This window comes from Embiotoca jacksoni, unplaced genomic scaffold, assembly GCF_022577435.1.
Source record: "Embiotoca jacksoni isolate LCO1_2020_lvr unplaced genomic scaffold, fEmbJac1.0.p SCAF_15, whole genome shotgun sequence".
Taxonomy (NCBI): domain Eukaryota; kingdom Metazoa; phylum Chordata; class Actinopteri; family Embiotocidae; genus Embiotoca; species Embiotoca jacksoni.
Window position 1 is genome coordinate 2,515,254 of NW_027185285.1, and position 71,510 is coordinate 2,586,763.

At 40.8% G+C, this 71,510-nt stretch overlaps 4 protein-coding genes across 7 annotated transcripts in view; 3 read left to right on the plus strand and 1 right to left on the minus strand.

Annotated features, from left to right (window-relative positions):
* The first annotated feature begins 20,630 nt into the window (after positions 1-20,630).
* On the plus strand, positions 20,631-31,562 carry gpr146 (G protein-coupled receptor 146). Its single transcript, XM_069148776.1, has 2 exons — positions 20,631-20,898; positions 26,916-31,562. The coding sequence occupies exon 2, from the start codon at positions 26,957-26,959 to the stop codon at positions 27,956-27,958; it is 1,002 nt and encodes a 333-aa protein (XP_069004877.1). The 5' UTR covers positions 20,631-20,898; positions 26,916-26,956; the 3' UTR covers positions 27,959-31,562.
* Positions 31,563-41,238: 9,676 nt separating this feature from the next.
* Positions 41,239-43,746, plus strand: gper1 (G protein-coupled estrogen receptor 1). Its single transcript, XM_069148497.1, has one exon. It carries the CDS (start codon positions 41,484-41,486, stop codon positions 42,543-42,545), a length of 1,062 nt encoding a protein of 353 aa, XP_069004598.1. The 5' UTR covers positions 41,239-41,483; the 3' UTR covers positions 42,546-43,746.
* Positions 43,747-48,067: 4,321 nt separating this feature from the next.
* unkl (unk like zinc finger) lies at positions 48,068-59,731 on the plus strand. Of its 4 annotated transcripts, none has more exons than XM_069148777.1 (16): positions 48,068-48,132; positions 48,870-49,079; positions 51,797-51,973; positions 52,697-52,830; positions 52,943-53,078; positions 53,160-53,277; positions 53,926-54,010; positions 54,225-54,391; positions 54,819-55,007; positions 55,924-55,974; positions 56,094-56,271; positions 56,373-56,462; positions 56,561-56,797; positions 57,154-57,341; positions 57,453-57,710; positions 57,916-59,731. In XM_069148777.1, exons 1-16 carry the CDS (start codon positions 48,068-48,070, stop codon positions 58,069-58,071), a joined length of 2,439 nt encoding a protein of 812 aa, XP_069004878.1. In that variant the 3' UTR covers positions 58,072-59,731. The 4 variants fall into 4 exon arrangements, with proteins under 4 accessions (XP_069004878.1, XP_069004879.1, XP_069004880.1 ...); XM_069148778.1 differs by having other exon boundaries at positions 54,225-54,382; XM_069148779.1 differs by lacking the exon at positions 54,819-55,007.
* Positions 59,732-64,482: 4,751 nt separating this feature from the next.
* The window catches only part of LOC138197705 (dynein axonemal assembly factor 8), a 7,933-nt gene continuing 905 nt past the window's right edge, over positions 64,483-71,510 (minus strand). The window contains exons 6-27 of the mRNA XM_069148563.1: positions 71,332-71,434; positions 71,011-71,253; positions 70,658-70,918; positions 70,447-70,573; positions 70,180-70,374; positions 69,958-70,086; positions 69,662-69,853; positions 69,450-69,557; positions 69,208-69,352; positions 68,784-69,075; positions 68,433-68,515; positions 68,096-68,250; positions 67,528-67,654; positions 67,235-67,366; positions 66,991-67,146; positions 66,174-66,809; positions 65,972-66,066; positions 65,768-65,882; positions 65,223-65,437; positions 65,040-65,125; positions 64,879-64,948; positions 64,483-64,726 (exon numbers count right to left, since the gene is read on the minus strand). Coding sequence (XP_069004664.1) covers positions 64,658-64,726; positions 64,879-64,948; positions 65,040-65,125; positions 65,223-65,437; positions 65,768-65,882; positions 65,972-66,066; positions 66,174-66,809; positions 66,991-67,146; positions 67,235-67,366; positions 67,528-67,654; positions 68,096-68,250; positions 68,433-68,515; positions 68,784-69,075; positions 69,208-69,352; positions 69,450-69,557; positions 69,662-69,853; positions 69,958-70,086; positions 70,180-70,374; positions 70,447-70,573; positions 70,658-70,918; positions 71,011-71,253; positions 71,332-71,434 — 3,734 coding nt within the window. The 3' untranslated portion in view covers positions 64,483-64,657. The remainder of the gene's footprint in view (positions 64,727-64,878; positions 64,949-65,039; positions 65,126-65,222; positions 65,438-65,767; positions 65,883-65,971; positions 66,067-66,173; positions 66,810-66,990; positions 67,147-67,234; positions 67,367-67,527; positions 67,655-68,095; positions 68,251-68,432; positions 68,516-68,783; positions 69,076-69,207; positions 69,353-69,449; positions 69,558-69,661; positions 69,854-69,957; positions 70,087-70,179; positions 70,375-70,446; positions 70,574-70,657; positions 70,919-71,010; positions 71,254-71,331; positions 71,435-71,510) is intronic.

Sequence of the window (71,510 nt, forward strand, 5' to 3'; positions counted from 1 at the left end):
TGAGATTTTCAGAAAAAAGAAAAAGCCCTGCCATCCTGTATTCCAGTAGAATAGCTAAGGGCGCCCCCACCTCCCTTTTGCAAATGATCCAGAGCTAATGCTTGGTAATTCGAGAGTGCACTCAGTCTGAATGAAAGAGGGGAATATTGTGAGTCTGTGTGCCAGCTTGCAGCGAGGTGACATCTCACTCTTATGTCGCCTTGTGCTTGTTTGTTCTTACTGGCAGGCTTGATGAAGATGTTTTAGTGGTTCACTGAACTATTTACTCAACACCATCTGGTCTGAATTCCTTCTGCAAACAAATTGGTGGCCTCTGTTCTCAGCAAAAACCCAACATTAAACGATTTAAATCCTAAATTGCACATTCATACCGAGCATTTGAAGGTTCTCCTTGAAGTTAACAGAAACTGAGCGAAGGGGTGCTGATCAGTCATCACAAGCTTTTACTGTAAATTAAGCTTTGACTGCTCTGATCAGACAACAGTGTAGAAGCACTCCGCTTCTCTTAGGTACATGTTATTAAAACTGGTCATTTGATAAGCATGCATGAAATGAGTGCACATAAGTGAGAGGGCCGCCCCCTCTGGTTCTAATCAGTGTTGCTTGTTTGGCGAGCACCATCTGCTGAGGACCAGTCCCCAGCGGGGTGAAACTCAATCCAGATGCCTTCTATTTGGCAACACCAGCACGGGCTCATCCTATACTCCTGACTGGATTCCATTAAGAACATGGCCGAGTCCTCACATGGCAGCACAGATCTCTGTCATCTTGACTTTATTAGTAGTTTTCAGAAATTAGTTGTCAGTCCTTCCAAAAATCAAGCTCCTATCCTGAGGGTGTTTCTCAGTGATTTGTATGCTTCATTTTCAAAACATGATGAGAGTCGGTAAAAGTCTAAACATGCTCTACCAAGATGAGATCAATCCCAGTTTACTGTTTCATATTTATTTAAACTGAAGGATAGATTATCTTGAAGGTAAACTTTCACAAGTCTTTGATAAAAGATCCCTTTCGTTGCTCCACTTTTGGCTCCGACACACAACACAACGTGTAATGTAGAACGAGGTTAACCAATCGCAGTTTGTGCGCGTTTGGTCAGAACCTTCTACGACAAGTACGACAGATAATCAGTGCATGAGCGGGGAGAGACTGTACTTTATCAGATCAAGTGCATTCATCCACACACTCACACATATCAGCCCAGACAGACAGACAGACAGACAGACAGACAGACACACACACACACACACACACACACACACACACACACACACACACACACACACACACACACACACACACACACACAGCCTCCCTTTGACTTAAATCCTAGAAACACCCCTTTGGTCGTTACACAACAGTTAAAATCCTGCAGTTTGCCCCAGAATGCACTGCTCTCTTTGAAGTGAGGAGCAGGGAGCTGAGGGCTCGTGGCAATATCAGGAAGAAGTCCTGCGGTAAAACTGAGCTGTCAGTCTGTTTGTCTGTTCATCCACCTATCTATATCTATCTCAAATCTCTCTCCTCCAACATTTGTAGTGGTGTTCTTGCAGCAGCAGATTTCTGTAGACAGAAAACAAATGGTTTGGGTTACTTGGTCCTGTTTTATATTTACAACATAAGTTATATTTATTTATTCACAAATAAGAAGTCAAAAACATATAAAACATTAAATTATCAATGCATTTGTTAGATTCGGATTTGAATATTCCACAAGCGTCTCAGCATACAAAGACAACAATTTGCACACCGCAGTGGACCAGCTATTTTTTTGGGGGGGGAGTTGCAGACTTCAAAAGTTATCTGTGTCATAAATCTCTGCCGTGGCTGAATTACAGTGTAGTGTGCGTGGTTTAAAAGAACCATACATCAAACTCAGCACTGAGCCAAAACCAGTAAACAAACCATTAGACATAATGAAGTATTATTTATGGAAGGGCTAATTCTGGAGAGAGAAATACCAAGATAATGACATCAGATATTAATGGGATGGAAACTCTTTTCATGACTAATTCATCCATCAGCCAAACTTCAGAGCAACACATAACATACACAGAAATAATTTTATAGCTTCAGTAAAAATTTGTGATAAAAGCAGGTCAACAACAAAATTGAGTCTCAGTTTAGTAGACAACATTTTCACAAATTTGGATCCAACATATGGAAATCAGCAGGTAAGACTCAAATGAAGAGGTTAAAACCATTTTGGTTTCTGCAAACAGTTTTATGTACAGATGTAACTTGACAGTAAAGCAGCTAATTTGTGTATTATTTGTGTGTCAGATATGCAGATTAGGTATAATCCATGGATTATAAAAATGGATGGAGAAGAAATTGTTGCTGCATTCCGTCCACATTTTTAAAACTACAGCACAATACACATGCATTTTTATGTTATTATGGTGAGGTCTAAGTTTACATATTCAAATACCTCTATTCTTATTCTTTGATTTGCTTTAAGGTTGTTAAAATCATCTTATTCTCCACTGTCTGCCAGATCTGCATCTGCATTTGAATGTAAAATAAATCCATTAAAGGCTTGTTAAAGGGTTATCGTACCATTTATCCACTGTAATATTGTAAATTCAAATTAAAGCTCATATTTCATCCTTTTGTTTGTGCACAGAGCCTAAAAGAAGTGATAAAATGCTATTTTGCCCTTTGAAGGCCCCAATAATGACTTTCAATATACCGCAATAATTATACATCATTTTTGTGTTTTTACTTGCGTTGCATACTTTCTTTCAATTTAATGTAACCAGGTAGAAATTCATAAATGCCCCAAAGGGTCCCAAACATAACTGTTTCTCCCTGAGTCCCAGTATAGAACATTAACCCCTTGTAGCTCTTGTTGAATGTAAAATATAAACCCCTTAAAATGTATTCTAATCCACACATATTATCTGATGCAGTTTCCCAGGTGCACATCAGTTGCAGCAGGGGAAACACAGCTAGAAAATGGTCAACATTAATTATGTAACTGCAGCAGAATGAAAACGTTTGATATGTTCCTTTAATATAGAGGCGGCAACTGACTCTGCGATCTCCATGCCATTTAATGCCACATACTACAGCCGGTTGGTCAATTATATACAGTAGATGTCGGGCCTAATCACATCATCTTTCTGTGAGATCCAGTTCGGTACAAGCGAATAAAGGCTTCTACATCTAATAAACAGCATACATCCTCCACTGCCACTGGAATAGGGGCCGCAGATATGGAGGGAGGACAAAAGCTGCCTTGTGTGCAGCAGCAGTGGAATGCTCAGGGAAGTCCATGCCTGCTACCCGGACTTACTCTTATCTGATTGAAAGCACAGGGAGGCCCATGCATTTATTCAGCCTTTCTTTTACAAGCTGGTTAAGCTTGAAGCCAGGCCCTCTTATGCAGCTGATCGTACAGAGTCTCCGGTTCAAGATGTCACCTAGACAAACCCAGTAGAAATTAAACTTTGTGGTGACGTTTTTTTTTGATCAGTCAATCTGTCTCGGTGCTCCTGGACAGAGACAGAGGCGTATTCTTTGTTTGCACTGCAGTCACGTGTTTTTGGGTGTGAAGGGATTGTGGCTGATGTAAGAAAAACTGTGTAATGACACCCTTGTGGTTCAGTGACCCCACCCGAGATCCTCCATGTGTTGACTATAAACACAGAGTGCCACCTCTATGTAACCTCAATATGCTCACACCACTCATCCTTTAAACACATAAATAATGTGCACATGATGAACGTAAGAACAATAGATTATGCTCCTACATTGTGTTGATGTCAGCACTGTGGGAAAGCAAGGTGGGTATGTCCACCACTCTGTCATCTGCTAAACTCTGCATGTCACTAGAAAATCCTGTGCGGTGAATGCAGACCTCCCATAAAACAAGTCTTCCAGACAAGGGCAGCCACCTCGGTTCTACCTCCACACAAACCTCCCACAATGCCTTAAAAGGGACAATAAATAGGGCTGCTGGCAGGCAAAGGTTGGGTAGGTCCTCGGAGTAAAGCCAGGATGGTGATATGTGATGGAGGCAGACAGAAATGGTTCAATGAATTGTCAGCCAATTAGCTCTGTTCAATGTTATATTTGATATTGCATTTGGGGTTAGAAAGCTTACGGGAGGAATATTTGAGATGTTTACACATAGGATAGTTGGAACCTGCACAGATGATAAGAGAAGCCCTCTAACAAAGCACCAAAAAGAAGAACAATAGAGAGTAGGAGGGCTTTGGAGTGGAAGGGGGCCCAGAGAGGGGCAGCTGAAAGACCCACAGTGTAGCATCGGCAGAGAGAGGGAGGCACACAGCTCCATGCCGACAGCACCGCTCTAAAAACAGCAGAGTAAATGTGTTGTGCCACCAGTTCACAGATCAGCTGCTACATTTGTTATTATTCATTATTCAGACATATTGTAACAAAAATATAAATACAACATGCTTTTTTTGTTCTGGAAATGACTCAGGAAGCTGGAATGAATCAAATGAATCTGAAAATCCTGCGGGCCTGCATTTAAGGTGTTTATTGCATCACCCACATGGAAGTTTATGGTTATGATTAGGGCTAGCAAACTATTGAGTCTTGAGCTGGGCCACATGTTTGCTTTTCCTCCTCTGTGTACCTATACAGAATCTCCTCTTCAGGCATTTCTAGTGACTCAAAATTTCATTTATTTTTAGCTAAACTGCAACAGCAGATACATTTGAAAAGAAACGTAATTGTAATTGGATTATATTTTCCATGACCATATTGGGAAAGTGTTGTTAATTAACAACTTGCAGTTCAATATACAATGTACTTGTAGTGGTTATAGCATTATTAACCTTCGATATTTTGTATGTTTAAGCACTCACGGGACTTGCTAAGGTTTGGGAATTATCTTGGGAGTTACATATGAGAAGATTGATAGCTCTCTTATTCGTGTACAGTAAGTTATACATTACCACTAGCAGCCTCCTGACTTCAATTAGCACAAAGAAATAGAAACCCCTGTCCAAAGGAAACAAAATCTGTTCACAAGCACATCTGAAGTTAACACTTTAAACATGATTTATTTAATCTGTACAAAAAACAGAGTGTAAAAACAACAATTAGCAATCAGTTCTGCTGGATGTTGCTGGAAACAGTAACTTCCTGCAGACTCTGCTTTCCTCCTTTTAAGTCGCTCAGTCTGCTCATCTAACCCTTGGGGGAAAAAAGCAAAAAAGGGTACTTCCCAAAGTTTGTAAGCATTTCAAGATCATTGTTCTGGTGTAAACTTGGCATTGTTTTCACTATATATGTTTACACAGATTGCTTAAATGCCCAGACCCTGAGAAAGGGTCATTTCAGATCGTTCTGGACAGTCTGAGCCACATTCACAGTGAGTGAAGGTGGATCCACCACCTAAATAAGGAAGCAGCTTTTGGCCTTGAATTTTCATTTCATTCATTTCATTCCATTACAACAAACAAACCAATTTTGGTAAAGCCACAACAATTTGATGAGTAGCATGATATCATTACAAAGTTATCAGTAGAATTTGAAATGTCTGGTGATTTACAACAAACAAAAACCATCCAGAAAACATTTGATTCATTAAAAATCTCACACACCATAATAATTATGGTCAGAATATCAGGACACCGAGTTACAATGGTATGGTTGTAGTGTATCTAAGAAGAAATTCTGGCAAACACGAAATACAACACAGCTCATTGAGCCATTTGTCATGTATGTTGTTTGTATTTTGACGTACGTTTTCTTTCACTATATCAAACTTTTTATTACCACACAATAGAGAAATGTGACAACTTTGAATAATGACAATAGCCCACAGTATCAGTGACGTTTTCTTACCAGCTGTGGTTTCTAACTTTCTCCAGACCTCCATGATTGTGGCTTGAGGCGTGGTAATCAAAGATTTCCCTACGGCCAAGATTTTAGAAAGACGTATGACAGAAAGGCTGATGTTGTTTTGCCTTCCTTTTTATCCTCATGTGAGGCAGAACAGCATTGTGTACTCTGTTGAGAAGCTAATGATTAATCTTTTGGAACCATTTAAGCATGAACCCTCCCAGTCTCTGCTGAATACAGAAAGATTGTTTTTGTTCATGTTTTCACATCCATTTGTCTTCCTCCGTCTGTTGTAATTATTATTTCTCTCTTTAATGGTACGATAGGAAAACATTTTTGGTTTAAAACATTCAAAAACAAGAATTATAATAGTGTAGACATCACGTCAACGATATTGCTAAGTTAACATGCTAACCAGCTCGCCATGTCAGTTCCTATATTGTAATGCCAACCCTGAAGGCGATAGTAAGTCATTATAGCGTCCAGTCTGAGTCCAACACGGGAGAAAGAAGGACTAAGCGTATTCTAACCTCTTGCACTCGTCGTTGGGACAGTAAATGGCTGATACACTCCACATAACAGACACAAAACAAGAGTTAACATTTGTGTTACTTTCCACAGCTGGAGACAACTCTGGGTGATTAAAGGAATGAAGCCTGATGTTGAACTCGCAAAGTCTTTTCTCGACTGGTGAGTGAACAGCTGTAAATGCTTATGCCGTGTAGCATTTGCTTAAAGTTTGCTAATTGTTAAATGTTACTGGCAGATTTATTATGTTTGCTGTTTGTCAATATGCAGTTCAGACCAGTCAGAATAGCTGCATGTGACTAGCTCATTTACCTCGTCATCTATACACATCTACCAACCTGAGGAAATGTTTGGTAATTGGACAACAACCAGATCTCTAATGCAACTAATGACAACATAAACTGTACTGAAAATCCTTCAGAATGCGTTCGATATACGGTTTTGCCATTTCTTGCGACAATAGTCTTGCTGAAAATAGAGATGCAAGCTTTAACGTAAGCCATAGGCTTAACCGATCACCTATTGTCAATCCACTTCTGGGTCAATGCATCCTAAACTTACAATCATTGGATATGAGTAATATAAAAGCCAACAACTAACTAATGGAAGGGCTACATTATACAAGATTCAACCAAACCGCCAAAACTCTGAGCAGACGGGACGCTACCATAACTCACTATCACTTCTTGCTGTACAAAGTGGCATGACAAGATTGGACTTAAATTTTGCAGGTTGCACCTTTTAAAAAGCATCTCCTTGTTTGGAAGAGGCTAAGTTAAGAAAATACACCAAAGATAATATTAAATTGAATTTTGTACCTGCAAAAATCTGCATGCAAATGTTCACTGGTCTCTCTCGATGTACTCCATATACCAAGCTGGAACAGGGGATGAAATGACTGAGACACAGCAGATGTTTTAATTTAGGCGTCCTTTGTGCACCAATACAGCCTTTTTGCTTTTTACTGCACTAAGAGATTTCATGTAGCCAGTCACCCATATCATTTGCATCAGAGCAAGATCAATAGACTACATGCTCATGTAGTCTCACATCATTTGAGCTCAGAGAGGAATGGCACTCTTTGAACACTGGAGGACATTAATGCAGGAACATGGATTATCAGTGTTTGAAGCCGGTTATGTAAAAACGCCCGCTGTATGTTTCATGGCTTCAGAAATCATTCTATCATTTGGAAAGTGGTTCAAGATAATAAATTCAGACTTATAAGCAGCTCCCACCTCACATATCAAATGTGATATCAGATGTATGGTGAAATTTGGTATTATTATATTGCCTCAACTCTATGCAAAGAAAAAACAAAAGTGAATATAGACAAGTAGAGCAAAAGAACTCTGCCAAATAATTCAGAAACTACACTATAGTCCATATTAGTGTTCTTTCATCTGATATTCCTACCAGTGTTGGCTGGGGCTGAGGCGACATAAATAAGGCCATGCTGGTTTACATTAGCTAACGGTTGAGGTCTCCTTGATGTATTTGATATTATGCAGTATATTTTTCCCATGAAGAAACCATTATGTACAACTAAGTTGTTGCTTTTTAAACGGTTACAAGCCAACATATACCTTGTGTGACTATGTAACATGTGGTCCTATTCTGTGGCTTTATTTTTGACAAATGCCTGGTTAACATTGAATCCCCCGCTGGCTTCCATTTGGTACACCACAAGGGTGTAGAAAGATAAATCTCTTAGAAATTATGGGGTTTTTTTGCCTGATCTCGTGGTAAAGCTATAACATGAGCCATAACCACAACAAGGAGTCAAAGAGAATTTTTATGAACTTCATCTGTAGTACAACGATGTAGAAAATATTGCCTTCCAGAAATCCACCAACTCTGACATCAGCAGGTGTCAAAAACATTTTTGTCACTGTTGTTTTGTCAAATATTTGAGGATATTATTGCGTGTTAGGGTAGGTTCCGAAGTTTCCTCCACCTTCAGCTGTTTAATTATCTGCTGAAAAGACCTCTAAGCCATCTCACGTGGGCTTGGCAGAACAGGCTGATGAGAATTGAAGGAGAAAAACTAAAAAGGTGGGGATGTTCTGCTCCATAAAGACCTACAGCAGTAGGTATGCATATCCACCATGAAAGCTACTGTCAACAGCCTTAAAAAATATCCTCACCTTTGATCACATAGTACAACACTGCACGCTTTAAAGGTTTCAACACTCACAAATACACACGGGTCAGTGATAGGGAGATACCAGCACAATCGATACTGTTACAGGAAATGACATCCTGATGTATTCTGAATCGGAAATACCAATGTTAGTAAGTCATTGAGAGCCTGAAAGAAAGTGGAAGTTGGGATACTATTTTGTGTCAACAATTCTTAGACTGGAGGTGATACAGAAACTGTGTAGCCCTGGGAAGAAAAGAACAGATAAAGAGTGGATTGTTTATTCTGATCGAGAGCTTTTCAACGTAAGTGTTTTCCTGTCTCTGCTTCACTGGAACTCCAAAAAACCTTTTGACGCCAACCTTCCCCAGACACTCACTCAGTGTAACTAAATCATGCCAAAGGTCATGTGCATCTATCAACCTGGAGATATATGCCCTGTTTATTGCCCATAAAGATCATTAGCATTTCCTCCCCTGTCGTTTTCCATTCCCTTGTACAAACATCCACAGCAATTCAATTCTCCACACTCAGAGAGGCTGGCCGGAGCCATGCAACAGAGACAAACCCCATGTGCACATCAAGACTCATAAACACAGAGGTCCATGGGCTCTTTGTTCTCGATTCAAAACGTTCCCGACACTAGTTCACTTCCTTTCTCTCTTCCAATCAGTCCCAACACAGTTCCTGTCTGTCTCTGCCTCAGTTATTCTAAAAATGTCTTCAGAAGCAACAGGACTGAACTCCCTTCAGGCATCATACATGCACAGTAAAAAAAAAAAAAAACACCATTGTTCTAAAACAATGCATGTCTCTGTTGAAAAGGGTTGTACTAGGAAAAAAAGAAGAAAATGTTCGCATTTTAAATAGTTATACAGCACATTCAGCATAATAAGCCTTCAGTATTCCGCTAAGCCTGTGGAAAGCTGTTGAATACTGCGATATGACATGAAATATAGATGAATCTGGCAGCTGATTTATGTGTTTATGTGTGGTGTCTCAAGCGGCACCACAATTTGTCAGCACAGTGGAACTGAACGCTGACAGGGAAAGCAGAGATGTTTGGGTTCATCACGGTCGGTAGCTGCCCTCTCCGAAAGATGTAGGTATACTGTGCAACCCTGAGACTCCAAAATCCAGTCTTAAATCAGTTATGACAGAATAAAATAACTTTCCGCCTGTATTCCTCCTCCACAGTCTACATGTTAAAGTGCTGTGTGGAGAAGCTAATTAAACCCTGCGGGAATTACTTAAAATTTTATACAAAGTGTAATTTTGGCCGGAAAGCAGCACGGTACAAGAGGAAGAGTGTCACCTTTGGCCACATGCAGGCAGATTGTTTGTTCTTAGCTGTCAACTGGACAGGGAATGTGTATTGCGGCACAAGGAGACTCCATTGAATGGAATAGCGGTCAGAATCTCTGAAATATTTGATCGCACCTCATTGTTGTGGCTCAACAGTTGTGGCTCGAATTGCTACGATAATTAGCAACTTTACAGCAGTTGCCGTTGTTGTCACGTTACAGTGAGCTGCATGCAGCATTGTGAGCGAGGCTGGTAAAGTAGCATGTTCTGAAACCTCGAGTGATACAAGTTTTGTGGAAATAACAGTACATACGGAGTGTGCACGTGTTTACAAGTGAGGTGCCACAGCAGTAAAAGCAACCTGTCTGCTTCCACCTACAACCAGGATTCATGTAGACCGAGGAGATAGAAACATATGCAGTGTTAGATGGATTTGCCGCACAAAAAACAAGTAATTTTTTTATAACTTTGATACTATTTTCTATAAAGCTGCAATGTTCTGATTTAGTAATGAATAAACAGGCTGTCCTGATAATAAATCTGGCCACTCCTCTTTTATAAAGGCTTAACTGTTCTTGGAAGGCATTAGGAAAATGCAGTAAAACTTATTGTATCTGATTAAGTGAATGAAGAACACTTAACAAGATAATCTCTGCACTTAAATGAACAGTCTGCATAGAATGCAACTCTGACTGTGAGTAAAGATGATGGATTTCATTAAAAAGTAACGAGCATGTTCTGCGTACTTTCATCATCCTTCCATTAATAGGCTTATGAGATGACTGCAGCATACCGTATGCTTCTGGATGATGAGTGGAGCTGAAAAATATCAGCTGACTGGAGGTTGGTCGGTTGGCTGACAGCCAGGGGCTATTCTTTATAGTTTACGTCCACTTCCAGACTAAACAAGTCTATTTTGTAGAGAGAACATACAGTACATAGGAGAGACAGTTTATTGTGGAATTTACAGTACTGGTGCACATGAAGAAATACTGTACTTACTTTCTAACACACACACGCACACAGGCAGTTGTTGTAGTGGATGGGAGACCACAGGGTGTAGGCAGACAGCCAGCCAGTCAAAATGAGGCCCAAAGTAACCACTCTAAAATGAACACTTTAGAGGGCAGCCAAACCACGACATCAAACACACAGACACACACAGAGAGCGAGAGAAAAGAGACACTCAATCCAAAGAATTGTTAGCAATGTTGTGTGCAGACCAAGGCCTTCTAGAATAAGTTTAGAAGGACAGCAATTTCTTCTGACCACTTTCCAGTTTATTGGGAAAGTCTTTGAAGAAACGTGTTTGGAGAAAAAGGTTGGGGAAAAAAATGTCGAAAACAAAACTCTGGATCAGAGAAATGAGGTCAGACGACTTTGAACGGATGTTGCGACTGGATTTTGTATCGTATTGTAGTGTGAGTCTCATGATAGCTAGTTAAGTAAATTAAATATAAGCAGGAGCAATGGATACTCAGCGCTCTATAGATACACAGGTTTTGGTAGTAATTATTTCACACTTTTATGTAAGTTTGTTTGGTCACGTTTAAGAGTTTTCGAGGCCGGGTTAGGTCAGGTCGAGTCTTCCAAAAAATCCGTCCATAAAAATGTTTCCATTTCACATACCACAAAAGTGAGAACACAGTTTTTATCTCCAAAAATGAAACCACGGTTGTTGTTTCTTATAACTTTTCCAAGATGACATGACTTATTTGGAATATACTGGTTTCCAACACTTGCAGAGCCTGTGATAAACGTAGATTTGTGTTAATTATATTTCTGAGGCAGTTTTTTTTTTTTTTGATGCTGCTTCTTTTCCATGATACATCTATCATCTGATATTTTCCACCAACTCTTTGTCTGTGGGGATTCTTTTCTGTAAATAGAAACTGTCACCAGCCAACAGTGCCTGCTATGGGGCCTTGAAATATGACCACAGTCTCTGAAAGGACATAAACACAACTCAGCCTTCACCTGCGTAGAAATAATTATCTGTGCCAGCAGGGGTACCAGTCTATGTAGGAGCAGTTTCTTGGGCCAAACAAGGATTTCTTTCTGTATGAGAAGATTAGCTAACTGTAGCCAGGAATTTCTCTGACCTCTTGTTCAGAAAACATCTTTAAGACTGTGTTGAAACAACAGTGGCGTGTATTTTTCCTCATTATTCTGCATTCTGAATCGTTTCAGTTGTTGTTAAATGCATGAAATGTTTGCAAAGCTTATAAATCCCAAGCAGTTGTGGCCATTGAAAATAGACAACACTTTGAGATGAGAGTGTCTGTCTCGGCACTTCGCTCCCACAATTCTTCAGGGAGAATCATGTTTCTTTAAAAGCTTTCATGCCGTTCCAGAAATTTCAGGATTCCTGCTGTCTGCAGTCGAGAGCTCCCTGAACTGTGAGGTCAGTGGGAGGGAAAGGTGGTTCGGGGTTGGAGCCAAAGCCAGAGACAGACCAGAGGCCAGATCATTATGAAACACACAAACACACAGCTGTGTGTGGACAGCCTCCCACTGTTCTTGCCGATCCACCACAACAGCCCACTAATCCCGCTTAGATCTGCTCAGCAAGACTAGACAGTGCCCATCCAGTGGCGCTGCCGCATCTGGTGGAACCAAACAGCGGAATAATCTTGGCTTACGGCCACAGCAGAATGGAACAGGGGCCCATCAGGCAGGAGTCCTGGGGGCCCTCGCTGGATCCCCTGCTGCCTAGCCACTCCTCCGCTCCACGGAGAGAAACCATAAAAATGGAAAGCTATCAGGAGGACGAACCTTACACATATGTCTAAGAATATTTTGCTTTCCTCTTTTCTCTAGTGTACAATATATAAGGATATTGTTGAGTGTATAATAAATTATATTCTTTCAAACACATTATCTGGCATTCCCAAGTTATTATTCTGTTTTCTTAAATAAACAACAGTAAAAGGTGCAAAACAACAAGGCTGTTATACGATGGAAGTGTTTAAACCCAATAAATTCTTAACTAGATTAGGTGCAAGAGGATTTGCATGGCCTCCGCAAACTCAGCAGCTCTAATAAAAGCAAACAGCTGAATGGAATGGGAGAGTTTAATATGACTTCACCCAAATGCACTAGGCAGTGTGATCACTCATAAGATGATTGTGTAGTTTTACTTTTATAAGAACTAGTTTTGGATTGGATTTTTATGTTTTTGTGCAACTACATTGACAGCTACTTCACCCATGCTTTCAGAATATACTGTATGACAAATATCTGTTAAACACGGCTTATCTTTTTTGCTTTGTTTTATGACCTTCCTGTGAGTTAAGCAGTTAACTTTCAATAATACAATTCTGTAAATCAGTCTTTTTGGCACTGAAAAGCACCAACAGAGAGACGCCTTGTTACCACTAACTAATAACTCATAAGCAACTCAAAACATGCGTTGTGCACATCACTGCAAACAAGGATGATGACAAAGCAGATTAGTGCATCTAGTTGATGCCTCAGAGTACGTGGCAAAAATCACTAAGATAATCAATTTGACAGCAAGAGCGCAAGAGCGCATGATTATGAAGTTATTTAATCACTCACATTCCTAATGGAGGTCACCCCAATCTTCTGGATTTTATTAACACGAAAAGCTTAATGCATCTGACCTCATTTGGAGTCATATTCTGTGACAAAAGGCAACAAATTAATTTCCCCTGAGAGACTAGGAAAATCCGAGGAACGTGCCATAAAACTACTGTTAAAGCATATGGCTGAGGTGGATGTTATTGAAAAGGATACATTACAAGGTCGACCTGAGGTCAGTGCTCATTCTTTCACTGGGGACAAGCTAACAGCAGAGCAGTGGGTGGAAGCAGCTGTCTGCATGCTATTCTGCCTGCACTTGAACACCACCTCAGTTACCATGCATCCCCTTTTTAAACACGCCCAGGACCAAGTCATCAGTCGTCTTTACTTACTCCAGGAATGTTAGTGAGCTATGCAGGCCTTTCTGCTGCTATGTACTGCGTTATATCATAATATTTGTGTCCTGATGTCTGCATACTCCAGGTCATGATTTACACAACAACTAGTTTTTATGGAATGACTTACTATAACATTATATAGCACTTTATAAGAAAATATAAAAATATGCAAAGTTTTGATGTTACACACATGAAAACAAACAATTTTAGCAAAGTAATTTGTCCACAGAGTGAAAGGATCTTAAGTATAGTGATTAAGTATGATTTCTATGAGTTTTAGCCTAGGTTTAGGGTCAACCAGCACAACTTGGTTTATAAGATATGAGAGGCTAGCCAATAGCTAAAGCTGTCATAGAGAGTGACCAAGCATATTCCATGGTAAAAACAAATAAAAAATAAAAATTTTACATTTACATTTACTAGTAAAGACAATAACATTGTTTCAACTTTCGAAACAGCCTCTGTCACACAAATAAGAAACTCAAGAAATTATTTTTTTTCCCTTGATTCAAAAACTTCAAAAAAAAATCGATCTGCTTCGCATAATATTTGTGTTCTGCGTGAAAGTACTCAGGCAAAAACAAAAATTCCCAAAAATAGATTGACATGCGAATTAAAAACACTCCAGTGAATGAAGACCTTTATACTTGGTTGAGTTTTTGGAGCTTCCCAAATGATCCATTATAGCTATTACAGCTCTTTCAGCATTGCCTACAGTAATGTAAAAGAGGCTTCACTGGTTTAACAGATGTGCTATTTGCCATCTTCCGCCAAGTCACAGTGCTCATTTCATCATAAACATGAGGGTGAGCCAGAACCAAGAAAAAAGCACCACTGCTCATGACATTATTTGGCTCACAAAGCCCAAAGGTTAATGAATCTTTGGAGAAAAATGGTAGGACACAGACAGATGGGAGGGGACTACCAAAAATTGTCATCAAAAATCTTTCCAAAGCGTAATTTGTCCCAGCAGGGAAACACACAGACACCAGCTTAAGGGATAGGCTTATGTAGTGTTATATTAATCCAGGCTTCACTGGCATTGCATTCTTTTTGCAGCAACACTATAATTTGTATTTTTCTACCTTCCTAGTCCACCATTCAAACATTTTAATACGTTATTTAGACTCACATTTCGTATTAGTAGAACATTTGATAGCACACATAACCAACACACGCACTCGCTGCCTGCACCAGTCAATCCTGATGGCACAAACACAATTTGTCACATGGGAAGTATTTTTCCAGGAAGCTGTCTGACAGGCTGACAGAGCTCAGTGTGGTGCCGAATCAGTTGTGATGGCAAAACAAAAACAAGCTGCAGGGTCCACACTGATGTTTATATTGTGAACTTGTTTTGCATTATCATAGAAGCTCGCTGTATGCTTTCTGGCTGTACATTTTAACATTATGCAAAGCATTGTACTTATTTGTTTTTGTTAGTGTGGGTGTGTCCAGTCATATTATATATTGTACTTTAGGCAGCTTTTCCATTATTAAAAGATGTTTTAAATTAGATAAGATTTGTTATTTCTATCTTTATGAAGTCAAATTTATGCATTAGTGCAGGGGCTTCAGTCATCCATCTGTTTGAAAATGTCGACTTGATAGTGAATACGAGGAGCTCTACCACCCTTCTCTATTTACTTCCTCTCTTTCCTCTGAAAATGAGGAGATGTCCAAGCTGCTGGATGCTGGTGCCTGGTTGGCAACACACCATAATCTCCACCACAGACTTAATGAGCTTAATGTGCACTCCCAGGCCCCCAAGCTTAAAGATATGTGCACAGCATGCACTGTAACGCAGTGCTGTACAGTTTGCCTGTGTTTGTATGCATGTAATTATCCACATAAGTCAGACACATGAAACATCAGAACAACATTATCTTTTAGTAACTTCTTTGATCTTGTGGTAGTTCTCTGTAAAGAAGCGTCACAATTTAAGAAGATAATCTGATGAAATATATCAGAGTTTCAGTGTGCCCACAGACACTGTGGTTTATTCATTATCATTAGACTCATATTAAGTGTCTGTGAGCATCTGGTGCCAAAGAGACTGTGCAAACAGCTGACATGCATCCGGGGTTGACTGAGGCTAAGTGTGGAGTATCGTTTGTAAGCAAGCCATGTGTTGTCATGCAGCCTAAAGTCTTTAGGGGAAAGTAAAGGCAGAGCAGAGCCTTGCAGTGGCTCTGGGGCTTCCAAGAATAGAAACAGATTTCTGAGCTTGATTGGGGATAAACTGTGATTTAGTCCTCTGACCGAGGACCCACTCGGCCCCTAACTCTAACACACACTATCTGACCTGCACTCAAGAATTCAGGGGGACTTGTGTTATTCAGATGACGCACAACAGTCTAAACAATTGAAAATGCAATAGATTGTACACAGAAAAAAACACTAAGCACTAAAAGCATTAACAGAAAGAAAGTCAGGCAATATGAGGGTTTAATTGGGGTCTTTCTCATGCCATAGTTATGTCATATTGTCTGGATTTACATCAATGCTATGATGTATGCTAAACAAAAAAGGCAACAAATGTAAATTATATAATAGCTCTTCCAGGGAAGTACCTGGTCAGTTTATAGGACACGTCTTACAAGCTCAACTGCGCACAGTTGAATTAATATAAAGTTTAATTAATTCAGTTAGATCTCCACAACATTAGATTGTTCTATAAACACTCAATCAAAAGTTTTAATCTCCTTAAATTTAAAACATTATATTATTCACAAAATCCTTTGGCTTAAAGTAACTCCTAACAGGCGAGTTAGTAGAACTTCTCAATAAAACAGGTTTGTCACTCTTAAGTTACATTTTAAGGGTAAAACAGTAAACATGATATCAACCATAGCAGCAAGGTCATTGCTGCCCTTTGTGAGCTTTGTGAAGAGCTCTCGAGAACTTGTAATACCATTTAGAGGAATGTGGCCCCTCATATCGACCATTTAATGTAATTTCATAATAAGAAACAGATTGACAATGAGGTCATATGTGTTGTGAGTTTTACATGGGTGTAATACTGGAAATTATTTAAAAAATAATCCATTAGTTTTATCATTCTTCAAAAGCAGGCAGAAGTGATACATGACTGACCTACCACTATTCTCCAATCAACATGACAAAGTCTGAACGATGATGGTCTTAAAATGTCAGTGGACCGAACACAGTCAGCTGAAAGTACGTCTCTATCTCCAAGGCGACACTTTCACAAGAGGTGCAGAGGTGTTTGCTGTTCCTGCGCAGCACTTCAATTAGATGAAAAGCAAATATAAAAGAGAGAAATCAAGGCTAGTTGGCCAGGAACAAGAAAAATATTCATCTTTTGGGGACTGTGAGGATTAAAGTGACACTGCATTTACTGAGTGGCCATTTTCCATCTGGGTGTCATACTGCACTGCTTCTGTTTTGTGTTAAAGCTGTAATATTGTGCATATCTTTCTACTCAGTCAAAAGCCTAGAAAGCAGGGGTTCTCAAAGTGTAATAATAATAATAATAATAATAATAATAATTTCAAAGATCAATTAATATCTAATAAGACTGATCATACTCATAAAATGACACTTATGTAAACACCCCTGCCGTTATGCGCCATAATACAAACACACCCTTGTAATATGTGCTGACATTAATAATGTGGAAATTCTGATACTGCACATCAATAAACACCATTATGCTGGATGCTCAGTGAACTATTTATATGGAACATTGCTCACTTTGGACAAATTCCTAAATCCACAGCTGTTGTTATCAAGTGACAAGAAAACCCAAATCAACCCCAAAAATATGATGATATAGTATTGATTTTGGCTTTACTGACAGGACAATGTGTGATTTGTTTTCGGTTGCTAGCAAATGAGGTCATGACGCCAGCCAGGCTAATGAGCGTTCTGACAATGCAATACACTGGATAAATGCAAAAACCTTTTCCAATAAAAAGGTGGGAAATGCACCTGCCAGATAAACCATTGTAATTACAAATGTAACAGAGAGCTAAAATTGTCCAGTGCAATTGTTATATACTTGTTTTTGAACAGTTATGTTACATTGATGATGTGTTTCAGTGACTGTGGGAACCTTTGAAAAAAAATCTACCTCAAACGAGGCCTGGTATTCCCAGACCCTGTAAATATAAGAGTCTGGGCACACTCCACTGGGGAACATTTCTAGTCGTTGCATCCTAATGGTCATAGACCTCAGGTTAATTTTGAAACTGTAGGCGCAGCTTTTAACCAATTGGCATTGACCAACATATAACGTATGTTGTAGAAGCTAGGCTATTCTCTGGCCTTAAAATTCTTATTACCTCTGCCTATAGTGCAACAAAAGGAAAGGCTGTATGTTTTCATTGCAAAACTCTCCTGTTCCTACCATTGTGGTCATTTATATTACAAACCATTTGTTGTCCTGGAATGTACATGTATTATATTTGTTTTTAGATAACATGATAAAGGGAATGTATTAATTACAACCAAGGAACAGTTTGCTCTGCATTTTCCTATAAACTCCCTTATCAGATTGGACACTATACTCTCAAACATCACAGTTCTCTGGCTACACGTGTCTCCAACAAAGGAAAAGGCTAACTACAGTATTAGCGGTGTGGTCGCTATGTTAATGTTTAAACCTAATATCAGTGAAAAGTGCAGCTCTTGAATTACTCCATTCTAACATTTCTACTTCATTTCTCTCAAAGTGGCACAAGAGACTAATGTTCAACACTCTCAGAAAGCCTAAGTGTGCTCACTGAGCCGTGGCAAGGCATTTTGTTATGATACTGTGCATTCCAAAAATCTTTCAGTACTTTTTTTTTCATTTTTATTACTGACCTATAACTAATCCATTACTTGCATGGCGAGCTGAAGGGGCACACCGATATTTCTTTAGAGTGAAAGGAAATATCTACTTGCTTTCTTTTAACACTGTTGACTTTCAGTGTTTCAGGTCAGGACTTTGTTTCCATATCCCTCCATCCCCTCAAGTGCTGAGTAGGAAATTAAGGAACGGATCTGTACACAGTGAAGCACTGATTAAGACCTGATGTTACCATGCTGCAGGCATCCCTCTTATCGCTGACCAATGGATAAAGCTTAGTATTAATCAAAAACAGTTTCCTAGGTTTCCAGTGACAACGGCAATAAACAAGAACATGACATTCACTTGGTATCTCTGTATGACTCATTTGCACCGACTAAAAGCTCTGACGGCACTTGACTGTAAATAGTATGTATTGTTATTGGACCTTGAAATCGCTGTGATGTATTTGGGTTATTAAAATACAATATGACCCCAAGTTTATTTAGCCATGAAACACTGTTGCTTTTAGGTTGTATGTTGCATCAAAATACAAAGGAGTTACTGACTTGACTCATTATCAGGATAGTCTATTGTGAATTTATGAATTAGTTTGAATTGATTGTTGAACAACATTGTTCTCTATTTCAGGATTATGATATGTGCTCTAAACTGCAAAGAATTTACATCATAATCCTTAATCTTCTTAGCAAATTTAGCTGCTTTATTAAAGACTCTATTCAACAGCACAACAAAAAGGCACTTCATCATTCTAACATACTCTGTTTATTAAAATGCCTTCCAAAGTGATTATCAGCTTTGCTTCATTACAATTTTTCCCTCATGTGTTGATCAGTGTAGAATGCCACCATTACTCTGCCTTTGGACTTTTGAATATGATAATAGTTTTCTTTCTTTCTGAGAGACAGGAGCTTTGCTTTTCATCTGCATTAAAGAGAAGCTGGTCTGCAGAGAACATTTGAACAACATCAGACAACTGTCTGAACCATGGCTTTGTTCTCTAGGGGATTACCTAAAAAAAAGGATGAAAATGATTAATAAGAAATGTATTCAAGTTGCATTACATTTCCCGTTTGAACACAATAGGAAGCATTTTGTTTCCTAAAAAGTCTGGACAGAACAGATACTGTAACAAACACTATTGCAGAGAAAATGACATAAGGTTGTGCACTTGATGTATTGTGCTCTGCAGGGTCTGGTACTGCAAGATGGACCTATAATTGCAGCCTGGGTCCACACCTGTGAATTGTCACCAATATCTCAAATGTAATGTCGGTTCAAAAGACTGATGTTGTTCTCAAGAGAAACTGTTTGCCCAGTTTTAGAAACTATAAGGCCAGTCTGGATCGCTACATGTGTCGCTAAGGTGGTACGTTTAACAGATTTGTGTCTCTTTTCTAAGATTGTGTAATCACTGTTCCTATAGTTAATAATCTGTCACTTCAATTTAATCAGCAATCATGCTATTTTCAAAAGTTGTTCTGAATTACTCATCTAAAGTCATATCATCAGATTTCTGTCCCAACAGGATCCTTTTTGCAATAAAAGCTTTGTTAAGAAATAAAAGGTTTCTATGCAGCTACTGAAATACTAGGACCTTTTTAAAAAAAAACAAAAAAACATATACAATAAGTGCTATTTTAGGAAGGGACTTGTGTGTTAGCATTTTAACTTATCTCTGCAACATAATACACAGACGTCTTTGACATGACATCAAAACTGCTATTTCTTCCCGTTGGACTGATAATTTCTCTTCATTTATGAATGTTTTTGAGTAAAAAAAAAAAAAAAAAAAAAAAATCATACATATTGCGGCTTTAAAGGTTCAGAATAAGACACATTTCCATAATGTCCTCTGAAGTGATGTAAACACGACTTGGCTGTATGTGCGCTCCTCTCGGTTCCCCCCCCCCTCCCCCTCCCCCTCGCCGCCCCGCCTCTCCGCCCTCCGTCCAATCAGAGCGGAGAACAGCCAATCGGGCCTCGCAGAGTGGAGCAGGGAGACAGTGGGGGGAGGGTCACGTGTGTACACACTGTAGACCTCACCAGTACTCCAGCAGTAGTAAACTCTGCAGCGGTCGGCCCCTTTTGAGCTGAAAGCCTAGTCCGAAAAGTTCATAGATAACGAGCGACTTCACTGAAATCCACTCAAACGTCTCTTTTCGCAATTTGCAGTCTTCATGAGCGCGTGGGGAGCTACATTGTAATACGTCTTTTTATTTTTATTTTTATTTTTTTTTTACTCCCAAATGAGACGACTGAGAAATGCCAGTGGAAATGCAACATCCAAACCCAATGCCTCCGTAGGTTTGTCAACGACCCAAACCTATACGTTTGCGGTGAGTTTTCTTCTCCTCTCTATCATTTCTCTTCACTATTGCAAAAAAAAAAAAAAAAAAAAAAAAAAAAAAGTAGTACTCCGGTTGCCAATTGAAAGCGGGTAGAAGTGACTTTACCCCGCTGGGGACGGCTAGAGAGGGGGGCGGGGAGTGGAGGAGGAGGAGGAGGGGGGGGCTTTAGTTGTGCCAACAATAGCCACAGAAATGGTTGAATAATGGGTGAAGTCGTGACAGCTACACACGCTTTCATCAACTGTGATGACACGGTTTCCGCAAAAAACAAAACAAAAACAAGAACGCGTTAAGTTGTTGTTTCCTTAGCTGTGTTGAGCTGCAGAAGCCCCACAGTTTTATATTTGGAAAACAACACCTGAAGATGTTTCCCACGGCATCACCTTTCTCAGGGCAAAAAGACTGTGGCAGGTTAATCAGAGAGCTCTCAGGTAATAGAAAAAAAAACAACAACAACAACAACTCCATTACTGGTAATATGAAGTTGTAGTAAATAATAGTCTTTTTTGACAAGATGTCTTTAATTGGGACCTAAAACTAATGGCATGTCTTTAGTTACTCTTAAGCAATGTTTATAACTAGTAGGCTGCAATATGAAGACAGCCTTTTCTTCATATCCCAAGTCATCAATACATTATGATCACTTTTTTTTTTGTTATGATGTTAAATCATTCATAAAATACAAGGTTATTAACTGACTAAAGTGTAGCTCGCCCACTTTGTTCAGTTTTCTTTTTTTTTTTTTTTATCCTGAGGGTTCAACACAGCTTACATCTTAGTTTAATCATACATATCAAAGCTTTTGATCATTCATTTCTTTCCTTTAATGACTAATATTGAGTGGCTACTAAATTGATGTGTGAACGGCAGTACTATTAATGGTGATGGTAATGTTTTATTATTTTAATTTTGATCGTATTTCAGCTACGAGACTGAATGATTGCTACTCTCTCACAAAGTAGCCCCTGTCAGATAAGTCTTACAGCTCACCGAATTAAATGCGTCTCGAGATTTAGGCTTTGCACTTGTTGTCTTCAACTTCATCCATGTGACCGAAGGGGGCATGGGCGTGTGCGCCCTGGCTTAATGGCAGTAAGCCTGCTTTGTGCTGACCATTGAACTTTCGACTTTGTTGATGCCTGTGACAGTTAAAACACGTTGCCTGAAAGAAGCCGAGGAGGCCATTGAGACTGATCAGAGTCTATCACACTTGATAAGAGGAAATGATGTTTCTCCAAAGGAAATCTGAAATTGTTCAACAACTTCTGTGCGGCAGAAAGTCCCTTAGACTTTCTTTCAGGGACTCTGCTGTTAGTCAGCTAAGATTTGTAGATTAACTGATTAATAAGACAAGTAGACAACAGACCTTTGTGTAAAATGTATAACAACCTCTGCAGTTTGCAAGGCAACAACCCTGAACACAAGTTACGTTGCCCCGCTAAACCATTTGGGGTAAATGTTGTGGAAGATAGAAAACCTATCTACTGAAATTGGGTTGATGGATAATTACCACACCTGAACCGAGATCCCTCATTGATCCCCTCAGTCAATGAGCTCCTTTCAAGGAAATAATTGGCAGCTGAGAAATAAACTAGAACAGGAAGAGATTTAGTAACCTTCTTCGATAAACTATTTACATCATAATGGTCTCTCATTCTGAAAGTAGTTTTATGGCCTCTTACTTTGAATTGCACACCATCAGTTTGTTCCACTTGACTTCTGACGCCGTTGCGCAGCCGCAACATGCGTAAAAGTGAGTCATGCAATCTCATTTTCTTTTCTGTAGTATTTCTGCTACCGCCCACTGCTCGCGGACAGGAGTTGCGTATCATGTGACATCACCCAGTGTTTTCTGAGAAGGGCCTGTAAATTCCAGTAACGAAATATGAGGGGTGTGGGCCCAGTACGTCACACTGCTCGCATCAGCCTGCGAGATCTGGCCTCAAAACGCTGGGACGTCAAGCACGCTGTTCCGAGATCACGTTATGAGGGGCTGAAGCATGCTGTAGCAGGGACGCCCCCTCTGGGAATATTTAACCTAACCACTTTTGACATGGAGTAGTGCAAAAAGTTCAGATGAGGCTTAACCAAGTCTACCGCGGCCGTCAAAGTCATGTCCAAGAAGAACGAGACAAACAATTTTTCAGCTTGGCTGTCGGGGGTTTCTTCTCCCGTATGCATAGATGTGCAAGAACACAAATCTGGAAATAGTTATGTCTCTTGTAACTCCGGGCATCTGCATTTACATAGCATAAACACGGGGCAACATGAGGAAAAATGTTTTCAAGGGAACAGCCCTAAAAAATAAAAAATAAAAATCCAACAAGAGAAAAAATAACCCGACAAACAATAAAACATGATTTATGTACTTCAATAACTACACGAATATAGCCTTTTAAAGACACAACTCCTCCAACAGCACTCACGCTGCGATAACAGCAGAGCACAGTGCCTGTTGTTTTGCTCAAGTTAACAGTGCATCTCTGACCTCCACTCAACCCCTGCTACATCACATCCAGCTGTAGGCCTGACAGACTCTAACATGGACTTGAAAATGAAATGGTCCTCGTTACTCTGCATTAAAACAGACATACAGAATGGAGCTCACGCTGCCTCCGAGTCAGTGGGAGACATTTTCTTTCACCTTGCCTGTTTTTTTTTCTTTCCCTCAGCCGAGTGGAAAACTAGAGATTTCATTATCACGCGCTGCTGGCAAAATGTGCAGAGCTAAAGTGCAATGGTGTTTACAACACCCAGGGAGAGGTGGACCAGAGAGAATAGATGCAGACAGTTTTAACGCCAGCGGTTCACAAGCTACATACGAAAAGCCCGATTTTAAATACTATTTCACGAGTGGATGTGTTTTCCATCGAGTGTGGCCTTCACGGTATGCAGAGTGGACAAACTGCTCTCCAATATTAAGCAAGCTATTTCAACTGGCATTTACTTCTCCACTTACGTGCAACAACCACATCGTGCAACAACTGTACCTTGATTGGATCGGCCTTATTTTAAGAGGGTATTTAAGGTTCAGCATTCAACAAATCAAATATGTAGGGATATACTTAATGGCACAGATGGATTCGCTTTGATGTGGTCTACAGAAATAAATCCTTGTCATTTGGTGGCAGATTATGATATTTTGGCTACACCCACGCCAATACAGTTTCGTTTTGACCAGCATCTACTGCGAGGCGCTGAGGAATTGTGACAAATTGGAGCATCCAGGATTGCACGTGGGTTGTTCGGGGGACATCTGTGAATTGTCGCAACACAAAATAACCTGTGTTACTCTCTCCCCTTCTAAACTGCATGGAAGCTGACGTTTAGTACTGGAATGTGTTTTGTAATTTTCTTTTTTTTCTCTCAAAAGGAGTTTTATGACATTTTTATTGAAAAAGTATTGTTGAGAAACTGAAGTCAAGTGCTGGTCTTTCAAATATTTGAAATAATACCCAACCTTATGTAGATATTATAATAACGCCGAGGTCACGGTCCCGGTGGCAAATATGTACCTACAGTCCAGTATTGATTAACAAGGCAGCGGCCTGAGATTAAGGTCCTGTGTTTCGTTACTACGGCTAAAAACTGTGCTGAAACGGGAAGCATCGCAAGTCATTCTGTCATAACCGAGAAGTTCCCGCAGCCCTTGAAACAATGAACGCCGTTTTAATGGCGAACTCGGAGATGCCCTGCAGCCACCGGAAGCTGCAGAGTGCAGCCGGTGTGATAATGAAAGGCTGGCAGAGACGTCGGTATACAGCAGGTGCTAATGAATGGGGACAGCCGGCCCCGACGCAGCGAAGACCCCCCCCTTTAATAATCGCCGGCCTCCCCTTCGAGTCATTTTCTCCCGAGGTGATGAGAGGTTGTCGGAGGAGGAGGGAAGGGCGAACAAACTTCATGTTAACGTGCGGTGCATTCAGAGACGAGCACATAATCAATGGGAGAGGATCATTGCAAATGCCGTGCTTTTGTCAAGGTCTGTTTGAGCCGATGAGTCACCTCGCTGCTGGTGTTTAGAGATCCGTGTTTACAAGAGGGCTGACCGGTGCTCCCGTCTTGGTGAAGACAGGTTTTTTTTTTTGTTTGTTTTTTTGTAAACAGTAACTCTATACTTTCTTCCTCCTGATCCGCTTCCAGTCCAGCTCTGAGCTCCAGCCTCCACTATCGTCTCATTACGGCCAATTTGGGTAGTACGGAGGAGGGACGGAGCCCTTGTGTGCGTATGTGTGTCTGAGGCTTAAGGCCAAAACAGCCTCTCAGTAGTGGTGTTACGTAAGTGAACGGAAGAATGTTTCCCTTTTACTGGCATCGTTACTCATCCTCCTGCAAACAAAACTGCCTTCCTGCACTTTGTCCTCGGCTATTTTCAGGGAAGAGGTTTGCACAGGACTTTTTCCCAAATTGCCACACTCATTTTTCACTGGAAATTCTTTTTTTAAAGCAGTTTTGGGAATGAAGCCAAACGTGTGGAAACACAACCAAATCATTTCTAAGGAAATGAAATACAGCGGAAGTGGGTGACGTATCACTGCTATCCTATGAAATAATTATAATCTTCCTTTTCCTTGACCAGAGCTATTTTACTAAATTATTTAAGAGTTAATTATGCAAGGCCAACGTTATATAAGCTGCTAGAGAGATTTGCAGCGCCATCAGCCTTGATCCCAAATTCTCCCAACATGTGCTTTGGTCATTTCTTTTTTTTTTTACCTTACCCTGAACTCCAACCCTCAACTCGTTCCTGCGCGACTCTTCAACCGGCGCCTGCCTCACATTTCGCTCTCTATAAATCCACCCATCGCCGCACGCCCCCGGTCCGCTCGGCAGCAGCTTGAGCAGAAGGTGAACGCGCTTCACTCGGAGCGGCAGCGCCAAAGCCGTCTTGTGAAGTGTTCTTTCTGCGTGATCTTTGCCGCGCGGCCGTACGAAAAGGACGCCGGCGGCTTCGCACGGGCGGCACTTCACTCCATCACTGTGATGGAGAGAAAACGAGAGGCCGAGCAAGAAAGAAGAAGCTTGCCAAAGTGTCAGACAAATGCAGTTTTGTGTTCTTCCACCAGAACAAGGGGCTCATTTGTTCGGGCCAGCGAAGAGAAATAGTGGTTGTTTTTTTTTTTTTATTTTGAGGCTGGGCTCGCAAACGAAAACATATCGAGAGACGTTTGTATTCAGCCAGTCAGATGCAATGAAAGGAAATTAACAGTGCATAATAGCTGAGTCGTGGCTGACGTGTTTTCGTGTCAAGGCCTTGCTTACTCTTCCAGCCAGCACAGCAACCAATAACAGACGAGGACAGAAAGCAACTTGCTGTTTTTATGACAAAATACAGAACACGCACAGACTCTTGACTTGTGTGACTGGAAGACATGAATGATGCATCCAAAGTATGTCTGAATGAGCTCACAACGATTACAATGTCCTGGTTGTTTTATAGTTGAGCTATTGTTTGAATAATTTTTTTTTGTTCTTCTCGTGGCATTTAAAGCTGAATTACAAGACAACTGTATATGCAACTGGAGGTGCAGCAAGATTTGCAAATCTGCAATCGCAGCCACATTATATGTCTGAATATATTTACAACAATGGCAATGTTGAAACGACTGTCCCCGAGAGCTCCATTTTGACTGCTATCTGTAATAAATTTGAACGAAGTGTATCTCAGAGGATTATTGGTACTTGTGAATTTGGACCGTGACGTGACGTCATCGTGTTTCTAGTATGGCCTATGTTTTGTCACTGCTGAACTTCTATCATCTACTGGATTTGAAGGTATTTTGCGCATCGTTAATGAGGGTGAAAAGTAATTTGTGGATTTGCTCCACAGTTCAAATCCACACAAAATTTAAAATCTGCTTGGCCGGTACTTTGTCTTTATTTCAACTGACAGACAAACGCAACTCATCAAAAACATAACCTCCCTTGGTGGTGGTAATGGCATGCATGAAACAGTATTCTCAGTGCCGTCACTAACTCCTGTCTCCCCGACTTTCTGCCTGCAGTTGACCTGTTGAGAGCGCCTGACCAGCGTCGGAGCCCAGCGATGTGGATCTGCATGGTTTACAATGAGACGGACACCAGCGTGGACTTCCGGCTCTGCCACGACTTCGGCCTCATCCTGTCGGTCTTCTCCCTCATCTACCTCGTGGTGTGCTTCCCATTGGGGCTGTGCTGCAACGTGCTGCTGGTCGTGGTGAACCTCTCCAACAAGGTGTCCATGACCATGCCGGACGTCTACTTCGTCAACATGGCCATCGCGGGCCTGGTGCTCAACGCGGTGGCGCCCGTGGAGCTCCTGAGCTCCACCTTCACCCGCTGGCACGCGTGGGAGTACAACAACGAGGTCTACATCACCCTGCTCATCCTCTTCAACATCTCGTCGCTGGTCATCATGTACTCCACCACGCTGCTCAGTCTGGACTACTACATAGAGCGGGCGCTGCCTCGCACGTACATGTCCAGCGTGTACAACACTAAGCACGTGTGCGGGTTCATCTGGGGCGGCGCGGTGCTCACCAGCTTCTCTTCGCTGCTCTTCTACGTGTGCAACCACATCTCCACGAAGATGGTCGAGTGCTCCAAGATGCAGAACAAGGAGGCGGCGGACGCAATCATGATGTTCATCGGCTACGTGGTTCCGGCCGTCGCTGTTCTCTATGCTTTTGTGCTCATTTTGCGCATCAGGAAGGAGTCCACACCTCTGGATCAGGACTCCGGCCGCCTGGACCCGTCTATACACAGGCTGCTGCTTGCCTCGGTCTGTGTGCAGTTTGTCCTGTGGACCCCGTACTACATGACCCTGTTGGTGCACACTGTCGCTGGCGCACCCGGGTACATCGGCAACGCACATTACTTACCCACCTATTATTTTTTGAGATGCGTGTCAAAGCTGCTGGCTTTCTCCAGCAGCTTCGCGATGCCTCTCATGTACAGGCAGATGAACAAAAACTTCTCCAACAAGCTCCAGCGGCTGCTCAGGAGGCTGCACTGCAGAGACCGGTCCTGCCCTCACGAACGCTCGACAGTGCAACAAGTGGCGACGTGATATCGCCTGTCAGGAGATCGCAGATGGCCCTCCTACTCCCTCTCTTTTTTTTTCTTCCCCCCCTCCCACTTCTTGGCCTAGCCAGCACTTATCTTCCCCTCCCACCCCCACCCCCACCCCTCCTCCCCTACAGAGCCAGTATATCTGGCTGGGCTCCCTCACTGCTCTGGACTGTGTTAGGAGCGACATAGCTGACTGTGGAATTTCCTGTCACCTTCCAGGACTTGATCTGATCTATCCAGTTGAGCAGTGAGAGGACAAACCGAGCAAAAAACCACTAAGTGCTGCTTTTTTCTTTTTTTTTGTTTTGTTTTGTTTGACACCGAGTGGAGCTCTCCAGCGAGACGCTCGGGCTTCTAGTTCAAGGGTGGTAAATTGGGTACAATCATCCAGTGCAGCGTTTTCTTCAAGTCTCACACAGACAAGCACAAAATAGCCTGTTAGTGAGCGACTTCCGAGCACCTTGCCGTTGCGTGCGTGTGGTTTTGTGTTGCGAAAGCTCTGCAGACAGCAAAAAAAAAAAAAAAAAAAAAAAAAAAGTTTGACTGTCTGGATTTCACTGTAAAGTCTCAATATGATGCGATGTGATGTATTTTGACATTTTTATAGTGTTACGGCACAATGCTTCCCGCTAACACACAAGCAGAACCAATAAGCTGTAAACTTTAATTAGCAAGTGAAGCCAAGTTATTTTGCATTGATGGGTGGTGGCTGGTTTATCAACAACCACCACAGCTAATGAACATTTTGTTCTGCCAGTAAATATCACCATTTACTCCCCTCAAACTAGAAGCCTTGGTTGCTTGATTAAACACTTCAGCTCAGTTTTCTTTTTACTTATAAATGTATCGGGAGTGATTCCTCATTATCAGATGAAATAATCTTCACATTTTAAAGGTCTTTCACAGAAACTGTAGCTATTTTCTTTGTCCATACCAGTACTACCGCGTAGCTAGAAGTAGTTTCTGGCGTGAAGTCATGTTCTCATTTCTCTTGGATAGATGGAGTCCCATGGTTTTCATCCACTCACAGGCATGAAGAGATTATTTTGATGTTTCTAGCTCCACAGCAGACCCATTTTTTATACATCCACACCACATCACAAAACAACAAAACTAAAGCAAGTATTCAGGGTTCAGACATAACCAGTATACCTCTTGTAATCTGCTGAAATAACATTACCTGTTAACCAGACGCAGTTCAAATTAACACGTTGAACAAAACCCAGGTCAGGAGAGAGCCGCAGCTCACTGTGATTTTGAGAAGTGTGTTTCACTCGTGCAGTGGAGTGCATGCAGAGAGTGAGTGAAGTCCACGCAGGGTGACAGAGAGCAGCCCGAGGAGCTGGCATGTACATTCCCTACATATTATGCGCAGTCACGAGTGGTTGGGATGTTTTGTCCGGTAAAGATACGCGGACTCACTCGGCCGCTCCAGAGGCAATAATTCAAAACCCGTCTCAGAAACATCTTTGCATACGTTTGCAGGTGTTTCGGCTTGCCTGCCGAACACCTGCAAACAAGAGTCTTTCACACAGAGGAGTCCGAGCTGCAGCGCTTGCTCAGATGCATTGAGGTAATCTGCGCGTTATTGGCACAGCTGCTTTGCTCGCTTGCCCACCGGGACCGGCTGCGTCGCGGCCGCCGGTGCCGATCGCAGTCATCCTAGACAATGCTTGTGATTTCACCGGCCGCCGCCGCCGCAGCGTGTTTCAGAGTTGTCCCAAAAATGGATTATCACTCCGCTCCTCTAAAAATATACGCACCCGGTCTATTTTTGACGGACGCCAGGTCGAGCTGCACTGGGCAGATCTGCCGGGCAGGGAAGTCGGGACACAGGAAAGGCATGAAAACATGGACGCACCCCCACACACGCGCTTCCGGTGGGACACGAAGCCGTCATAGACCACAGGCCGGTGGAATCCAGGCATTATTCAGGAGCAAACCGATCATTCTTATAGTGATAAAATGCAATAACGTGTTCTTGCATGAGGTCTGTAGCATCACTGCATTAGATCGTTTTTTTTTTTTTATTAGCTTTCTGAGTGAGAGGGCCAGTTTATTTATCACCCTGTGAACGGATACGCCTGCGAGGTGGGGCATTCATGTGAAGAGAAATGAAAAGGTGGCCACACTGTTAAATCTCTGTTCATGTTAACCTGATAACATTTTGGAATATTTCCATGGGTGTGGTTTCACTGTAAAATGTGAAGGATCGCTAAACGTACTAACGGTGATTTGATAGTCATAAATGAACATTGTGTATTTTGCATTTCACGTACTGGGGTTATTTTGAGTCAACAGATCATTTTTATTGAATAATCCCACCCCCGCCACGTACATCTGCAATCAATCAGTAGGAAATATATTTTAACCAAGACTGTGCTTACGTTGCGTGCTACAATATGTGCTGCCCCACAAAAATCTTGTACGTATCATGACAGTTAATCATTATTTCAACTCGGTTCAAAGTCCTTATTCATTGAGGAGAGCGGACAGTAGTTGCATGGTCAGATGATAAGTGGTTTTGATCAAAGCTTGTTCATTTTCTGCCCCGAAATTGTACATTTGACGTGTCAAGAGATTGTGGCTACATTTTTTTTTTTTTTTTATCAAAATATTGATTATTATTTAATCAGTAGGTCCTAAATTATACTTAAATAGTATAATAGAATTGAATTGAATGTTTCCCAGTCTCCTCATTATACAGCACTTGAACATAAATCTGGAAATAATAGCAGTTTTACATCCATTTTACAAAAAGATGTCCAAATAGAGGGCAATCAGCATGTGGTAATTTGGAAATGAAAATTGTTTAGGCATTTACATCTGAATCAAAATACAGAAAGAATGGCAATCACTCTGATTTTGTGCAGAGTAGCTAAATAAGATGTTTTTTTTGTTTTTTTGGTTTTTTTTAACTGATCACTGTAAAACCACCCATTAGCAAAATATCATCAAGTTTTGTGGGATTATTCGGAGCTTGTGTGCATGTAACGTCTAAATTTGGTCTCCGTTACTCCCAGAAAGTCTGACTTTTAACGTCAGTTTTTCTCAGTCGTTGCCCTGAGTTCGTCCATTCAGCTGTTTTTGAACAATCTCGCTCAGAGACGGGACGGAACACAAACTCTCCGGCAGCGATGACAATTAGCATGAAACACACGAACCGGCGGCGTCATGTTCAGAACTGGAAAATAAAACGTGATCAAAGCTCAAAATCGTACCTACCTCAGACAAGTGCTCAAGTCTGAGTTTGGTTTATTATTTCAGAGGGGCCTGAATCTCCCATCAGTGCAAAGAAATTAAAATTCACCTAATCGCTGAAACGGTCCGAGCGTAAAAACACACCTCAAAGTTCTCGCCATTCGAACAGCAAAACCTCAACAGGCCACTTGAATCCACTTTCTGATGTGATGCTTTTGTGACTGTGTATACAAGTGTATATGTATAATGCAAAATAATGTGTATATATAGTATGTGAAAGATTTACAGGAAGCTACTCTTTCAAAAATACAGTATTATTTTCTGAGAGATATATTTAGATTCTGCAAGTAATCTACTCCACTGTCAGCTCAGTCAAAGACTGATTAAACGATTAACTAACATGGCTACGCCCGTTCCTTTTTTATCTCCGACAAGCGCTACGATAATGTGAACATGTGCTGAAACATCTGCTGTGCAGCCTGTTGCTTTAAAGCTGTTTAGTATAACGGCTGTGAAACATTATTTGGTCTTTGTGCCGTTGACCGGAGGTGTTGAGTCTGCCCATCCAGTTCTTGTGAATGAGATATTTTAGAAGAGCTTCGAAGGAATTTCTTCAAATTTGGCACAAATGTTCACTTAGTTCCGAAGATGAAATTGTTATATTTTGGGGGTCAGAGGTCACAAGGTCACCGTGATTTGAAGTCCAACGTCATATTCCCGAAACTCTTTGAAGGAGCATCTTCAAATTTGGCACAAACGTTCACTTGGACTCAGCAATAAACAGATTTCTGTGGTCAAAGGTCAAGATAACTGACTTCATGTCCGTCCTATTGTTGTGGACGTAATATTTCAAAAACGCCTTGGAGGAATTTCTTCAAACTTGGCATAAACGTACACTTGGCAGAAAGCACCGGTTTACAGACCGGTGTTTGAAATGGAAAAAAATACTCTTTTTTTACTTATTATTATAAAAAAAAAAAAAAGACTGGCTGCCGTTTTGCAACTCAAGCGTACATCCAAAGAAACGACTGTTAATTTGAACCGGTCAACCCCGATCAGCTCGGGGCGATGGGCAGATAGCTGCGGTTGTCCGCTCCCTCTGAGCTGCAGTGACGGTGGGTGTGAACACGGATGCCACCGCTCCCCTCCAGCTCATCACGCCGCCAACAGCCGAAGGACCCTTCAACCACCACGGCACACTTGACTGGGGAAGACCGCAGCATTCCGGGCATTCTGGGAATTGCTCTGTCTTCTGTGGGTCTGACAGTCCGAAGACCGCTGCCGTCCTCGATGAAACGGCGACGTTGCGTAGGTTACGTCAGATAACAATGCTGCACACAGAGAGCTTGCAGCAGGATCGGGATGATGAGGATCACACTGTAACAGTCTAACTGTGAACCTCTTTGCAGAGGGAAGGTGCCATAATGCAGGGAGGGGGTGATCACAATGCATTAGCCATTGTCGCTGCCACACTGTTCAGCTTACAGTCAGACCCAGTAAAGCAACGACGTGTGTAAAAGTGCGCATTAATAACATCTTGGGAGCCAAAACACAGAGGCAAACATAGCAGCTCCAAAGGGAGGAGGGGGAAAGCTGAATTATATGTACGACATCTGGAAATGATACGATAATGGAGTGAATTAAACATGGTTGTCATGGTTGCCGTTTCCCCCTCTGAGGACTGAAGTTTCAGGAAGGCTTTCAACACAAAGAACACAAAGCATCAGGTAGTTGTTTAGTTAGTTTGTTGTTCATTTCCTTTAACAGGAAGCTGGTGATGCAAAAGGAAGTCGATTGTTCCGAGATGTGATACAGATACCGACATGACGCATCATAATCTCACTGATTAGAAAAAAAATCCATTACAGTGCCAAATATTCTTATCAGTACATTTACACTCGTTCAGTGGAAGTTGATTTTCACCAAAGTGATGCACAAATGAGGTACAAACCAAGCCACTGCGCATCAAAGAGGATGTGGGCAGCAACATACAAACGCTGCAAGGCTGCAGGTGCATGAACTAAACAGAACACAAGACATGTTCCCATAACGTCTTAATGTTTTTAATCTTTAACAAGATGCAAGAAACAAAAGTGAAGCTAGATGCAGTGTAAACAACCTGCGTGTCAAATTACGGGTTTGTTATTGTTTGCAAAGTGTCAAAGTGTACCAGAAAAATGTCTTAACTGCACTTCCATCTGTCTGGAAATGGGGCGGTGCTGACAAAGCACAGTTTTTAACGTGGTACATTAGTCTTAATGTTGTTTTTCTCTTTTAGAGGTTCAGCCAGACCAAAAGTATGAGGGTCAACTCGAGTTGTGCACGCGGCATCAAACGGCAACAGACCACCTATGAAGACGGAACATTTGGCTTGCGGCTTTAAATGTTTTATTTGGCCGTCAACCTCATTTCACACGCGGCCTCAGACCAGACTCTTCTTCTTTTTTTTTAATACGGGCAACACTGGGCTGCACAATGTAAAGACGAGAACAAGACCAGACAGGTTACAGTTAGTGGCTTGGAGATCTATCTCATACTGTGATCTACAGTGTCACAGAGAGGGCAGAAGTGGAGTTTCCTGAAACAAAGAGGCAACAGGAAGGAAGGAGTGAAAGTGTCAGATGCCTGGAGACTGAACAATGGTCCGTGTTATCATGAAAAAGAGATCAAATAGCAAAGGCTGGGGATTTACATGCAGGTAGGAGAACAACAGTAAAGAGGACAATGCTGTATATGATTACACGCTGTCGTTTAACTAAAATAAGTTGTAAATTCCGCTGTGGCTGGTGAGTAACCCAGCTATCCTTTCACATGTGGGCAGTGCTGTCTTTGACGCATCTGAATTCTCTCTCCATAATGAATCCTACAGAACGGAGCAACAATTTCAGGGTGGAGCCTTCATCTTTTACCCACAACATGTCTGCAGCTCTAAGGGGAAACAAGTGGATAAGGGCAGATGTTTGATAAACAATCCACCCTTCCTCTCTTGCAGATCTTGTTCTTTGCTTTTCCTCCTTAGAGAGGATGACGAGAGAATAAAAAAAAAATAAAAAAAAAATAGACTAACAATAAAATCCCAGCATCAGCTAAATATCAAAAATGGCCCTGGAAGCAGTGCAGACAGAGGAGCTGGACTGGGCAGGATGTTCCATTCAGAGTTTGTGGTTGAGGCTTTGGGAGATGCTGGATAGAGCCAGCAGCACATCAGACTGGTAAGTGGAGGCAGATGAGGGTGTCGTACCCTCCCTCCCTCCTCCAGACCTCCCACTTTCACTCCCCCAACCACAAGCAGTTAAACCACACAACTTCCCATTAACAACACCGGTCGTATTATCTTGTTCATTGGATGCCACATATGGGGAAGTATTGTTTTTATCCAGTTTTACAGAAGAAGAAAAGGGTTCTAATAATCGCATTTTTCCACAGTTATGCTTGGATTTTATGTTATAGAAACAAAAATTTGAAATCAAAGGATATTTTTGATTCTCCTTTTCACTTACTGAATAATGTAATTGTTTTGCCTTCTACCTCTTTTAGAATACAAAATTCAACATGTCACCCTGATAACGTGTTGTGGGAAAAAAAATCCCTTTCATAAATCATCCTGGTAATCACATCAATCATTTGTCTGATTCTTGTGAAGCCAGGGCTTGTGAAGGCACGTCTCATATTTTCTTCATGTGACCAAAGACTATTCACTGTTTATGTCAGTGGGCCCCCCAGTGGACATAAATAGGAAGTACATTCTGTCTCTCAGCACTGAGGATGTTAATCCAGTTAGTTTGTTTTACAAAGGAAGTAGTTGAAATGCAGTGTGTAAATTCAGAGTCACGGAGATCATGAAAAAGGCAAAAGGCATACTTACTTTTTCCATCTTCATACTATACATTATTTTGCTGCGACACATCTCGTAATAGTGGTATAAGTGGTTTATATTTGCGTTTCCAACTCACATAATGTCTCAGTCGCTGTGATTAAAAGCAAAGTCCTTTTTCTGTGAGCTACTCATGGAATTATATTTATCAGATGAAGTTCACAGTACACCTCAAGTTACTTCATCAGTTTCTTGGAAGTGATGAAAAGTTGAGAGAATTCCTGGAATCAGTCAATGTCACAACTCTTCTGTGTAGTCTTTTGTTATCTGTTCTCTACTGGGCTTTAAACATCTAATATCTATTTTCTAGTATATTTAAATATAATTTTACCTTCTTTTATTGAGTGCTGTGTCTGAGAAACAGTCACTTCATTAACTTGGTCTTATCTCACATCATCGCCACTCAGGGAAATATACACACTTTCCTTCCTTTCTTCCACCTCCTTTCTTTGACAGTCTTAAGCACCTTTCCACTACACTGACCATCACATCCCCAATTTCCCCTTATCTGTGTGAAGTCATGCAGACTGAATAACTCATATTTCAGGTAGCTGGGAGAAAAATCACACAAATCTGGCTCGCTGTCTGACCTCTCAGACTCTCTTCTCTCTTCTTTTTCATCTGCTAAGTCGCCCCTCTACCAAAACTAAAATCCCCTTCTCCTGACTTACAGAAAAGGTAGTCTGAGGTCCTCTCTTGCTCGTCAAAAACCCCTAACTCGTTTGTGGCAGCAGGGCTGCCGGCTGCCGTATTGACCCTGTCTGCTCCTTCAGACTGTCACTGCTGTTCTGCTGCTCTGGATCCTGGCTGCAAGAATCAGCTTCTCCCTGACGTAAAGCTGTTTGCCAACTGCACACCAGATACTGCTCTCCTCCGAGGTGAAGCCAGCCCTTGACCCATCTGTCAAAAATTCCTTTCACACTAAAACATACTGACTCCACTACGGGTAATTACCTCTACTATTACGTTATTAAAAACATGGTAAATACTGTGATCCATTGAGTCGTTGAGTCACTCCACACAGAATAATTTCCTCTCTTTCCTGAGTCCTCGTTGCCTTTCTTTGTGCTGCCTTCAGCACAGAGATATCTATGTTTCCCTCAACCTGATCACATGGGCCATACTGAGAGCATTACAAATCAAGAATAGCCTCAAAAAGGTTTGGACAAAGCAAAGGCGTCAACTTGTGATTTGTAGGTTAGCACAAACATCAAGCAGGCAGCGACACCTGGGCCTCCTCAGAAGTAAACACTTTGGGAAGAGATTGATTGGTCTCAGTTTATCTACTGAGTTACTGCCTCACCATTGGATGCCTTGCCTAACCAGTCGTATGTCGTGAAGACTTCACATGCTTGGTCCAAGTGATTGTGATGAAACACAAAGTTGGAGCCATGACGGTAGACAAAGCTTCAAATGTGGATGTTTCTGCACAGATCCAAGATTTGTGTCACCAGTTCAATATCTGACCAAATGTCAAATCTGGTCAAAATCTCCCCTTTTGCTCCTCAGTTAAAGTGTTGTTGCTTTTCATTATAATGTCACACTGAAGTTGACCTTCGACCTAAAAGCAATCACTTCCTCAGTTTATCCTATTAGAAATGTGTGTGAAATATTTTCATAAATACTGCATGAACCCCCCCCCCCCCTTTCATGAAAGGTAACAGTGACCTTTAATATTTGATCATTTAATCCAAGGGAACGTTTCCCTAACAGTGTGCCTGAGATATCACGTCCATGAGAATGGGACAGACAGACAACCTGAAAATGCGTCGCCTTCGGTCACAGCTGTCGCTGGCACAGAGGCATAATATACACCTACTCCTACGCATCAAGGCAAATTGACTGGACTGTTGACTGTCGTGAAATGCTTAATGAGCTACAGCAGAGCATATGAGTGGGCAGGCTAGTGACAGTTTATATACCTGTGCATCACAGTATACAGAAGCAAGTAGTGTGTAATGCGTGTAACTACAACACAGAAGTCTGCCTCAACTAGTCAGTGATGTACTCATCAGTTCTGTATAATTAACTTGTATTACCTCATAAATTTTACCCCAGCATGCCAAGAAGTCACAATGCCCAAACTTGGAAGCATGGACCCCTGAAGGTGTGGTGATCTGTCTTGAAATCCTTGAAGTCCACTCAATCCACTGGCTCTCTGTTGCTGCTCATGTCCCATTTACAGCCCTGAGGCTGGTGCACTGCACCGCCAAACAAACTGCAACCCCATACCTCCAGGCAGTGATGCACCCTTGGCCTTGACTCCCCCAGCCCCCCCCCCCCCCCCCTTCTCTGGCTGTCTCTGAAGGAAGTGATCCTCCCACCTCGTGAGGACCTCCAGTCAGAATCTGTCTTTTGGAGGCAAAGTGAAAATTCTTGTTGTCATGAACCCTTTCCTCCTTTGATTTACTTTAACCCTCATTAGATACCTTCATTCTTAATGATCATAGTTATTTTCCCTGATCACTGCTTTTAGATCATCTGCTTACTGATCATTTGGGAATAAATCTACCCGGCCTTGATTATAGTGAACTGAGGTTTAAGCTTGTGGCATCAATAGATTATGTGGGGAAAGTTAAATTAAGAGTCTTATCCAACATGATTTCATTTTGCAACTATGCTTTGATATGATGTCTGTTCAGTATCAATATATTGTACAGAATAAAGCGTTATTGTAGCAGATCAGTATGTACGCAATTTTGCAGGCATCAGGAGATAATGCATCCCAGCTGACAAAGAGACGGCACACAAGCAGTTCCCCATGGTCACAGTTTGGTCACATAAATTAGTTTAAACTATGTTCACGTTACCCCTTGAGCATGAGCAAAGAGCCTGTTCTGTTTCACACTTATTGAGAGTGAAAGCTCACAGCCTTATCCAAACGTAATGGTAGTATTGATGACGAACATAAAAAAAAAAAGCAGGGATCATTGTCTTTTCTTGGAAACCAGTTATTCATCTAAAAATATTAATGCAACACTTGAGGTTTTTGATTCTATTTTTCATTAGTTGAAATAAAAGTTTTACTTTTTTTCATGTACACGAAAAAAATCCATCTTATGGATGAATAATTAAATTAATTCATGTGATTATTGCACAGATGGGACTTGGAGTGGTCACAATAAAAGGGAACTCTAAAATGTGCAGTTTTATCTTGAGTTTGTTGTTCTTTTTTTACAATATAAGGCAGAATGTCACGCATAGTTATAGTTATAGTTATAGTTATAGTTATAGTTATAGTTATAGTTATAGTTATAGTTATAGTTATAGTTATAGACATGCATTTTTCTGGAGGCATGAGGCAGAGTCACAGTGCTACAACATCTGCTATGACAAAGCTCATGATATTGGCTTGGAACAAGTTGTCATATACCCCAATCCAGAGCATCTCAAACATGCCCATTGGGTGACATGTCTGGTGAGCATGCAGGCCATGCAAGAACTGGAATGTTTTCAGCTTCCAGGAATTCAGTACAGTTCTTTCAACCCAATAAATGCTTGCTGCCATCTGCACAGCACAGTGTGATCCAGGGTTCATCCATGAAGAGCACACTGCTCCAATGTAACAGACGCCATTGAAGGTGAGAATTTTCCCATTCAAGTCAGTTACACTGACAAACTGCAGTCAGATCAAGACCCCAGCGAGGACGACAATCACTCAGATGAGCTTCCTGAGACTCTTTCAGACAGTTTGTGCGGAAATTCTTCGGTTGTGCAGACCAACTGTTGCATGAGCTGTCCGGGTGGCAGGTCTCAGAAGATCTCGCAGGTGAAGCTGCTGGATGTGGCGGTCCTGGCCTGGCATGGTTAAACCCGGTCTGTGGTTATGAGGCCAGTTGGTTGTACTTCAAATTATCTGAAACAACGTTGGCGATGGCTTATGGTAGTGAAATTAACTTTCAGTTCATGGCCAACAGCTCTGGTGGCCATTCCTGCAGTCAGCATGCCAATTACAACCTCTCTCAAAACTTGTGGTATTGTGTTGCGAGATTAGACTGTACATTTTAGAGTGGCATTTTATTGTGGCGAGTCCAAGGCGCACCTGTGCAAAAATCATGCTCTTTATTCAGCATCTCAATGTGTCACATCTGTTCGGATTATCTTAACACAGGTAAAGTGCTCACTGACACAGATTTGAACACAATTAAGAACTAAATTTGAGAGAAATAAAACTGAGAAGAAGTCCAAGATCTTTGACTTCAACGCATGGAACATGGGAACAAAAATGGTGTGCTTATATTTTTCTTACATTTATTTTGACAAACATTGGTGGAAAAATAAGGTCATGAGCCATGTGTTTACACGGCCCTTAAGACTAAGAGCCGGACGACCGAGGTGAACAAATATTGCAAACATTTTTAAGTGGTTTCCATAACAACACAACCTGACAGAGGCAAACTCCACACTACAGTTATCTGCTGTCCAAACTTTCCTGTTGAAATCATCTCTCAGTTACTGGATGTGTTTAGATGTTCATCAGAGGCAGAAAGTCCGATGAAGCGCGGTGACAAACCGTTGGTGACAGATTGTCTCCTGCCTGCTTCTCCCGCCCTCCTCTCATCTCCAGACAGGGTTGGGCCAAACAGCAGGTGGTGCAGAAGAGAAGCCCGGACATGGGATTTACAAATCTCTGGCTCTCTGACTTCTTCACCGGACAAGCATGGAGGAGCATTAAATACCAAATTTAAAGTAAGTGAGGGTTTTTTATCTCCACATCTTTGTTGCTATTTGTGGTTATATCGCGGAGCTTTATATGTTTTATGTCAAATCATGTCTTAAGAACAGGTGGTACTGGGTGATAGGTGATACACCAACTATACTGTATGTATTTATTTATTTATAGTTCACATGGAATCTGTTCAGTTTCAGTGTAGATGAGTCATTTTTCTCATGTCATGTGAATTCAGCTCCTTAATTTATGTTATGTCATCGACTAGCTCTTTAGACTTTCTTAGAAAATACTTTTGTATTGTGAGGTCTCTGATTTGGGAGGGAAATTTGCAAATCACTACATGTGGGAAATTGTTTTTAGATATTGTTGTTTAAGTGTTACAAAATAACACACAATTTGTGTATCTATTAAGATTAAATAAAAAGAAAATGTATCCTGAATGATAATAATCTTTAAAAAACATGAATATTTTGCCCAAAATTATATAATGCAGTGTGACATATAGGGTCATGACACTAGTTGAGCGCATTGCGCTTGTTGTTTGTTGTGTCCTTGAAAATGATAGAAAAACGTCCATTCATGATGTGATATTTATGATAATTTTTGATGACGAGTAGAGAGGCTTGCAGCAAGGATTTAAAAACTATAAAACACATTTTGCTTCATAAGATTTCTCGGCTATACTGTATATATGTTCATTTGATGTCACGTACAAGCCTTGTATTACTGTTGTCAGCAGCACTTTTATTAAGGCTGCATCAATATTGCAGAGGATTTCCTCTGGTGGAAATAAAACCCTGAGGGCTGTGAATGTTTGCTAAAGGTCATGTTTGCCAAACAGAACGTAGTCGTTCTATCACCAGGGAAAATCTAAAATATGAGGGCCTGAAGATAATCAACAAAGATTAAGATAGTTTCTGTGAATTTTGTGTTATAAACGTTCAAAACAGAGTGTGGCGTGTTGACCGTAGCCATCAAAACACATCAGTTTGTTAAATGTTAATGGCAACTATTTTTTCATTTCATGAGTTAATAGTCATCGAGTCTGGACAAACTGGATCGAGGAAGCTTGGATTGGCTGAGGATTTTGAAGGAGGATTTCAATGCATCTGTTTAAGTCTGAAGCTTGAATGTTAATGTGCTTACTTTGTTGTCTGCCAGCCATGTTATACCCTTTATAAAACATCCATAAAGGTGGACTTCAACTTTTCATATCTGACTATACTTTTCTATGAATAAGTAAAATCGTCCCCTCCTCTGTGTCATAATTGGAGCCACAACTGCTCTTTTTTTCAAGTCTTTGCTCCTAATTATCTTTTAGGTTGTGACTTTTTTTTTCTCCTCTCTACTCCACAGCTCAGGTGTCACCGCAATAGCGTCACTCACCGAGGCTCACTGAATAAAGATGCATGTGGACTCAGAGAGACAAAGCAGAACTCGAATCAGATGACTCAAAAGAGGAGAAACAAGAAGCCCCCCTCTAATCTCAGGACCTCACAGTCTGGATGATGTGAGTCATCAGAGCCAAAGGCTAAAGGCATGGAGGTGCTTCTGTTTTGCATCAAGAATTTATCGGTAGATGAAACTTGATGTCGACATGGGGGCTGGCCTTAAATGTTTCGTTCCACTCACCTGACTTCTGTCAGCATGTCAACGCAGCATAGATGATTCACCCTTTAAAGAGACCAAACTGGGAACTATCAGGGTTTCATGATGTAGCAGCTACAGGTGACTTACATGTGGCTTCTGATTTAAGACGGGCGAACCAGAGCCAGTATGGAAGGGCAGACGACCTCTTTGGTCTGGTTATATGTCAACAGCACAGAACAAGTGAACACTTCGTATGATTACAACACTACAGATCTGAGTGAGAACTCCTCCTCCCAATCCTACATTATTGGTCTCTTCCTGTCCTGCCTGTACACCATCCTCCTTTTCCCAATTGGATTTATTGGAAACATCTTGATCCTGGTGGTGAACCTGAACCACAGAGAGAAGATGACCATCCCCGATCTCTACTTCGTTAACCTGGCTGCAGCTGACCTCATCCTGGTGGCAGATTCTCTCATTGAGGTCTTCAATCTGAATGAGAAGTATTATGACTACGCCGTCCTCTGCACCTTCATGTCCCTGTTCCTGCAGGTCAACATGTACAGCAGCATCTTCTTTCTCACGTGGATGAGCTTCGACAGATACATTGCCTTGGCTAGCTCCATAAGCAGCAGTCCGCTGAGGACTATGCAGCATGCCAAGCTCAGCTGTGGCCTCATCTGGATGGCCTCCATCCTGGCCACCCTCCTCCCCTTCACCATCGTCCAGACCCAGCACAGGGGAGAGGTGCACTTCTGCTTCGCCAACGTCTTTGAGATTCAGTGGCTGGAGGTCACCATTGGCTTTTTGGTGCCCTTCTCCATCATTGGTCTCTGTTACTCTCTGATTGGGAGAATCCTCATGAGGTCCCAGAAGCACCGTGGATTGTGGCCACGGCGGCAAAAGGCCCTGCGCATGATTGTGGTGGTGGTTCTGGTCTTCTTCATCTGTTGGCTGCCGGAGAACGTCTTCATCAGCATCCAACTGCTGCAGGGCACGGCTGACCCGGCGCAGAGGACTGTTACCACCCTGTGGCATGACTACCCGCTCACGGGCCACATTGTTAACCTGGCAGCTTTCTCCAACAGCTGCCTCAACCCCATTATCTACAGCTTTCTGGGGGAAACCTTCAGGGACAAGCTGCGTCTCTTCATTAAGCAGAAGGCCAGCTGGTCAGTAGTAAACCGATTCTGCCACCATGGCCTTGATTTACACCTCCCTGTCAGGAACGAGGTGTCAGAGGTGTGACTGCTAAAATATCAGAAAGACAATCATTATAAAACTGACTCCGCAAACGTCTTCATATCAGAGTTATATATCAGTTTTCTTTACTGTTTTTTAGCTTTGCCTCATGTAGTTGTACCAGTGTCTCAGTTAATCTGCTCACTTTCTGAACAAAAAACACAAAAGCACTGAGAAAGTACACCCAGTGAAGGATGAAGATAACATAATGTGTGTATCTTCTTCATAGATGAAAAACGCACATACAGTACATTAATGTGATTTTCATGTTCATCCAGAAATAAGATTCTTTTCTTTTCTTTCTTTTTTTAAAAAGTTGGCTGTGTGGCAAAGCAGACGTCAGCAAATGATGCCTGACCTTTGACCCTCAGCCAAGGAGCAATGGGAGGACAGCTTTTGTGTAGGATAGCCACGAGGGAAACATGCTACATTATGTGATTACAACACAAATCTTACAGAACTTTCTGTAGGATAACCTGTAGAAATTATGAAGGTTGCTAAAGCAGCATGCATAGAGGAGGAGCTGCATTGCATTGAATCCGATCAGGTTGTGCATTTGAGCTGCAGGATGAGGGGCAGTTAAAACTCAAATATACGTACACAATGTTAAAATTAAAGATGGAATTTATCAGTAACACAACATAAAACAAGGTCATATTAATTCAGGGCATCATGGTTGGGGAGCAAACATAGACATAACAAGTAGCAGTGGCTGCCTTTTCTCTGACCCTGTCTAACACAATACATTACCACTTTATTTTTTCTTTCTAGTTTTCTTTACGTCTGCTGAAAAAAAAAAAAATCTTAATCATGTATAGTTCAACTGTGGTTGGACTGTGCATACAAATGTTCACACACTTGTTTTATTTTTTAGAAATAAAGAAGATATCCCACTTTTCCTGGAATATAAAATGAAGTTGTTGATCAAATTTGTTTCAGAGACACCAATCATGTCTTCAAAACTTAAATAAAGGGTAATGTACACCCTTTATTTAATACTTGTAATACACAGAGGAAGATTTTGGTCACAAGCGAGCTTTGAGTTGAGTTAAGTGTGCAACAGAATTTTAATCTCCAAATTTGATATCTGAGCTCATTTATATTGAAGCAAATGTGAGAATCTGTGAGTGCTCATTTCAAAGGTGATTACAAACTGCTGAGTTATGACCCCGCTTGTCAGTTCCTATTAGTGTGATGGTGGAGCGAAGAGGCAGGTGTTGTTTTGCTAGAAGGGTGAGAGACCAAGTAAACACATCATTCAGAATTGACATGAAGCTACTTGTTTTTTTTATTCTTTAACATGTATTAATCTGATGAACAGCAATGCTCAACATCAGATATAAGTGATGGGACAAACAGTATTTCATACTTCATCTGCACATGAGTGGCTTGTTTTACTCTTATTTCCTGATTGTGAGCTGAATCAATTTTTTTTTTTTTTAATTCAGTGAATACAAATACCAATATCAAACATATAAAAACAGCGACAGCTTAATTTGGTCGGTCAGACATGTCTTTATTGTCACTGTGATTCCAGATGCTGAATCACTGGAGTGGACATGAGGATTCTCTTTAAACAAATAATCACTTCCAAATGGATAAATGCTGCTCGTTAAGATATTGACCGCAGGTTAATGTAATGCAGATTACCAGGTTACACAGGTGCAGTATACACAATTTCAGCTGGATCCCACCAGAAGCTCAATAGCAGAGGTTCCACAAAATCTGTCATAAAGCTTTATAGCCTCTTTGTTTGTTGATCTGTCACAGCAAACATTGTAAATTCTTCTTCTGTGGTATTGCACTGATTTCTTAATTTCAATAGTGGCCACAGCCATCTGTCTGACAATGAAGTGTGACAGAAATGACAAAATATTCACTTCATTTTTTTGCACAAACAAACACTATCATGTTCAACAGGTTCTGTGTATTTGGGAATGTTGAAGGTGTGAGTGTTTTATTAGCAAAGACAAAGAGAGTAGAGGATATACTGTGTCACACCTGGGTGGAGGATTATACATCAGTATATAGAGTGTGTGTATTGCCAGCCTGCAGCGGGTCTGTTTGTGTATGAGGCAGCCCGAGATAATGGCGTGACTGGGAAAAACAGGAGTCCAAACCACAAACTGTTATTCCAGCTGTAACAGTCCCAGTAGCCTGGGAAAGCAGCGCAGAGGATTGTTTCACTGATTGTTTATTAGAGGTCTGCAAAAATGCAAAACTAAAGATTTTTTTTGATTGATGTTTCCATTACACTGTTTTTATGTTCTTTATCCTCATTTTGCAGGAGGGCATTAAGCATGTTTTTGCTTTTGTCTTTAAATCTTTTAACCTTAACAAAGGCAAGTTTATACATGGATTTACACGTACGTGTGTGTGTGTGTGTGTGTGTGTGTGTGTGTGTGTGTGTGTGTGTGTGGGCTATGTAGTCATTTGTAAACAGCAGACGGCTCTGTTGGTGCCACACGTGGCACAAAAACAGGAAGACATGCGAGTAATAATGCAATGTGGGCTGTCAAGTTCATTGATAATAACAAGCAACATCTAAACTCCAGAGGCAAGACCCTCGTTTTACATCACCCATACACACACATCTGCACACAGACAAACACACGCATCGGAGATACTGTGAGAAGGGCTCGACAGTGAACTGTGAGCAGCTGAGACTACTGAGCAAGGTTAAAGGGTTGTAATGGCTGACGTCACCGAAGGAAAAAAGGGTGTGACTTTTCCCCCTGCCTACATTCAGCACTTCCTCTGGGTGATGCTGGATTAGACAACTATTTTCAGGCAAAAACCCCATCTGATATAAGAACATAATACTCTTTAGGTTATTCATATGGGGCTGTTCATTCCTAAAAAGGGAGATGAACATGTTCATGCAGCCAAATAATGAAGAACGTAATCTTGAGGCAAAATCAGGAGCTTTTTAGTGACTAACTTGAACGAAAAAGCTGTTTGCAAAGTTATTAAAGACACAGTAGTTTTGCAGGCCCCACATTTTTATTAATAAACTCATCGTGAAAACATTAGAATGCAAATAAAAGTGATGAGTTTATTGAGAGCAAAAGCATGTGATCAAGCATGAGAATCCTGCAATACATTATAATGTTAAGTGTTTGTGCAGACAGGTAATGTTTCATCATTATAATCATTTTAGAGGCTGTAGATTGAGTTGGAGTTGAATTGAACTGCATTATGTTTCTAATATGCAATTCTCCTCATGATTAATGAGGATGAACAAAACATGAACATATCTTTAATAGTCATGTGTAAATTGCATTTGACTTCACAACATTGTTATTTATTGCAAACATTGCATTACAAATTTTGTATGGTCTGTGACATTTAAAACAATCTTTTCTCTGACATGACCTTAAAATAATACTAAAATGAAATAGATTCCACGTAAAGGTGAGCTTCCTCAAATGTTTTTCTTACATAAGAAAGGTGCTGCACATCCTCTAACTTTGAGCTGAGTGTGGGTGGGGCATGTCAAAGTAATTACAACTGGATAGTCTGGGCTTTATGCATAATTATAAGGCGGTGCACTCGATGGACCTCAGCAGCTGAATAATGGATTAGACGTATAATTGCATTTGTACATTAAAATCCTTCACAAGACAAAAATAAGATGAATAGAACAGATTAGCTTCCCAGATACAGAAGCAAAGAAAAACGATTAGAGGTTCATATGCTACAGTTTTGATGAGACAGAATAAATAAAACTGCTTTTGTCAATACAATAGTTCAAAATATCAATACAACAAATTCACTGTTGAACAAGAAGCTAAAATTCTATGTTGGGTAAAACAAAAAACAAAAATAAATACTTTGCATTTCCTCCTAATAAACAAGCGGACAAAGCATCCGGTACTATTTTTACCAAGCTAGATCACACTTTATTTTTAATCCATCCATTCACACTGAAACACATTATAAAATAATGTGAAATAGTACAGAAACTGATGTAAAAGCAGATGCACACGTCACATGTAGCCTGTCGTCTGTTGTACTTTTATTAAATGAGTTAGTAAACTGTTGTTTTAATTTAAAATCATAAAATACAAAATACAAACATGACCAAAGACAACAATACTGTCTCTCACAGAAAACCTGTGAGAGACATGTGGCTTCTCACGTCTCCTCCACTACACACGCCTTCAAAAAAGCTCTGATTTTATTTAAAGTGAGGTGTTCAAATATATTCATGTCTGATTCATGTTAATGTTTATTTAAAGACATTTCAATTTGTGGAAAAAAAAAATGTGAAAAATTATCTAATCAACCAAAACTTTCACGACCCCCTGCAGTACCCCTGTTGAAGACCTCTGCTATATACTCTATACTATATACTACATACTCTATACTCTATATCTAATTTTGGGTCACTTTTTGGACATGATTTTTTTTTTTTTATGAAAAAAAAAAAGTCTCTTTTGGACTTTCTTTTGTTTGAGTTTTGTATTGTTGTTTTAGTATGACTGAACCTGTGTGGCTTACCCTTAGAGGGACTTGCCTTAGGAGGTCTCACCCATGTGGCTTACTCTTAGAGGGACTGGCCTTAGGAGGTCTCACCCTCCGTGAACCACGTGGCTTTTACCCTCACAGGGATTTGCACTCCGTGAACCCGTGTGGCTTATTAAGGGGACTTGCTCTCAGTAAACCTTAAACCATGTATGATACCTGAGTGGGGCTCGAGGTCGTTTCCAGCCCGGAGTCGGCGTCGTAGACCGCTGGACTATCTTCGGCGCCGGAGGATGAGCAGGAGGAAGTGAGTTCACTCAGACTTGACTGACAGTCTGGTTAACTGTAAAAGATTCTACTTCACCAAGGTTGCTATTAATGGTTCAAATTCCACCTTGGCCTGTTGATGGTGATTAAACTTTTAGTGTGTTTGAAACGTTTGGAGAAATTGGAAAAGTTTTGCACACATTGCAGGAAGATATTTAATATCACTGCAGACCCCCTTGAAAACACGTATATCTACTATCCAAAGAATGTCTGCGGCAATTTTGGTCACATTTGAATGAATATTTGTGGATGGTGGAGTTATAGGTTGCAGTGAGCCAAAGATTTGTCATAATGCAGACCATCGCCTGGGAAGATTGGTGGCGCAGCGATGAGCACTCTTGCCTCTCGGCTGGAAGCCGGGAGAGACGGGTGTTACCAACTTTCATGAGTTTTTGAATATGATAAAGCCGCCAAAAATGCAGTTGTTTACGGAGAATCATAATAATCGCTTGGATAACAATAGGGCTTTCGAACCATCGGTGCTCGGGCTCTACTAAAAAACAACAACAACAAAAAACAACAATAAAGTGAATCAGAGAGTGGGTGTGTAATAAACCAGAAGACACAAACAGCCTGAGAAGTGTGTCCCAGTCTCGGTTTTGCAGCGCCACCCTCCTGCAGCCGTGTTTGGTGGTTTTGCAAAAAAGAGCGTGCCGGCGTGCAAAAAGCGGGACGTGCGTGCACTCGCGAGCAACAGATCCCGGCGCATGCGCAGTTCATTGTTTTGACTGAAAATGCCGTCGGTTTCGAAAACGGCGGCCAACGCGTCTCCTCAAACCGAGAAACCTACCCACTATACGTGAGTAAAGCCGCCGCGGAGCAACAACCGAAAATCGTCCGGTCGGCCGAAAACGCCGATCGCACGTTGCACGTCGGCGCGGGTTTTTGCATTTGTTGCATTCCTCAACTCTCGTGCGCGCGTTAGAAACGCGGTGCTTTTCCTGGCTTTGTGACTACCTAACGTAACACGGGCGAACGAGCGACTGGCTAACGACACCAGCGCTAATACGGCCAAAAAAAAACAAAAAACGCGGACGTCTTGGATCGCTTCGCCGGCAAACCAGCCATTATCGGGGTCGTCCGCGGCTGTTTGGCCGAGTTAAAGAGCGGTTTCGGGGTGAAATATCGACCATTACGCCGTCAACTCGGTCCGCTAAACGATTAGCCAGGAACTCGCTAACCCAAGCCCGCTTGTAAATAGCTCGGCCTTTATTTTGACTTCCCTCTCGCTACGCACATTTGCAGACGTACGCTCCGGGGCTTTGAATCGGCCTTACGACAAAACGCAGGCGCAGTTCGCGCCGAGAATACGCAGCTGACGTTAGTGACCCAAAAAAAAAAAAAAAAAAATACATAGTAGGCTACAAAAGCGCGAGCAGCGGAACACGACACACCTCTCTCTCTCTCTCAACTTTTTTTTTTTTTTTTCTTCTTCTTTCTTCGCTTCGTGAGGAGAAACCCATTTTAATTTTAAAGGCCGCTTCTTGACACTTACAGCCGGTTTGTTTTTCACCTCCCTCCCCTTCATTGTTGCAGATACTTGAAGGAGTTCAGGACAGAGCAGTGTCCGTTGTTCCTCCAGCACAAGTGCACGCAGCACAGACCCTTTACGTGCTTTCACTGGCACTTTCTGAACCAGCGACGGAGACGACCCATAAGGAGGAGAGACGGGACCTTTAACTACAGCCCCGACGTGTACTGCACGAAATACGACGAGACCACAGGCATTTGCCCAGATGGAGATGAGTAAGTCGTCGTCCCCTGTCCCCCCGTCCCCGTCCCCCCTCCACCCCAAACGTCTCGGTGCATGTCAGTGTTGTGATGCAGCTGCTGACAGATGTTTTAGGATGTGGACCGTTTGTAGTTTTAATGAACAGATGGTAAACGAAAGACATTTATTCAACGGGTCATTTCATTTTTCTGTCTTCCGTCAGCTGGCTTTAAATGACTTTTGGGCAGAATTGTTCGGCTATACTTTTTTTATTTATTTATTAAAACACGACTTCATATTGAGGGTAGCGAATCACCAGAAAGCCCTCGGTACAATATTATCACAATACAAAAGTCACAATATGATATTAAACCTGTTGCATAACATATGTTGCGATATATTGTGAATCATTACCACTTTTCAACTGCAGATTATTTGCAAATTCGGTTTAATCTAATAGAATACATATTTCAGTCTGGTCATCTCACTGCAATCACTTTGCAGCAAAGCACTGTTAAAAAAACTGTCAATACAAAATATTGTGATACTATTCTGTATTCATTTTTTTCCCACCCCGACTTCAAATGTAGTGACTTTTACATTGACCTTAACAAACTTTGCAAAACTAGAACTTTTTCTTTATGTCATGTCCAGTTAAAAGAGGTACTGCTGTCCATCTGTTCCGTAGCAATGACGCTGGCATTTTAAAAAAAAAATTACTATTACTATGTTTGTGCATTTTAAACTTTTTAAAAATTTTAAATTTCCCCAGCTTTCTGCAGCAACAGAAATTCAAGTACATAGGATGAGCTAGCTCTCTGTTTGATTGAATTGCAGGATGTGCACATCAGTCAAACTTTGCCTGAACTGATGTTATGAACTGTTATTAAATTATTTTCATTATTGATTGTTTTCTGAATTAATTCAATAGCTGTTTGGTCTAGAAATGGCAGAAAATAGTGAAAAATGTCAACCAGTGTTTCCTAAAGCCCAATATGTAGCCTTGATATGTCTTGTTTTGTCTCCAAAAACAGTCCCCAACCACACAACATATTGTGTTTATTATCGTGGACAACTAAAGGAACCAGAAAATATTTAGATTTAAAAAAGCTGAAATCAGAGAATTTCTGCATATTTAAAAAGAAGAAGAAAAAAAAAAGACAATTAATTCTGTTTCAAAATAATTTGCAATTATTTTTCTGTCAATCAACTAGTTGTTGCCGCTCTTATCTCACATTTCCTTTTTGTTGTTGCATGCAATTTCTATGTAGAGTATGTAACATTTCTTGTTGAACTGCTTGGTCAGCTCTGCTCTCCAGCATTACATTTAGTGACGCTTCTATTATTTTCAGATAATGACTTTGTAATATGACACACAGATGTTTTTGTCCCGAGCTTCATATTTTTCAAAATGTCAGTTTCCCATCGTGTCCTGTTTACAATAAGATGACAATTTTGTATTTTTCTTATATGTGACCACACAGCATCTTTTCTTTGGGGACCAATATTTTGTCCTTGGCCGTCACAGGGAAAACAGCTCCTAAACATTAAGCTGTGTTTTTTTTTAGAGGAGGTGAACATTTAAGGTTTGACTATCTGGTGGCACAGAAACCAGATACAAGAACTCTCAGAAGGGGTGGCAACGCCATTCCTATTTAATTTGAAGCAGGTAGCATAATAAAGGCAGCCGTCTGTCTGTGTGACAGGGAATTAAAAAATGATGGAGCAATTAATTGAGTGCCACATAGAAATGGAAAAAAAGAAATACAATTATTAATCTAATAGCAAATGAACAAGTGCAATCCTCACAATTCCTCCTCTCCTAATGGAAGCTATTTTTGTATGACCTTATGTGTTGCTATAGCAACTGTTGCTATTCGAGAAAGGAAAATTTGGTTTATTCAAGAGGTTTATTGGCCGTACGTTTCTTGAGGCATTGCTGGTGTATCAGCCCAACAGTCACAGTGGATCTTATTTGTAAGAATCAGTGCAACCATAAGAAATCCCTTGTTTGTATTAAATATCTAAAATCCTTGTGGTTTTATAATGAATTGCTTGGACAATGTTTTAAGTGCTTGCCAGTTTAATGCTTTTATTAATCAATCAATCCATCAAACTTCGTTATATAGCACTTTTCATACAGGCTAGGGCAGTTCAAAGGGCTTAACAGATGATTGACAGGCCAATTATAAGACAGACAGGTGTATAATTAAAAAAAGATCGCACAATTTAAGAACAATTAAAAACCTAAATAGAAAACGACATCAAAAAGACGATTTAAAAAACAATTCAAAAAGCAATTTGAGACCAATGCACGCAAGATAAAGATGATGAAAATAGAAATGATAGATTTTAAAGCTAAAATAACAGTAAGAGTAGTAAAACAGAGTGAAATGACATGGAAAAGATAAAAGCAGTAATAAAAAAAACCTAAATTAGTTGGCGTTAAATAGGATAAAAGTAATTAAAAGAAAGATATAATAGATATTAAAATGTGAATAGAAATAAATGGATAAATCATTTCATGTGTAACACCCTGCCTTAAAGTTGCTCTTACAATAATATTTAGCGCTTGAAGAAGGATGATACAATTCGAAAAACATACATTATTTATTCTGTTATATTTTGGGCATATTTGAGGTTTGCACTGCACTTTTTGTTTTTTATTTAATGCCAAGTCATTTTTGTGTGGATAAACTGATGAAATATTTATGTTACGTATAAATAATATGTTGTATCTTTGTTTCCTCAGCTGTCCTTATTTACACCGGACCACTGGTGACACAGAGCGCAAGTACCATCTACGATATTACAAGACGGGAACTTGTATCCACGAGACGGATGCTCGAGGGCATTGTGTGAAGAATGGCCTCCACTGTGCTTTTGCTCACGGGCCACATGATCTCCGACCTCCAGTCTATGATATCAGGTGACACGCAAAGCAAATAGTGGCCTCTCGTATCTCTGCCAAACTTTTCAGTCAATCCTTCACAATGCGATGAACAAATCGACCGATGTAGACACACATTAAAGCCCGACAGCACAGAGTAGCTGTATTATATGGGTTTGTACTGAATCTTTGTTTTGTACAGTGGTTTTCAGGGCTTGGCTCAATGCACTTCTAAAAAAAATAAAAATAATCATAAACACCTAAAACTAGGTTAACAAGTTGTATTAGCTCAAAGCATGGGTGAGGTTAGCTCGCATCAGCTGATACAGACTATTTTAAAGGCTTTATGGAGCAAAGTGTGAACACAATGAAGCCCTCAAAAGTATCTTTCTATTTTCATAATATTTGACATTATGTAAATGATGTATTAATTATATGCTTATGCTGTTACACTGGCCTGTAACTAATGTTACTACATCTTATATTGCAGGTAGTCCAGGATGAGATATCTATGGTCTTTTCTGTAGATGATTTTAAAGATTTAAATTGAGAGAAATAATGTTAGACTTGGTTGTAACTTGGTTTTGATGGGTTCTGTGAGGGGTGGCCGAGAGGCATTTCTTCTTCACGCTCTATAAAATTCTTTTCAATAACAAGCATTCACAGTTTCCCTTAACAAGATGTTAAGTTCAAGGGTGTTTTTCTGTTCTTTTGCTTTTCAAGGAACATAGAAATAATCGGCTAAATTATTTTGATCAACAGAGAGATCCAAGCACAAGAGGCCCTCCAAAATGGACAGCTGGGATCTGGGGAAGGTATTCCTGATTTGCAGCCTGGTGTATTAGCCAGCCAAGCTATGATTGAGAAAACTCTGACCGAAGACCCCCGATGGCAAGGTGAGTAACACTCACTTAAATTGTGATTTTCTTCATTTTCTGCCCCCCCCCGAACCCCTCCCAAAAAAGAAGGAAAAGAGATGATATTAATACTGAGTCCCTCTATTTGTAGATACCAACTTTGTTTTAGCCAATTATAAAACAGATCAGTGTACTAAGCCCCCAAGACTATGCAGACAGGGCTACGCCTGCCCCCACTATCACAACAGTAGAGATCGAAGGCGAAATCCACGGAAGTTCAAGTACAGGTGAGCTGCGATTCAAGTTGACGTTCAGATAGGAAGTTGTGTATGTGCGGAGTGTTAAATGTTTTCACTCTGTGAATTCAGGTCAACTCCTTGCCCCAATGTGAAACACGGCGATGAATGGGGAGAGCCCTCAAAGTGCGACAGTGGAGACAGCTGCCAGTATTGTCACTCTCGCACCGAACAGCAGTTTCACCCAGAGGTGAGTGAAATTTGTTTACTCGCAGTCCAAAACTATTCAACCTCCTTAAAGTGCAAGACATTGTACAGTGACCACACATGAGCTGAAGCCACGGTAAACAGTCAAGGAAAAAAGTTTGATTAAATGTATTTCAGTGATTTAAAAAAAACAACAACACTTACTTATAAGTACTAAAGATTAAAACAATCTTCTTCAGAAAGGCCGATAAGAAAAATGATTCAACCCTCACAGTCAGTATTTAATAATATTATCCGTTGACCTTTATGCACCTTGCACCAGCCAGTCCCAGTTCAGTCTCATCACGCCACAAAACAGACTGTCACGACTCTACCGGCCTATAGATGATTTTTCTTCTAAAAGCAAGTGGACTTTTACATGTCTTATGGTCAAGAATAGAGTGCTGCAACAAGTTTCTGGGCATCAAGTCCATGCTTATAGTCTGTATTATACGATATAGTCTGTATCTCACTTAGCTCCTACAAATGCAAGTTATAAAACATGTTTTTTTTTTATATATCAACGGGAAACCTTTTAACATGTGAACCCTTACATACTCGCAGGATTCAATCATCTTCTCATTGATGACATCGTAATGTCGCTGATGTCGCACTGTGGTCAAAAGTTTTTATTTGTTTTTATTTCTCCAAGATCTACAAATCTACCAAATGCAATGATATGCGACAAACTGGATACTGTCCCAGAGGACCATTTTGTGCATTTGCACATGTAGAAAGTAAGTGAAAGTGTGTTTTGACATTATGTATCTTGATAAAGGATTTTAAAAAGACGCAAGAACATTTTTTTTTTATTTTTCAAAGTAAGCACGGTTAACTTTCTGATTGATTTGAAAATAGTCACCGGTGATGTTACTGTTATTGGATGCCCTGTGGTTGTTTACGTGTTACCCAAGCTATATGGAGACTTGATATTGATTTGGATCCTTTCAGGAATTCCCTCGACAGAAGAGACCATGAGCTCATTGCTAACAGCGATACAGTCGAGTTCGCAGTCCCAGCTGGGCTCTCAGCAGTATTCAGAGTGTCCAGTCACTGAGTGGAACAGTGGAGGAAACTCCACCAGCAGCGCAACCAGTAGCAACGGACAAGTAGGAAGCGTATGTTGTCTTTTGTTTCTTAGTGTGTCAATGGAAATGCATTCTGTCGGATATCAACAGCAGTCAAATTTCTTTCAATGTAATGTTTTGTATTTGCTTAAGTCAATTCCGCTGATGCATAGCTGCCATTTACTTGTCGACATGTTTACCATGCTCTCACTGTTTGTGTGTTTAGTTTATACATTTACATGTCATTATTGCTATTTTCTTTGACTTTTCCCACATGTCATGACTATGTTGTTCTAAAAGAAGGGAGGCAATTTTCTTATCGCAAGCTGTATTTAGAAGGATAATTCATTCAAAAGAGCTAGTCTTCATATTTTGTCTGACAGGATTCTCATAATCCACCCGGGATAATGTTCTTTTTAAACTTTGTTATTTTTTTGATCATCATTTTATTAAGATCATGTGCACTTCTCTTTCTCAGGTTTCATGTTCTAATAGCTCAACTGTAACGCCAAGCTCAGGAAGCGACAGTTTGTTATCCCCAGTGGGATCCATCAGCAGGCCCAAACCCTTAACTAATAGTAGTTTATGTTCAGAGTCCACCACATCCAGTGTCTCATCTCTGACGTCTAACTATCCTAAAGCTCCGGGCTTTGAACGAGAGGATCAGGTACACAGTCTGCTCTCTTCAGATTTAGGAAGAATAAAACACATAAACAACGCAGGGCTTTAATGTACTGTATCACTGGCAATTATTTTTGTGTCATTGTTGATTTATGTCTCGTTCAATTTTTGCCATGTCATTTTAATTTTATCACTTCGAGCCATTATTTTCATGAATTCCACTATTTTTTAGGTCATTTCATGTGTTTCATAATTGCTGTGAAATAGTGCAGATTTCGTATTTGTAGCACTGCACACTGTATCTCTGAATTATGAAACTGCGATTGTCGTGGTGGTGAGATTATTCTTTTGATGAGAGTTCTTAAAATATGAAGCGTCTATGAAGTATTGAGCAGTTTCTACTGGAGAGCTTTGAATTTCTCATTTTCTCAGTCGTTGGGGATGAATTAATAATTGATGTTGCATTTTCTCTATCCGAGAGGCCCAGTCTTATGATGAGCCTGACTAAAAAAAAAATATATATATATATATATATTCACACCGCTCACGTAGCCAAGAGTATTTTCTAAGAATTCCCCTCAGGTTGATTTAACTGCTTTCTGATGTTGTAATTACAGAAGAACGGCGCCCACTCACAGTTAAATGTGACTCATTCATTCAGGGTGTACTGCAGGCAGAGGGGAGTCACATGATCAGTTTTTACACACCTTTGATGCTGATTGGATGTCTTCCAGCAGAAAAGTTAGCACGTAAATCATCACAATAACAGGCGCTACTAGAAATGAGTCGCTTCGGAGTCTGCCACATCACAGTTAGTTCTGTCAGGGATAATGGTTAAAGCAAAAGTCTTTCATTTTCTCATCCTGCGGCTAGGTGTAGTATAAAGATGCCTGTTAAATGAAAGGGGCTGTGTGGCTATAAGGCTTGTTCCTGAAATGTCTGTGTCATTTGATTGTTTGTAGATTAAGAACAAGGGACACGTGGATCAAAAATTGATGGACCAAGAAAAACAGGTTTGCATTTAAATGCATCACTTCATGCCGATGATATGACTTCATTTATTTATTTCATTAGAAAACCTGTAATTAACAACCTGGAGAATTTTAACACCTTTCTCTGCTTTCCCTTTTAGACACATAATACTGTATTCTCTGCGGTGAACCCTTTGGCATCAAGCTTTACCTCCAGTATAACGTCAAGCTTGGCCTCCAGTATTGGCTCAGATAGTTCTTCACCCACCACCTTATCAACGATGAATGCAAAAGCCACTCCTTTCTATCCGGGGAGCAACACAGTGGAGTCTGTCATAGGTACGTGCACGTGAAAGCACAGCCAAACAGCTTGAGCTCATGGCTTCCACTTGGTTTTTTGTTTTTAAAATGTCAATGAGATTTATTTGGCCTCCCATCAGGATCTGCGCTGGACCTCAACTTTAGTGACATCAATGTTGCATCTCTTGACAAGGAGTTAGAGGAGCAAGATAACAGCATAGGACTGGCAAGTAAGGGCACCCAGTTTGTTAAAAGCAGTTGATCACAAGTGGTCTCGTCATTGTTTGCACATTTTTAATGCAACAGATGCGCGTGCTCTGTCCTTCAGGTCAAAGAGTGCTGGGTGGATCGGCTCCCGTTAACATTCCCGGCTCCCTGGCACGATCGTCCTCTTTTAATTCCTCGTCATCCCTCTCCACCTCCCCGCTGAGCTCCCTCTCTCAGTCGCTGTCGCAGTCCCTGCTGTCTGCGACGATATCTCAGCAAAATCAACCTTCAAACATGTTGGCCAAGCAGGAGCACGGCCTCCTGGGAACACCCACCTCCTCCTCCCAGAATTCTCTGGGTAAGCCAACAGCATTCAGACGTTTTCCCCGTAGTGAGCTGGAAAGCATTCGCTTAACAGTGGATTTTACTTCCCTCGGCTTTTCTTAAATATTAATCCAGCTCCTTATGTGGGCGTAAAGCTCAGAAGTATGACCAGTAGAGTAAGACTGTGTAAGAAACAATTTCTGCCCAATGAAACAACCAAGTGTAACAAAGACATTTTTGTACCTAAATCACTACTATCACTTAGAAATTCTAAAAACAATTTAGGTTTTATTAAAAAATATTTTTTCAATTATCAGACGGTTTAAAGTTCCACGACTAACTAATTTCTCTTTGTGCTCGGTCTTTATTTTTGACACGTTGCTCACCTAGGCTTGAATGGAGGAGCTAGCAACATCTGGGACTTTGTCAGTGGCAGCTTCTCACCAAGTCCATCCCCAGTTTTCAGCAGCCTAACCTCCACAACCAGCAGCGCTGATCTGGCGCGCCTTTTTAGAGAGCTGGACGAGGCCAAGAGGAAGATCAAACAGTGGGAGGAGGCCTGGCATCAGGTCAAACAAGTCAGTGCTCTTAATGAACTCTAATCGCACGATTTACCCTTACATTGATCCTTTTTTTTTTCTTTCTTTCTTTTTTTTTTTTTTAATCGCAACGCTCTCCTTTGTCTCCAGGCCTGTGAAGCTTGCCAGAAAGACGCCCATGAAGCAAAGGAGCAAGCAAAAACGTCCGACGCGGAGCGGCAGCTGGCAGAACAGAAATGGGAAGAGACAGAGCGCAAGCTGAAAGAGCTCCAGGGGGACTTTGATGTGCTTTGTCGCACACCTGGAACACCTCTGCTACGTAGCTACGGAGAGCTGGACCAGCTCCCCTTGTCAAAGCTACACTCCATCCAGACTCAGCTGCGTAATGACCTAGACCTTATAGACGGGGTAAGAAAGCCCAGATCACACACAGCATTTCATTAGTAGCATCTGCGTAGTTTAAAAAAACAACAACAACAACAACAACAAAAAAAGTTTTATCAGACTATAATTCAGATCCATGTTTGTCATCAAGCATGCTTATTTGAAAAGTCTGCATGCACCGTGTTTCCCTAAGTTGCAGCTGATATACACTCTTTTCTTCCCCCAACAGGTAATATATCAGCTTCAGTCAAAGAAATGTATAGTTTGCCAAAAGCATGATCGTTGCATTGTTCTGCAGCCTTGCCAACATTATGTATTATGTGAGAACTGTGCACCTAGTAAAACAGAATGTCCCTACTGTAGAACAAAGATATTGAAGTGGTGATGTACAATAACTCGAGGTACTATTTAAAGATTAGCCCTTTTGAAAAACTACTAATAGATATTCCATTTTTCTAAACAGAAATGTCTGTTTCGTACCGTGATTGAATTACTTTAGGATAAAATGGTGTTTGACTGACACAACAAATAGTATTATAAATCAGATTGCATAGAAGGGATTCAATCATTATAGGTTTTGCTCATTTTATGTCCGCGTTACGTCGGTCAACCAAATTGCTTTCTGTGAAAACCATGCAATTAAATTAGAATGTTTTCCCAATCGAAATGCAAATATGCACCACCCACCTTACATATTGCTCTTGTGGTAAATATAAAAAATAGAGTGTAAAATATGCAAACGATAAACTTGGTTGAAAGCTCAGTACACGAAGAGATTAATGAGTGTGAGTTTGTATTTCTTTCCCCATGTTTATACTCTACTGCACCTGGGTATTAGTGTGGGTAAATCTGGGATCTCCTGTGGCGCCGTCTTCTCAATTTGATGCATTTAAAGTTGCCCCTGAGCAAATTTAAAGGCATTTCAAACCCAACTTTTCATAAGTGTGCGTAAAGCTCATAAAAAGTTTTTGTGAATCTGTTTCTTTCACACCAACTTTATTCAGTCTTAAATTTTGAATGTTATATCAGGTTTTAAAAATATCCCTGGTCACAACCCCATTCCCATTTTTCAGGAATTAAAAAAACAAAAACAAGATGAAAGAGTAACCCCTGTCGCCGACTAATCTTAATAGCAGAATATCAAAATAAAATGTTCTGCTTTTGTGGATCAAAACAGTCCCACACTATAACCCAGGCACTCAGACAAGGCCTTTGTTGGTATTTTACCATAACAGCCAGTGCTATAGACATTTCAGGATGGTTGATCTTAAATGTTTGAAACATACTGCCAGAAAATGCTGAATTTACTCAAAACATAATCTGGTGATGTTCAACATGAAATGGGCAAAACTCAAAGCAGAGTTTTCTTTAATTAAAGAGGAATACATTAAAGTCAAAGGCTTTATTTGTGAGCAAATCAACAAAACGGACATCTAGACACCTTATTGTGACATATTTAGAGGAGCAGTTTGTAGGATTTAGTGGCCTCTAGTGGTGAGGTTCTATATTGCAGTATAAACCCCCCCCCCCCCCCCCACCCCCCCCCACCCTCCCGCCTCACTCTCTCTTTCCAAGCCTGTAGGAGAATCTTCATATACTCTCCATAATCAGTGTTTGGTTTGTTCTGGGCTGCTGTAGAAACATGGCACCTATATATGAAGGGCTCATTCTAACATAGTAAAAACGCTTAGTTTCAGATGATTATACACTACTGAAAATATTATGAATATATTTTCCTTTTCTGCCAATACTTCTTCCTAAATCGTACACACTTGTCTCTGAATTCAGAATCATGTATTTTGTATAAGCCTTATTAGTCTGGAGTTTAGAGGGGGGGAAAAAAGTATTGCACAACAGTTGAAACTTTATACACAGATTTGTAAAAAAAAAAAAAAAAATGCTTCACATCCATTGAGGTATTAGTGCTAATTTTAAATCTGCAGCAGTGAATCAGACAAACCAAGGAAAGATGTGAATGCTGTAAATTTGCAGTGTTCCTCTTTAAGTAAAGTCAATTTTTTTTTTAACCAACCCCCCCCCCCCCCCCCCCCCCCCCAAAAAAAAAATTAAAAAAAATACAAATAAAAACAATTTAATCTAAATTTTGTTTAATGCAAACAGTCAAGCATCATTACTTTGACCAACTTTCTGAAGAAGTTTGATTTCTTATTAAAAGCACTTTGTTGACCTGGGACTTTATTAAAGGGTAAATAGAAATTTGCTTTCAGCTGCTTTGTAGGTATTCTTTTGTGTCTTTTTTAGATTTATACATTTGTTTTGTTTTTTCTACATAAGCTAATGTCTGAAGCTTTTTGTGTGTTCTGTGAAACATAATTTGAATATTTAATGTTTCCTGTTGTTAAATCATGGCATGGTTCTACATATTAAGATTTCATAGAAGAAGTACTTAATAGTTTCTACTTTCATAGTTAGATTTATAAAATTTCAATCAAATAAGTGCACATTTAAACTGCATTTTAGGCATAACCAGCAGCTGTAATATCAGTAAGGCACATGCTACATGTTAAGGCTATTATTCAATCAGTTAGTTTTGTTTTGTAGAAATTTCTATAGCCTATCCATTAGAGAAGCATGTATTGTATTTACTACAAGCCTGAAATGGTGATTTTTAATTTTTTTTTTTAATTTTTTTTTGTAGGAATCTAGCCTCTTGACCTTCTCTAGAACATATCGGCCTCTAACTCTAAAGTGCCTTGCCTTAGTCGAAAAGGTTATGTGTAGAATTGTCAGAGCAAACACAAGTAGTTGAAGCTTGTGCAGAGGTTTCTGCAAAATGTGTATTTAACTTTGCAGGAGCATTGACTATAATGTGTATATATGAATATATGCCAGTGTATTTGGCCAAATCCCAATGAGTATTCCTGCAGAAGATAATTGAAGTTGAACATTGTCAGTGCCTGTGTCCTGACTTCATCCTTAGAAATGAACCTCCCTTCTCCCCTCCCAACTCTTCACCTGCCCACCCGCCCACTCATTCCTTGGTTGTGGTGCTCTCTTGGTGCAGCTTCAGTCTTTGAAATTAGGTTTTTCAATTTAACATTTGGGAGTATGCAAACATAGGACACATTCATTTGTATAGCAACATCCAAAATGCATTTGAGACAGTTCAGTAACTTTCTGTTTGTTTTATTGTAATAATCCTGCAGTGAATGAAGAATTCCGTAGTGAACTTGTAGGTTGGATTTTGCATAGGATTTGTGCTTATAGTTCCTCTGATTGAAATGACCTTCTACTGTGTTAAAAAAAAAAAAAAAAAAAAAACTTTTTATTCTTGCTTTAAAGTCAGTAGAAAATCATGTATCGCCAGGTACACTTTTTGCTACTTATAAATATGGGAAAATGCATTGTTTACATTCACACAAATGACAATTAAGCAACTCAGAGGAAAAATATCCTGAAAGTTATGGTATTTTAGCATTTTGATTATATTACAGCATAAAAGGCAGGCTAAACACTTCTGGTATTGCATGTTATGCGATATATTAACCAGCAACAAAAAAAAAGGAAAAAAAAAAAAAAAAGGTCGCACTGTGTCACACTGCCAGAATATTTGTATTGACTTATTTTAGTGTAGTTAAGGCTTAATAACTTCTGCAAGCTTCGCTGCTACTGGAAAATTGTATTAATGTAGATTCTTGTTATACATTTAGGTGTTTGAATGTTGTTGTGCATCCACAGCTCAGATTTCAGAAACTACGAAATAATTTGTCTTCATCTAACTTGACTTAATCTTTTTTTGATTGAATTATTAATTTGTAAATCTTTTTGAGTCAGAGTTTCAGTGCTTTTGTAAATCACTTCGAATGATGTCATTAGCCTGTACTACTGTAGATCGTCCCTTTTTTTTTTTTTTTTTAATTGATTGAAGGTAAATGTATTTTTATTGGCTTTCTTTTCCCCGCGCACACTGGGATTGCAGTGTACGGTGCAGCTAATTCACAGGGTTCTTTGGTCTATTTTATTTAGCCTGTGAAGCCGACTAAATTAATGATGTCTGGTGTGAAAATCTAAAAATGAACCAAAGTGGTGTTCTAGTAGCTGTCCAAATATGTATTGTAAAGGGAAAATTTTACCCTTGAACAGAATTCACACAAGACACGGTCAAAACCTAGTATATGACTGTATTGTGGATGGAACTCTACAGGGCTTTTATTTTGAAATGAGGGCTTTTTATTTGAAACCGATACAGGATTTGGCTGACCAACGGTTGGTTACCTTATCTGTTAGTCGCGTGGCATTTGGCCGACCAACGGCGTGACTTTGACCATTTATTCACTCTGTGACGGGCATGGCTGGCCGAACTGTTGGTCCGGTGTTGGACAGATAGCCTGTAGTTGTGAACATGGGCGGGCGTGCCCAAAGCTATTAATAACAGTCGGCACATCAAGGTCATCTGCAGGAAACTGACACAAAGTCCAGCATTGTGAGTGGCAGGAATTCTGTTTTTGGATGGATTTTTTTTGCTTTAACATTTCATTCAGTAGGGACATACTGTATATCCTCTTCAACAACAGGACTATGCCAATGGCTTTTGCTTACAACATAAATGGACTTAGGCCCATTTTTTGCAGTTTTACCAAAGACCTGTATTGTTGTTATTTCTTTTCTACTACATTTTATCATTTGTTTTACTTCATTAAGAAACTTAAATTGATTTAACAAAAAAAAAAAAGAAAAGACAAGAAAATCACCTAGTACCTTAAATAGATAATGTTTGTTCATTAACAGTAATTAATTGCATCTTTTTCTATCTAAAGTTAGTTATAGTGAGTTGATACACAGATGATCAAAAATGCATGGGTCAGATCTTTACAAATTGTGTATTTGTACATTTGATTTTGTGTTCAGTATACATTGGCGTTTATGGCAGATTGTGCAATACTGGCTCGCACATGCTGACCTTAAACGAGGATTCAGTGTCAGTTTAATTGTTGTCTCCAGTGAAGGAATGTCAAAGTGACAGAATGACATTTGTGCTTCTGAAGTGGCCATATAAACTTCACTACAGTACTGTTTTGAAGTCAATTTTATTAGTAGATTTTGCTTAAAAACAATATCTAAATCAGTTTGAAATTGATAGGTATGCATTATATACTGTTATGATAGGCCTCCAGTGACTGTAAGGTGCTTTCTTTCTTTCTTTCTTTTTTTTCTATCTGACTCTGTTTATGTTTCTGAAAGCCGTGGTCCAAATTAGTTTTTGTTATTACGGGGACAGATGATGATTGTGAAGCATCAATGGCAGATACAGACATAATTTCAAATGAGTTGGCCCTCAGTCTCTCTAGAGATCTACTCGCCCTCAATTCAAGTTATCTTAAAAAAAAATAAATGACAGACATTCACTTGGTAAGCACAGCTTCCATTTCTTTCCATTTCTTCAGATTTGTTGAATTTTATCTCTGAACGGACCAATTACTCTTTCAAATACATCTGTGCCTTGAAGAATTACATAATGTGGATCGATTGAAGATACAAAACATAACGTGTCTAATTGGAATCAAAATTCCAGTGCCTTACAATATTTCTGTGGACCACAGTGTGATTGCTGAATGTCCTGTGCATTCAGGCCACTTGAGCTGAAAGGGAAAATGCTAATCTAATGAGATTTGCTTCTCCAGTTTGACAGGACGAAGCTGGGGTTCCAATTGAATGATAATCGTCTTTTCTCAGTCTGTATTTGCCATAAAATTCAAGAAAACCCAGCAATACCTAACCACTGAATACACAAGTTTGATCTCAATTAGTCATTTGGCACCAAAAAAAACCCCAGTTGTTTGTAAGGAAAAGCACCAAACAGGAAGAATCTTGTAAATGAACTGTACTAGATGTGTCACTATGCTCTGCATTGGAATAGTTTAATCTATTTTGCATTATTGTTAGTTGTTGTGTCTTCTTTGTTTTTAACATTATGAAAATGGAGCCAGAAGATTTATGCAATCTTGTACATGTATATGAGTATGATGTGTGGAGCTGTTCAAATTAATTAAAAATGCTATTGCAAAGTCAAAAGTAAAGAATCTGAATGTGGAACTAGTTGTTCCACGTACTTTAGAAAATTTCAGTAGAAATGTTATTATAACATTGAAGCCCTGAAATATTGAATGTATTGTTCTAAATTAGATATTCAATGAATAGGTCACTGGATATTATGGAGCGCAGTTAATTGATTATGATGTAGCATCTAGTTGTGAACTGCTATTCAATAAAATCTATTAGAACTAAAAAAAAAAAAATGCAAGTTTTCAAGTTTCTATTTGTCAGCATAATGAGAAAATATTAAGGAAAGAAATGTATTTTTCTCAGGGGAAAACAGTGATTTGATAGAGAATGTGTTCAATCTGAGGAAACTGCATTTCATGGATTTATTTACTTAAATGTCAGTGGGTTTAGACATTATTTATAGATTAAAAAAATATGTCCCTTATTTTGTGACAAGCTGTATGGATATGTAGGAAATTCTATACTGATAATTGTAGAAAATATTCCGTTGGTATATTGATATTTTTGTGTTGTGAACACAAAAACAGGTGCAAGTCTTAGAATACTAGATGTTTCTTTTCTACATTGAGGATTGTGTGCCGCATATTTACTGTAGTGTATTACTAGTTTGTTAACACTTGTTAAATTGTTACACTACAGTTATGCAATGGTTTACAGAGTTCACAAAATTATTTTTATCATCTTGAGAATTAAAATAATTTTTCATCTGAAACGTGTGAATACTTCTTGTCTCAAACACAACCAACAGAAAAAAAAGAGTTTGTCCCTTTGAGCTCAGATGGACAGAAGCTATTTATTTCATAACAGTAGCATGAATCATGTTTATAGCATCAAAACAAGTATTTCCTGAAGAATTTTAGTTGTAAATATTTTTTTTCAGAGCAGACTTTTTTTTTTTTTTTTTTTTTTTTAAATGGTTGGACAATCTACATACATTATTTATTGCTTTATGGCACTATGGTATCGCAGCTCTCAGGGGAGAGGGCATCAAATAGGTAGCATGTCAGCTTCTTGGCCTGGAGGAGAGAGCACAGCATTAACAGGTTATAAGTGACTTGTTGAAAGACAAAACAATATTTAATATACCTGGTTGGGTGTTCATTCAATGTGTTAACAGTAAATCAAAATCAAAGCAAAATTATGATTTCATGGTATTATTTTGTTTTACCTCTTTGTCACTTTCTGGGTAGAAGATCATATTTTCCATGTTTTGTAAGTCTGGCCTCTCCTTGTAAATGCTGGAGTGACAATGAAGGAGAAGTTATTTATGTGTAAAAAAAAATTTGTCAATGTACGCACACTACTTTTTTTCATTCTCTTTTCCTATACCTTTTAAGGATCAGGCTTAAACCTGCCACAATCTTTTCCCCTTGAAGAGCCATGATGAGACACGGAGCCGTGTAAAAACGAGCCATCTTTTAAAGACACAAGAGACCAAAAGGAAATCAGCAGCTTGATTTCGCCGCCTGCATTAAAAGGAACCTGTTCAAAAGCCGCGTTACATTCCCCCACCTTCTCTCTTCCACTCTGTGACACCGCCAGTGTCTCTGCGATATGGTCCTGCTGCTCGTTGTCCAGTATGCTCATCCTCCCCGCCACCAGATGGCAGCCTGACCTCAGCAGCTGCTCCACCACTTCCAGCCGGGCCGCCGCCTGGCTGTGTGGTGGAGCGTTTAAGGCTATCAGCAGGCAGGTTGTCTGCCAGCGGGCTCTGTGTATCTGGGACCCTGGTACGAATAAACAAGCAAAACAGGACATTTGGTTTGTGTACAGTTTACAAAGGTCACCTGGAACTGAGTCATGTTTCAACACGCTTTCCTACGCAGGTCCTGCTAAAACCCAATAAACGATTAAATAATTTAAAGGAAGCAATCTTAGTTCAAAAGAAAACAGACCCGTGCAATCTTTAACACTTTAAAGTGAGTTCAATAAAATGACAATCCTCGGGACGATGTGCATTCCCTTGGTTATGTGTAGGGCATAGCTGCTCCCAGCAAAAATGACCATTACATAGAGTGCCTGCTTATGAAAACAAACCCAGAAAAGTAAATCCAGACCTCCATTTGGTCCGGATGCCACAGAAGCTGACAGACTTCCCTGGGCCGCATGGGTCAGTGTGCAGCTCTGTTCACGCTCCACAGAGGCTGAAGGGTCCGAACACAAGCTGAGAATCTGAAACAAAACCAAAGTCTTTTATCAGGACTCAAACTAGAGCAGCTTCAATGTCTTTTCACCCACAGTCCGGTGTTCATCATCCAAACCTGTTCCCGTCTCATGGTGCTGGTCTCAGTGCAGCAGAGCCCCTCTGGGAAAAACCTCTTCACATCCTCGATAGCTTGTTGATATGATCCTGATCCTATAACAGCGGTTACTGACATCAGCATACATAGAAATCCTGCTCCTGAATGTGTTCCGTCTATGCAGCAAAGGACACTGATCACAGGTGCTATAACTGGGTCGTACCATAACAGGTCGTCCACGGGGACGAGTCCTCCTGGCCCAGCAAGTGCAGCAGACTCCTCACGGCGTTTTCTCCTTGGAGGCAGAGAGCCAGTGAGGAGCACTTGTTCTGCACACTTTCTGCAGGCGGTCGTGAAGTAGCATCACTTTTGTCCAGGCTCATTACCCGCAGGCTCACCAGGGTGAAGCCGCTCTGCTGGAGTTTGGAGAGTATTCGAGCCAGAGCGTGATTCCAGACTCTCGGTTTGAACAGGCAGACGGTGAGCAGCATCTGTGGATCTGAGCAGAAAGTTAACTGCTTTAAACTATCCTCCAACACCGGTAGTTGAATACACACCACAACAAGCTTACCGGGAATCAATTCGTGCTCAAAGAAGAAGAGGGATACTTGTCTGAGGGCCACTTCAGGTGTGGGTGACGTCAAGACATGCTGAGGCGGGTTCTGCGGTAGCAGCTTCCTCAGTGACGCAAAGGCATCAAAACCTCTCAGAGCGCACACCAGAGCCGGAGATGACATCAGAGCGTCCACGCTGCCGGAGCAGAGCTGCTCTCCCACCTCGTAGAGACTGAGCTCCTGGGCCTGAAATCGTGTCAACACGGGCAGCCACTTCAGGCCCAGCAGCTCAAACCCTGCATCACCTACAATATCAGTTAAAAAAAAAAAGCATTGTAATTACTGAGTGGCGTAAATTAAAAGGATTCTTTTGAAATAATTTACTCATACTAATTTGTTCATTTATTAAACTGTAGGTTTGTGTGTTTGTTTACTGCTACCTCCACTACAGGCTGGGCTCTCAGAAATACAGTGAACTTGAATCACCTTCGGGCCCTTCTGTCAGCACACAGTGTAGGAGGCTCAGGCCTTGACTCATGCTCTTCCCACACAGGGTCAGAATCACCACCTGCTCCATGTCAGAAGTGGACGCACGGGACAGGATCACACCGGAAGGATCTGGCACTGCCCACATGCACCTAACTAAAAAGAAAACTTGTGTAAAACATGTATATCGCGGAGGATCATCTTTTAGAATTTGCTCTGACCGTATATCTATAGTGCTGCTTACCAAAGAAGGAGTACAAGTTGCTGTTGTACAGCACAGTGTGGAAACACAATCTTGGCTCTACTGTGTGAACACCGTGACGCCTGGAGTGGATGCAACTCAGAAGCTTTTGAGCTTTGAATTCTCTCATTAGGGCTGAAACGGTGTGACAATCAGACAAGGTTATTTTAGGAGCAAAGAAAGACCTGCAGACAACAATGCCGACTGACTGCATTATCACACGCACATTTTTACATATTACATGATTTGTGGAGATGAATTGTGCTGTGGCTATAACTTGAGATGGGATTTGAGACCTGATGGCAGACTAACACTGTGGCGCAACGCATTTTCTTTCCTCAGAAGTAACACCAGACAGCGAGAGGGCAACTTCAGCTCCTCCCGATCCGGGACGGCAGCAGGTGGACCGCAGAACACAGTCGTCTAGAAAGATAAATGCAAAAGACTTCCATACTCAACGATGACAAATAAGTAAAAGAGTAACTCTTCCTATTCCTTCGCTGTAGAGTCCTGTGCGTATGGTTCGCCCCCGAACGGCTGGACGCCTGGCTCATCATTAGAAAAAGGCAAGCAAATATGTACCAAGATCACAATTTCGACTACGTTTTCCATTCTGAGATGAATGTCATGATAAGAGTAATTTCAACATCTTGGCAAGAACCAAACTCAAAAAGAACCAAACAAAAAAAAATATATGATTATTATTGTATATCTGACTTTTTCTTGTGTGGTTATATGTATTTGTTTTGTTGTGGATTGATTCCTTCAAATGGTCTCATAGTCATATGTCATCTTGTTCCTCCTTGTTTTACACACAGTCCTTCTGACACTCTGTCCTGTGAAGGAGTATCTCAGTAGGTCTACCTGCAGGTTGGTGAGTCCCAGAACGGCGGCTCTGTTGCTCGGAAGCTGCAGCCTCTGCAGCCCGATGAGACCGAAGCCTCTGCGTTCACATGCAGCCAGCACTTGGCCGTAGCAACACGGAGGCACAACAGGTGACACCACGAGGAGTAAGTCAGCTGGCCATCGGGGAGGGGGAAAGAGGGATTAGCAGCTGCACTCAAGTGAAAATCTTTTTATCCTTGCTTTGCTGCAAACAAACAATTCCCCTCAGGACAGTAAATGCGAAAGTTGAAAATTAAATGTGGACACAAGCCAGTTTTCTACTGTGTGGCAGCTTTGACTCACTGGATTACTGTACCTTTAGTTGTAGCACACAGAAAGGAGGATGTTCTGCTTGAGTTTGACAGGCTGCCCTTGATTCTGTCATCTGAAGGTACAACGCTATGAAAAAAAAGAAGAAAAAAAAAAAGAGAGAGAAAACATAGAGTAACTGATTAGAACATTATTGAAATTTAAAGAAAAAGCAGTGTCAGGGTAATAAAGGGATTATGCTTTAGTATGTGCCAGCCTCATAGTCCCCTGACTTTAACATCACTGACAATATTTAGTGAGAGAAAATTCCTAAATCAGGAACAGAGAAACACTCTGCAAGCTGTTGTTGTGTTGATGTTGAATGACGCTTTTCCATTCTGAGATTTTGACGGCAGACCTGTTCAGACGCTGATTGTGATTCTGTGGACTTCCTCCTCCAAGTCTTCCTGAAAACCACAAGCACAGCTCTCTCTGGACTTCACTGGCCAGTTGAGGGGAGTGGACGATCAGAGGTTCTTGACTCCTGCAGTGCCGGGGGTTGACGGACGTTTTTTCTGCCTTTTCGGTGAGCAGAGGTCCTAAGGAACTAGTTAAGTCCTTCAACAGTGAGTGGGCATGAGGACCCCGAACAGCCAGCGCGAGGACGGGTCGACAGGTCTCATCAGTTCTCTTGTTACCTGGGACACTGCCTGAATGAGAGGAAGAGGTTTTTTTTATTTTAATTCAGTGAAGACACATATCCAGGCCGTCACGTGCACCAGACCCAGTGAGGCGAGTAGAGGTACTGAGTAATTTAAAGAACAGACGGCATTATGTCCCACCAACACTGTCGCTCAGGAGCCCCTGAGGTGGATAAAGCAGCCGCAGGCCACACACATCGAGTCCTGAGTCGAGGACCAGCTGGAGGGTGTAGTGTGTTATGAGAGGATGTTGAAAGAAGCCACTGGAACCCAGAACAACTGATACCTACAAAAACCAAGGGAAAGATAACACAAATTCACTTACAGTTTAAAAAAAAAAAAAAAAAAGAACAACTACAGCAAAGAGTGGACGACGCGCTCACCTCCGTGTGCAGCTCCTGTGACGTCTCTCTCCCCTTAGACACATGTTCCTGAGTCTCCACAGTCTGCCAGCAAAACCCCGGACCGAGATCAAATGACCAGTCTATAACCTAAAATACAAAGCCGGGGGAACAATATGCCGTCAACAAAACACGACATCATGTAAGTGCTCAGAAAGACTGTACATTAAAGCGCACTCTCCGTAGCAACCCACCTTTTTGTTGGAGGTGGCAGAGATGAAACAATTCAAGCAGCATGAAGGCAGGTGGATGGGTGAGGCATGGGGTTGCTGTTCCAGCAGCTTTGTGAGCTGAGGTAGCCAGTTGGCAATTACGGTGAGCGAAGTCTCAGACAGGAACCTGCAGACGTGGTTGTAGAAAGGTGCACGGATGTCGCTGTCCCTTTTCTGCGGAACAAACAAACAAACAAAAAATACAAAATAAAATCTGTGTAAGTGTCAAACTCAAGGGACAATGTAAGTCAGTGCTTTTTGGTTTGTTTTCTCTTCACCCGTGGTGTATAGCAGTGATGAGCCACGGCTAGAACATGCAAAGCGAGTTCGCCCTCTGTCCACCGCTGCTGGAGTCCTGCAACCCAGAACGGGACTTCGTCTTCATCGTGACTCGGATCCGGGTCAGCCTACAAAACACATGAATAATTGACCTGACGCGGCGAGGCATGAACTCACCTTCACAAACAATATACTATGACATGCATCAGGAGCTCACTGACCAGAGACAGAAACCAAGCCACTAAAGCGTTGTAGATGTGTGACTTGGCTGCAGCTGGATGCAGATGTTTTCTTTTTCTGTCAGCTCTGTCACTGACCACACCAGGACTGGAGAGGTTGACAGTCAGCAGCACGCAGCTTTTGCTTTCATTATCTGCCGCTGGCAGCGTGCTGATTGACTCTGGATGAGATGCTTCCTGAAAAACAATTGATAATAAGTGTATGCAAATGTTCTGTAAATGTATCATTTTAAATTCTTTGGCACTTACAAACTCATCCAGAACATCAGTCCTCTCAGCAGCTGGCCGCTTCAGATTCACAGATTTGTTTGGATGATGTTTTTTCAGTTGTTTAAGGATTTCAGACGTCTGCTTAATGTGCCGTCTTTGTAGGTCACTGTTGAACACATTCATCGTCATGGTTAAGACATTTGTTTACTGCTAATGATGTGCTGAATGAAAAACAGAGAAAAATCCAAACCTCTGCTGCTTTGGTTCTTTGATTGAACTTTGCTCGACAGTCGGTGTGGGTTCCATTTCAGGTTTTCTGGACTTTACAATTGACTGTTGATCTCCACACAGATGTTGGGAGTGATAACCACCTGTGGACTCTACAGGTTGAGTTGGCCTGTCTTCCATTTCTTCTGCTTCCAAAAGATTTGTACATTTCTCAGAATATTTATTCCCATTTAAGTTCTTCTCCCTTAGTTTTTGAAGCAACATGCTCTTGCCAGTCCCTTTCCTGCAAGCAGAGAAATGACGACATGACCTGAAACAAAATGAGCTGAACTGAAGCATGACAAATATTTGTAATGCAGGACACAGTGTATTTACCTGCTGCCCTTTTGTGATCCAGTGTGCACTTTAAGATTGTGTTTCTCTGCAGGTGGTGATACCTGGTGCGTGTTGTGTTTGGCTGGCGACTCAGGCTCTGATGAAAGATTTGGGGATGTTCTTGCTGGTTTTATTGAAGGATCAGGGGAACGCAAGTCAATATAAACAGTGGGACATTCCTGGTGGCTCAGCTGCAACTCTGATGCCGACTTTTCCAGTGATATGTTCCTCATATTATTTTGTCTGCAAGAAACAAACAGGGCAATTGTTATTATAATCTGACAATTTTGGTCATAAAACCTCAGCAGTGATTTGACTTACCTGATGCAGTTTGGACTTTTCACAGGCTCTGACAAAGACTGGTTCTTACAGAGAGCAAGAAGTCTCTTCATTGTATTTTCCTGTGACCGTTTTCTGTCACCATCTATCAACAATAACGCAAAATTATCCTTTCATAGTCCCACATATTTTATTGATCGGCGTAGCTCCAGTGAAGTGTG

Coding starts and splice junctions, on each gene's coding strand:
- gper1 (XM_069148497.1), top strand. CDS start 41,484: ATGGAAGGGCAGACGACCTCTTTGGTCTGGTTATATGTCAACAGCACA.
- unkl (XM_069148777.1), top strand. CDS start 48,068: ATGCCGTCGGTTTCGAAAACGGCGGCCAACGCGTCTCCTCAAACCGAG. Junction 56,798..57,153: donor CTCCTCCCAGAATTCTCTGG/GTAAGCCAACAG, acceptor TTGCTCACCTAG/GCTTGAATGGAGGAGCTAGC. Junction 57,342..57,452: donor CCTGGCATCAGGTCAAACAA/GTCAGTGCTCTT, acceptor CTTTGTCTCCAG/GCCTGTGAAGCTTGCCAGAA.
- gpr146 (XM_069148776.1), top strand. CDS start 26,957: ATGTGGATCTGCATGGTTTACAATGAGACGGACACCAGCGTGGACTTC.